The following is a 72089-nucleotide window of genomic DNA, read 5'->3' on the forward strand; positions in this document are numbered from 1 at the left end:
ATTATTTTTTGTGATGTGATAAAAGAAACATTCTTAATATCATTCTATATCAGAGAACATATGGGACAAACAGACAATTTACCTACATCTGTTTTCATGATACATACAGATCAAAATCTGTGACTCCTAAAATACCAGAAACCCCACACAAGTATTATTTGCTTGAGAGTGAGTATATTCTTTGATGTACCTTGAAATTAACTGGATTTTAAGTCATAGCCATATCAGCTAGAGAAAGTAGTAAAAAAATTAACAATTGTAAATTCTTCCCTGGAAAGAACCAAAGATTAAGAGACCAAAAAGCAAAAAACAGTATTCTCCTCAAACATCCCAGAAGTGAAAAGGGCATTATTATTTATCTATGAGTTGACCATCTTGTGTGGGCCTGAATACTCTGAGGTGAAGTATCTGTCAGGTCCTGAGTTCAAGCCGATGACAAATTCAGCTTTGTAGACAGGACCCATTACAATGATTTGGGTAGAGAAACTACCCACAGATGAAATGCGTAAGGGCAAGAAAACACAGAATTGGTAGTTGTGAGACCAGAAAGGAGCCCAGAGGGTGAGCTGTGCAAAAGACCCTCACTTAACAGAGGATGAAGGTTTGCTAAAAAGCTGCAGCCATCCCTCAGCCATTCACCATACAAGGAGGTGAGGAAAACCCTGATCACCCACTCCACCCATCTTCTGCTCTGCTGTTCAAGACAGTCTATGACAGAGACAACCAGAAAGCAGAGGGCAAGCTCATGAGGACAGAGTAGATTGAACATCAGCATAGTTAATTATTATTTAATCATGAAGAGGAGTTTCTTAATTTTAAATAATATGTTAATAGTCATATCAGAGAAAACTAACTTTTTTCACAAAGAGTACTTACTGAGGTGGAAGGGGAAACATAAGGGAAGAAGGCAAATATGGTTAAAATACTTTATGCACATGTATGAAAATAAAATATGTAGCTTTTTAAGGTTAATCTGGAAAGAGGGAGAATGAATAATGAAGGGAGTAACTTTTCAAGATACATTGAATGCATACATGGACAAGCCAAAACGATGCCCTTCTGTACAACTAATTGATGCTGATAAAAATGCAAGAGAAAAGAAAAATAAATAAATAAAAAGAACATAGATTTATATAAATAAAACAAAAAAACATTTGACACTATGAACAAAAAGAGCATTTGACTAAGATTTGAAAAACAAGTGTATACATATGCACATACTGAATTTCTTTCAAAAGAACAATGAAACAAATTATCAAATAAAAAAATTGAAGATAAATTGTTTTAAAAATAGAATTACCTATAAAATTATAGATATCCACAACTGCACTCAGCTTCCCATTAAGAAAGATTCATGGAGCCACGTGCCTGTGGCTCACATCTATAATCCCATCTACTCAAGGGCTGAGATCACTAAGGATTTCAATCTAAGGTGGGCCAGTAAGAAAAGTCCTGAAACATTTATCTCAAATTAATCACCATGAAAGCTAGAAGTGGAGCTGTGGATCAAGTGCTAGAGCACTGGATCAAGTGGTAGAGCATTGGCCTTAAGCAAAAGCACTTAGCAACAGTACCTAAGCCTTTAGTTCAAGCCTTAGGATCCAGAGAGAGAGAGACAGAGAGAGACAGAGAGGGAGCGAGAGAAAGAGAAAGGAAGAGAGAAAAAAGAGAAAGGGAAAACTAGGAAGGAAGGAGAAGAGAATCCCAGCCATTCAGATGTGAAGGTCCAGGGCTAGCCCCATTGAAATCTTCAAGCTCTGTCTGTAACGTTACTTAAGCCAAAATGGATGGGAGCTATGGTTCAAGTGATAGACATATGCCTAATGATTGAAAGGCTCTTAGTATAAACCCCAGTACTGCCAAAAAATAAAATAAAAATTACAAAATATATCCATTTAAGATGTCATAACCTGTGGTGAATTATTTTCTTTTTTAGTCTTAAAAATTTTTGTAATTTTAAAATGTATTGTAAAGATAAATAAGAAAAGAGTAATCATAAATAATATTATAAAATATAGAAAATAATAATCAAATAAAATTATTTTGTTAACTCCTCCTTCATTTTTCTCCCACTTATCATTCTTCACACCCTCCCCCTGCAGTTGCAGAGTTCAATAAAGTGTCCAGTGAGTATCATTGTACCTTTAGATCATCCTTTGTCCTGCTATTTCTGTTATTTCCTTTCCCTTCCATGGATCAGATACACTTATATTCAAAGCAAAGGGTACAGAAAATTAAAACAAAAAATATAAATAACTGCAAAAAATCACATAAGCACATAAAAAAGTTTCCCATTCTTGGAGTTCTGTTCAATACACCTCATTATGTATGTTCCTAAGTATTTAGTGTTTGGGCTATTGTGATTCCCCATCTAAGACTATTATACATATATTCTATTTATTACAAATGAAGGAAAACATGAAACATACATTTCTTTGGTCATAGCTTGCTTTGCTTATAATTTTTTCAGGTCTTTCCATTTCCTTACAAGTGGATTGATGTCATTCTTTCTGATGGAGGCATATACTACATCTTCCTGACCCATTCATCACTAAGGGGCATCTGGGTTGATTCTATATTTTAGCTATGGTAAATAATGCTGCAATGGGACATTGTTGTACTAGTAGGTTTAGTATGGTCTTGTTTCTGGACATTTCGGTAAATGCCCAGAAATAGGACTGTTGGGTCATAGGGGAGCTCTCCCATGTTTAGTCTTTTTGAGGAACCTGCTGCTTTCTAAAGTGATTGAACAAGTTTACACTCCCACCAGCAGTGTAGTAGCATTCCCTTCTGGCCACATCCCCACCAGCATCCATTGTTATTAGATTTCTTGACAATGGCTATTCTATCTGGAGTCAGGTGGAATCTCAAAGTTGCTTTGATTTGCAATTCTTTTATGGCCAAAAATGTTGAACATTTCTTCCTCTATTGGCTGTTCTTATTTCCTCTTTAGATAAGTCTCTCTTTAAGTCTTTAGCTCACTTTTTAATGGGTGGTTGTTTCTTTTTTATGTTTTGTGTGTGTGTGTGTGTGTGTGTGTGTGTGTGTGTGTGTGTGTGTGTGTGTGTGTGTGTGTGTTTTGCCAGTCCTGGGCTTGAGCTCAGGACCTGAGCACTGTCCTTGGGCTTTCTCAAGGTTAGAGCTCTGCCACTTGAGCCTCAGCACCACTTCCAGCTTTTTTCTATGTATGTGGTACCAAGGAATCGAACCCAGGCTTTCGTGCATGCTAGGAAAGCACTTTAACCACTAGGCCAAACTCCCAGCCCTGAAGATTTCTTTTGGGGGCATTTTTTTTTTCAGTTGTGGTGCTTAAATACTGGGCCTGGGCCCTATACCTGAGTTCTTCAATTCAAGGTTTTCTGGTGGTTAAAGAGTCTCACAGTCTTTAGTGACCAGGCTGGCTAAAAACCATGATCCTCAGACAGTGCTCAGCCTCCTGAGTAACTAGAATTACAGGCCTGAACCAACGGCACCCAGCAGGATTTAATTTTTTTGAGTTCTGAGTATATTTTAGCTACGAAGCCCTTGTCTGCTTGTTGTATGACTGGTGAAGATCTCCTCCCATTCTGTCTGCTTTCTATTTATCTTGCAAGCTATGTCCTTTTCATATGTAGTAGCTCTGCAATTTAATGCAGTCCCAATTTCCCAACCTTTCTTGGATTTGTTGTGTTCCCGAGCCTTTTTTTAAAGGAAGTTTCACCATATAGTATTGCATTAGTGTTTCTCTTATCCCTCCCTGCAATATTTTCAGAGTATCTACTTTTATCTAAAGATCTTTGGTCCATTTGGAATTGGTTCTGGGGCAGGGTGATACACTGGCATCAAACTTCAGCTTTCTAGACAACTGTATTGCCAGTTCTGCTAGCACTATTTGTTGAAGAGGCTATCTTTCTTCCATTCTGTCTTGTTGGCTCCCTTTATCAAAGATTAGATGGCCATAGGTCTTCAGCTTCATTTCTGGGTCTTCAATTCTATTCCATTGGTCCTCGGGACTCTTCCTGTGCCAGTACCAAGCTGTTTTTATTACTATGGCTTTGTAATTGAATTCAAAGTTTAGTGTTGATATTCTTTCAGCATTGTTCTTCTTGCTATGGATTGCTTTTGCTATTAGGATTCTTTTATTATTCTATAGAAATTTTTGGATTTCTTCTTCTATTTCATTAATGAATGATATTGGGATATTGAAGTGAATTGCATTGAATTTGTAGAAAGCTTTTGGCAGTATTGCCATTTTCACAATGTTAATCCTCCAAGTCCAGGAGCATGGGAGGTTTGTTCTCTTCATCAGGTGAATTTTAAAACAATGAAAAGAGAAAGAATAAAACACAGACATATTTCAGGGTGGGGGGAGATAAATAAACACATAATTATTTTCCCTTTTCCTTTTTCTTTCTTCCAAAATGCACCCGGGAAAATTAGTTAATTCCTGGAGGCAGAATTCCCTGAACAAAATTATTCTGTAGGCCACTTTCATTACAAAGCTATTCTCTTGTGGAAACTTGTATTTCACAGACTACATACTTTAGCTATTTTTTGTAGCCGTTGTTTTACAAGTCTTGGGGCTTGAACTCAGGGCCTGGACACTGTCTTAGACAGTGGAATCATGGACACAAACACAGGCATTCACGGTTGAGTGCGCATACACACACACACACACACACACACACACACACACACACACACACAAATTAGAGAAGACCTCCATTCCCTCCTCTGCTCACCACACATCTACTGGCATTTTTCCTATATCTTCTGATCTTTTATTTCAACAAGTTTTTAAGAGTGGAACATATGCAAGGATGCTAAAGCCCACTCAGAATGGTACAGACAGAAGCTCATTCCTAGAAAAGGATTAATAATAGCAGGAGCTGGTGATCAGCTCTACTAGACATAGAAGGAAGTACATAGAGACACATCACTATAAAGTCAACAGAGAATCCAAAATTCATTCAAAATTACTTTTTTCTGATTTATCTTTCTTTACTGTCATTTAGAAACAAGCATACCTAGTATATAATACTTGAAAAGTTTTCTTTGAATAGTCATCTTGAAAAAGGGACCTACCTTAGAATACAGTACATATTCCTCTGAAGTTATCAGAATCATTTAGGGAAATTTAAAAGATATCAGGTCTATGCCCAAACTGAACCAATTAAAGTAGAATGTTTGAAAGTGGGCTCAGACATCAGAGTTCTTTAAAAATTCCCTTGGATGGTATCAGTAGGTGACCAGGGTTATAATAATTACATATTTAGATATTATTATTACTTACATGCCTATCATTCCTTAGCTAAAGACATTATTCTGAACAATTGTGCTTTTTTGGTTTTTCTTATTGTCATTATATAGAATTTACTATAACATATAATCTTGTTTTTTCCCTTTTAAATGAAGTGTATATTTAGGTTTTAGATCATATCTGGATAAAAATAGAAGACTTTTTAAATATTTAATAATTAAATAAGCTTCCTAGAAAAATAGCAAGGTCTTGGTGAGCAGATGGAGCTTGGGCTAGAATAATGATGTAAAAATTTTATTCAAGCAACCCCCTTTCACACATCCTTGTTTTTCTATTCTATATCTAGAATTTATTTTTCAGAATTTAGATCATTTGGCAATTTGAAAATCAAGTAACTTAGATAGTATTGATTTAGGATTTCAGTCTCTTTCACCTAACATTGAACAACTGCATAACAATGTATATTTGCAACAGGAGTACAACTGGACTTGCATTCTGTGCATAACAACTACTGTAATACATGCTTTGTCTTTAGAGGTATTGCTTACATAGCATAAAATGCAAATTATCTCTGGCTTGTAAACTACCAAGAATGTTCTTGCTAACTGGGCAACATGTTTTTTTAAAGGTGGAGAATCTACTTTGTTTCTATCACTTGTCAGAGTTAAGCATAAATAATGTATAAATAAACAAACTGTGCCAGTATAAAATGTAATATTTGTTTATAAGGCACTTCCAGAATCTGACAGTGGCCCTCTGTTAACAATATTTAGGCCATAACCATATTGGCCAAATTAAAAAAAAAATCCTTAAGCTTTAGATAATGTTGAGTTGCCTTAAAACTTCCTGTATCTTGTTTCTAATCTCAGATAAAATCAGGCCACAGTTACCAGTCTTAATGTCACAGACATAATATCACAGAAAAATCAAAGCAATAGAAATAATCTAAGAACCAATCACAGAGAAGGCTGACATTCTTTAATTCTTCCCTCCTAGACTTTGGGATTTCACAAACATGGAAAACATCCCCAAAATGTTAGATGACAAAAAAAAAAAAGAGTTAACATCAACTATTTAAGCTTGGCACTGAAGAACATAAAATTGGAGAATAGAACTGTATCAATTATTATCATCACTTCATCATATCATTTAAACACCAAAATGTAGTAACAACTACAAATAATTATCTAATAACATATATAGCACTGCAATCCAGTGAAAATCTCACCAGAGATTAGTTGTACATTGATTAGTCCTCAAAAACCACACTAGAAGATGTTCAATTAGCCTCCTATCTAACTTTCTAGACACTTCTGCTTTCAGAATGGCAGAACTTTCCTTTCAGTCTGTTTTTAGAGGGTACTGTGAGTATTCAGGACAAATCAGAAATGTGCTTTTCCATCTGCATTACAGATCTACCACAGTTGGAAACATTGGCAACAGGAAAGATACTTTCCTCAAAGATTTCAGCAATGTAAAGTCATATTTCTATGCATTCATTTGCTATTGTGCTGTGCTTAAAAATAAAAATGTAAGCATTGACACAGAATCCAGAACCTTATCTTAAGAATCAGAGAATGATGAGCCAGTCACTTGTGGCTCATTCCAGTAATTTCAGTTTCTTGGGAGGATGAGGACCTAAGGATGGTGGTTTCAAAGGCAGTTCAGGCAAGTCTATGAGACTTTTACCTCCAGGTAACCACTGAATCCAGAAGCAGAGCTGTAGCTCAAGTGGTAGAGTGCTGGTCTTAAGCAAGAAATTTCAGAGACTGACCCTACCCAGAGTTCAAAAGGACTAACACAGAAGTAAAAAGAAACATGAAATCTATGGCTTGTCAATCTTGCAAGGATAGGTTTTTCCACATTATATGTGATGGAATATATTTAACTAAAAGAAACAAGACATATTTATCTCATAGGAATGTTTACATGATATTCAGAGCCAGAATATTCATCTCTATCATGTGCTACATTCACAAAATTGTAGGCTGTAGTCTACCACACTAAAACGAAATCCCATGCTAAATATACACCTTCCAAACTGGTCTTTTCCGCCTTCATGGAGGCATTCACATGTTCATTCTGAAACAAATTACTTCAAAAGCCTGAAAAAAAATGGTCATCTGACACAATTAAAGCACCCTACAATTGACCACAGTTTAGATCTGAACTACAGATTTTAAGTTAATTATGACTAGTCTAAGAAGCTTTTTCAAAGAGCTCTGATCTCCAGTAAAGAGTAGAAATAACTACATTGATTCTATTAATAAATGTTTGGCTGGGTGCAGTGGCTCATCCCTGTAGTCCTAGCTACTCAGAAGGCTGAGATCTGAGGATCAAGGTTGAAAGCCAGAGCGGGCACAAAAGGACCTGAGATTCTTATCTCCAATTAACCACTAGAAAATGGGAAGTGGGGCTCGGCTTAAGGGTAGGGTGGTAGCCTTGAGCACCCAGGCCAGAGATCAAGCCCCATGACCCACAAAAAAAAAAAAAAGAAAAAAATATAAATGTTTGTGTCTTAGTTAATGTATTCCTGTTCTTTTTTTCCTAATTATCTCAAACCCAACAGGTGCATCTCAGGGAATCACTATGCAAGTATACAAGTGAATTTCCACTGCCCCATATCCATGGTGATCCTTAGTTTTACAAAAGAAAAAATGATTCACAATGGGAGAGAAATCTTGCAGGTTATTTAAATAACAAAAAGATAATAAATTAAATGGAAACTCTGACAGGGCCTCTGCACAGGCAATAGGAGGAGTGGCAGCTAAGTAAGCATTCAGTGTTAGCTTGAAACACAAATCATTATGAATGCATAACAATTAAAACCATTTAAAATTAGTTACTTAAAATTCAAATCTAAGATTACTTGACCTGGATAAACATTAATTTGACTATGTAGTAAGTAAGTATGCCTTTGCCTTAGTTCATTTTTACTGTTAGCAAAACATGCCTGAAATGTGGGTAATTTACAAATAGCAGAAATTAATTTCTCACAGACTGGATACTGGAAAGTCCAAAGTAAGGAAGAATCAAATTCAGTGTCTTTCAAGAACTCAGGCCAATCTCACTTTGTCACCTGATATATCGGATATATTTGCATTTGGTTATTTGAAATTGGATAGGGAAGGAGGGAAAACAAGATGAGGGATGGGGGTGGGGGGGAGGGAAATGGGGTCCAAGACTGGTGGAAGAGTATCAATGTATGTGAATTAATGCACCTTCTGTCTGGCAAATATCATGTAACCCTTCTATTAATTACAATAAAAAATATATGAAAAAAAGAACTCAGGTCAAAATAGGCCTAACTAGTCCTTTTTGACCATTTCCATTATACTAGTTCTGGCCATGAGAGAGCACAGCCTTCTGTCCTATCTCTTATAACAACTCAAATTTCAGTAGGAACTTTGGAGAGAACATAAACATTCAAACCTTAGCGGATTCTTAATTATTGATGCTAAGTAAAAGGCAAGTCAGTGCACCCCAATCAAGAAGAGACCAATAAGAGGCATGCTAAGAACAATTATTGTATACCTTCACTGTACTCTTTTTTCCTGTCTTGATTGTTATGGCCAAAATTCTATCCTTTCTTCATTGATAGTTTGAAATAAAAAGTTAAATTTCTGCCTCCTAAAAGTATATATAAGGCAAGTGCACACAAATTCATGTACTGTCGGGGTTTTTAGTCCTCAGTCCCACCTGACCCGCAGGAATGATAAAGAGAACACGCCCCCACCAGGATGAGCCAAGAAAGAAGAGGGCCTACTGACAGCCGGCACTCAGCCCTCCCTCACTGGAGGACAATCAGAGACCCATCAAGGCAGGAACTCGTTTATTGAGGAAGTACATTCAGCTAATATAGGGTGCAGGAGCCTATCAGCACAAAGGTGGGCAGGGCAGGGGAGGTCCACCTGTTTACTCTCACTATAGGTCTCAGCAGAAAGTGATTCACAATAGCGATGACATAGCTCAAAGCTCATAGGCATGGTGTCATACAACAGCTCATTTCTTTGTGTGGTTATCTTACTCAGTGATGCAGATTCCTGGGCCAGCCTGACCCTGTACTCAGCTCCTAACATCTAGTACTTTTAAGAAGATAGCTTTCAATTTTTAAAATTTAGGTTTGATTTTGAGAAATTTCATTTAATGCCATCATAACCATCTCTTAGAAAATATTTATGCAACCACTTAGAAGAGAAATGGTTCCATTTTTCAGCATAATTTGATAGTACTTGTGTTGATTGTTCTAACAGAGATAAAAGAAAAATATGTGTCAATTCAAAACTGGGTTGGTCAGCCAACCAAACACATTTTTTATTTAATGATACAAATCATGCAGTTACACTTTGGCGGTGCTTTTAAGCAGTATCTATGAGAGGAAATACTTAAAGAATGAGCACAGTTCTTTCAGATGTAGAAAAGTCAACCCAAGCCACTTACTGTTTGATTCAGTTATGCTCTTATCCTCAATTTGCCAAGAACTTAAATGCCCATGTAGAGATTCCCAAAGTAAGTAAATGTCTTTATCAAGATTTGAGTCTATGCTGATAAGGCAAGATGCTTACTTCCCACACCTATGTCATGGATTCACTTTTGTTGATCTGGCTTCCGAGAATGAGAGGCAGGGACTCAACTAGACCATGTCTACTTCAGCAAAGACTTGCTCATTATCAATACATATTGGATGAAAAATGTGTCATTGTTAGTACTTAATTATCATTTTTAATCTTTTACTAAAAAAGGTTTTAATGCTATAATGAAACATTTCATATAAAAAGAAAACTTAAAACATCTGGAAAGATATGATTTACTTTTATTTGTCTTATTTCCCTCACATTAGTACTAAATTTCAACATATGTACAGAACACTTGCCTTGTTCTTCAATAAACTGCTATTTTCCTACAAGGAATAGGGATACTTTGGATAAAAACAAAATAATACCTCATTTCATCTGTTTCCAAATATGTCTGAAGGAAAATAATCCTTTTTGATCGTACCAAACTATAAATGTCATTCCTAATGTGAAACATAGGTTCCTAAATTTAAAAACAATAAAAATAAAAATGCCCGCAATATTGGCCAGCAAATAGAAACTCCTATTCTATGCATTTGAACTCAGAAAAATGTTCTGTTTGGAGGGACATTTATCAGGAGAAAAGAACTGCTAACAGAGAGAAAAAGAAGCATTTTATTATTGAAAAGAACTTTGAGCAACTGTTTCTTTAATACAAAATCAGAAAGTGTAATAAATCTTATTGGTGAGCAATGCAACAGGAGTTTTACAGGAAGCGCTACTAGAAGTTTATGATGATGTCCTTAAGTCTTTACACTTAAGAACAAGAACAAAAGATCTAGTATAACAGGCATATAATAGAAATAACTGAATTTGAAAATAATCCAAAATATAGCATTCTCTCTATGTGTGTCTCTGTGTCTCTGTCTCTCTCTGTCTCTCTGTCAGTCTGTATGTGTGTCTCTCTCTCTCTCTCTCTCTCTCTCTCTCTCTCTCTCTCTCTCTCTCTCTTTGTCTGTCTCTAACAAGTTCTAACTCAGATTATGACAGGGACAAATCTGCTGAGTATAGAAAGACATTTGGTCTGAGCTTTGATATTTAGTATCCCAAAGCAAAAGAGGCAACAAACAATACCAAGAAGATAAAGAAGTGAACCTAATCTAAAGCCATGTCTTACTCTGTTGCTCTTAAGAATTTTAATAGAACTGTAGACAGGAAAAATTAGTTCTTATCATAAGATATTCAGTGGTTTCAACTAGATGTCAGTTCAATATAGCTAAACATATATAAATATATTCTTCCCTGTTGAATGTATTAACTGGACATAATGTGTAGCTTAAGATAAACTTTCTTCAAGTTAAAAGTGAACAAGTAGCTGAGCACCAGTGGTTCATCAGTGGTTTTAAATCTTAGCTACTCAGCAGGCTGAGATCTAAAGATCTAGATTCAATGCTACCCAGGCAAGAAGGCCCATGAGGTTCTTATCTCCAATAACCACCAAAAGTGATTAACTGTAACTCAGGTATTAGAATGTTATCCTTGAACACAAAAGTTCAGTGACAGTGCTCAGAACAGAACTGCAAGTGCCTACCTGGAGAGTACTGCAGTTCCAGGTTTCAAGAGTACTAATTTTCTCCAAGTGTGGGTTTAGTCCTGTGCTGACTCAGACTGTAATAATCTATTATATGATAAAAAGCCATTTAATACAGTTACACTCTTGTGTTGTGCTCACAAATGAAAAATAGGTATTGCAACTACTCATAAATCATTTGCTTTCACATAATTTGATATCTAAAGATCTTTAATATTTATATCACATACTGAAAGAATTTAACATATGTAGAAATCTTCATCAAGTAACTTCATATTCTTAAATACAAAGATATAAATTGCGTCACCATTTATGCAACCTGCTAAAAAATCTTGCTATTAATTCATGTGAATTAGTTTTTCTCAAAAATTTTAATAAAAATAAATGCTGTTATACACTTCTATAATATACTATATATCCTGGGATTTCTGAAAATAATACTCCCTGATCAGTTGTATAATAGGACATTTCTTTGTGAAATATTTTCTCATACCTAAAATGTTTCGCAAGGCAGATATTTGTTTACAAAGATCAGATAAAATTGAAACAAACAGGTGCGCACCACTGCTCACATATGTAATCTTAGCTACTCAGGAGGCTGAGATCTAAAGCAAAGCCAGTCCAAGCACAAAAGTCCATGAGATACTTATCTCCAATTAGCCACCAGAGAACCGGAAGTGGCACTGTGGCTTAAGGAGTAGGGTGGCAGTCTTGAGCTGAAGAGCCCAGGTCCAGAATTCAAGACCCATGACTGACCAAAAAAAAAAAAAAAAAAAAAAAAGGTAAAATAAGTATCACACAACATCTACCTAAATAGCAATATTCTGTCCACATTTTTCTATATAGTTTTCTGATAAGACGAGAAGTAGAAATCTGTGGAGGTGAATAAAAAATTTCTAGCCAGAAAATAAAATGTCAGAGAAAAACTATGTGGCAAAATAATTAAGTTAACATTAATAAAGAACCATATCATAAAAGTATGTTGCATCACATTCAAAACCACACATAGAGCAAAGCATGGTGATTCACATTCCTAAGTTGCTACCCCTATAAGTCTGAACTACAATAAGAAAACTCAGGCCAGCTTGGATCTTAAATCAAGTAAGAAGATTACAAGTTTGATGCCAGGTTGGGTTAGATTGTAAGACTCTGTTTGAAGAAAAGAAACAAACCAAAACACATACAACTGAGGGTTTTCGTAGGAGTTGTTATTTAATTGTGGGTACTTCAACCTTCACTCATAATGATAACAAGTAATTCCTCTTCAGCTTCCAAATCTCAATTATTCCAAAACTTTCAGAACAAAAAAAATGTATTCAAAGTATTATCATGTATTTTGAAATTCTAATGCAACTTAAACCAATCAGGGATACTTTCAAAAATTGCCTATTTTTTCTAGAACATTAGTCCAAATTAATAAGAAGAATGGAATATAATAATATTAAAACCTTCTCTAGTTTTTTGTTTGTTTTCTTTGCCAGTCCTGAGGCTGGAACTCAGGGCTTGAGCACTGTCTTTGGGCTTTCTCAAGGCTAGAGCCACAGCACCACTTCCGGCTTTTCTAAGTATGTGGTACCGAGGAATTGAACCCCGGACATCGTGCACGCTAGGCAAGCACTCCACCACTAGGCCAAACTCCCGGCCCCTACAAAATCTTTTAAAAGGAAATCAAACACACTCAAAAAATAAACAGCTGATCACAGTCTTTGCTCCTTTGAAACATCACTTACAGGTAATTTCAGCTATATCAATTTTTATTATAAGTAATTATAATACTATATATACACTAATTTTCATGCTACTGGGTATTTGCTAATAAGCAGGAGATATTAGGAGACAAAAGTAAGATTTCTCTAGATTCATTTTTCAAAACAGAAGTGTGCAGTTTCCTCAAGGAATCAAAGACAAATGTTTGATTAACTGACACTCAGAAATCATTCCTGAGCAATCTGTTAGAATTTCTTTCCCTTTACAATGTTTTCTGTTCTCTGCTATCAAGAACTATGAATCATAATTTCTGGAAGCTAAAACCAAAGGGAGTGAGAGTCTATTAGCATCCTAAAAATATGCATGTCCTAATGCTCTCTTGAAATATGTCTGCTCAGAGATGTTTCAGATTTTCTCAGCCAAGCGAAATGACATTAACTAAGACCCTGGCATGAAGATTTGCTTATTTTAGTTTGCTTCACAATGTAACCATAGCACAAAAATATTGCCACTCAATGGCAGATAAGTTACTTTCTCACATTCTGACCTATTGCTTCTTAACAGAACAAGTAAATGATGGAGTAGCTAATGGTGGCTAATTATTTTGATAATTCATTTTTGAAAACTAAAAAATTTACAAGGAGAGGAGAATTTCTTAGTTCTTTTTAGGATAAGAGAGCATTCCTTCTTTCTGTTTTAAAGGAATCTTGTTAGAATCATTTAACCCAAACTGAAATAATTGAGAACAATTAACAATTTAAATTAAGACAGCATAATGTGTCTACATCAGTAGCTGATAACTTTCAGAAAAATTGAAAAGTGACACAAATGTGTTTCTTATATTCAGCAGTCCAGAAGGAAACTTGACTTTATTTGCCTTTTCCTTAAAAAAAAGTTTATGACAGGATTCCAGGAAGAATTTCCTAAAAGAGAACAATATCTGGCAATGTATTTAGCTGACTCTGACTAAAGGATGAGGAGGACACAAGGTCAGATTTAAGTCAGAAGAGGATGTCTTGTTTTTCTGATGTTATACCTTTGAGGCAAAGGCCTAATACCTTTGCAGAAAATAAAAAGCAACAAATGAATACTTTCCTCTGCTAGAGACAGTAAAAGGACAGGGTCATGTAATTTCATCTTTTGTTGCATTGGTTCACAGAGTTCCTCCTCCTCCTCCTCCTCCTCCTCTTCTTCTTCTTCTTCTTCTTCTTCTTCTTCTTCTTCTTCTTCTTCTTCTTCTTCTTCTTCTTCCTTTTCTTAATAGAAAACTGCACGTGGATCAAAGGAACACTGGCATGTGTTTTATTTCATACAATAAGTATATTTACATCTAAGATATGGGTAAACTTTGAGGAAGACAATGTGAAAAATGTTTGAGAAATTCATTGGAAAAACCCACAGAAATTTTTTTCGCAGTGAGAGCACACAGAAAGCAAAGAATGAATATAAATAATTGTGCAAACTCTCTCTAACAATAGTAGGAGGAGAAATGGTGAATTGGAAAGAAAATGGAATTTTGAGCAAGGCTTGGAGAATAGATCCCAATTAACAATTGATGAAATAAGGATATAGAAATGAGTGGCAATTAAGTCTTACCCTTATTTTATGCTAAGATCATGCCAAATCTCTATTTATTCTATTAAGCTAGCATTATCCAAAATTTTTTTGTGAAGCATAGAATTCAATGGTGTGATTATAACATAGTCCAAAGTATATATTGCGTCATTATACATATTGCCAGAAAAGAACTTCATAAAGCAAGATGTTGGAAGCCTGGTGTGGTGATGCATGCCTGTAATATAAGTATTTGGGAAGCTGGAACACATGATGGAGAATTTGATAACAGTCTAAGTTACATAGAAATTCAAGGCCAGCTTGGGCTATGCAGACAAATCTTGTCTCAAAAAAAGAAAAAAAAATGAGAGGAAGGAGCTGGAATATAGTGAATTAAATAATGCTAAATAACTCTATTACATGATATTTTAAAGTCTTTAATATATTCAATACATTTTAAAGCTTTCCAAAAAGTTGTGTGTGTGTGTGTGTGTGTGTGTGTGTGTGTGTGTAATACATTGCAAAACTAAAGAAGGGAGACAGACAGCCCAAGAGGAGGTTGGAGAGTTTGGCCTGGTGGCAAGAGTGCTTGCCTAGCATGCACCAAGACCCAGGTTTAATTCCTCGGTATCACACATATAGAAAAAAGCCAGATATGGCTTCAGTGGTAGAGCTCTAGCCTTGAGAAAGCCCAAGACAATGCGCAGGCACCAAGTTCAAGGCCCAGGACTGGCAAAAAAAAAAAAAAAAAGAAAAGAAAGAAAAGAAAAAAAAATCAAACTGGGTCCTTGCCTGACTCATCATGATACAATTACATTTTCTTAGAAATCATATTCTTGTAGTGTCTAGATATTTTTTGCCCCATGTTCTCGGATTTTATTTCTGGTCAGGATCACTTTTTCACTCAAATACATTTGTAATTAAATTTTTCTAACATTTTTTTCTGTCCTATTTCCTACAGACATACTACTAAAAAGAAGAGAAAAATGGTTCCTAATCTTATTCATTCCTTTTTTTTTTGAGTGCATGCTGGTCCTAGGGGTAGAACTCAGAGCCAGAGTGATGTCTCTGAGCTTTTGTATACAACAGTAATACTCTACATGAGGCACACCTCCCTGTCCTCCAGCTTTTTTTTTTTTTGTAGTTATTTGAAGATAAGAGTCAAGGATCCAAGTTCAAAGCCAGCCTGGGCAAAAAAGTCTCATGAGCCTTTCAGTTCCAATTAGCTACTCAAAACCCAGAAGTGTGCTGTGGATCAAGTGATAGGACAATAGTGTTGAGCACAAAGAGGCCCAAAGACAGTGTCATGCCCTGAGTTCAAGCCCCTCAATCGATGGGGAAAAAAAAAAAAAGTTTCATGGGCTTTCCTACCCCTACTGGCCTTGAATTGAAATCCTCAGATCTCAACTACTGAATAGCTTAGATTACAGACATGAGTCATCAGTGTCTGACTCTATTCAAATTTTATTCATTTCATATGAATATTCTACATATTATTCTAATGTAGCAAGAGAATCTGAGAGACACAGAAGCTCCTTTCCCTTGGGAAAAAGTCATTAGTCCATTTCAGAGCCTTTATGGAGTAATCTCTCATTGGTCCCTTCTTCCCAACACTGTTGCTCTGGGGATCAAATTTCTAACACAAGACTTAATAAATCTTTCTACCAGGACTTATTCAAACCTTAGCAATTAGGAAGAAGCAAAATGAGCCTGAAATATTTTGCTGTGATAGAAAATAAGAAGGACTCTAAGAATTAGGAAAGTTTCAAAACAACAGCTATCAGAAGTCTGTGGCAAAATCTGAAGATCAAAATAAAAATTATTGTAGCTCATGACTACAATAAAAATCAATCAATCTATGTTAGTGTGAATAATTTTCAAATAGGGTTCAATTGGCAAGGAGAGGAAGTTAGAGAAACTGAGAAACAGGAAAGGGTGTAATGATTGCTTACAAATCAAACACAAGAGTAAAGTCTACTAATGATGTAACAAGGTATTAAGAATGAGCAAAAATCTTGGGCTGGGAGTTTGGCTTAGTGGTTAAAGTGCTTGCCTAGCATGCATGAAGACCCGGGTTCGATTCCTCGGTACCACATACATACAAAAAAGCCTGAAGGGGTGCTGAGGCTCAAGTGGTAGAGCTCTAGCCTTGAGAAAGTCCAAGGACAGTGCTCAGGCCCTGAGCTCAAGCCCACAACTGGCAAAAAAAAAAAAAAAAAAAAGAATGAGCAAAATCACAGTTGTGAATATAATTTATGCTTTGTATGTGTATATGGACACTGGTGTGTGTATGTGTATATATGTGTGTGTGTGTGTGAGAGAGAGAGAGAGACAGAGAGTAGTTGAATGGCTTCAACTGTATGACATGACAAAAACAACACACAAAAGGAAGAAACTATTTTTCCATATATTTTTATTGTAATTAATAGAAGGGTTACATTATATTCACCAGATAGAAGGTGCATTACTTCACAAACATTGATATCCTTTCTCATGTCTTGATCCTCATATCCCTCTCCCCAACCCCACCCCTCATCTTGTTTCCTTCCTTCCCTAGCCTATTTCAAATAACCAAATAAGCATATATGCAATATATCAGATAACAAGGTGAAAGGATGAAACTACTTTTGTTCCATTTTTGGTTCTTAGAGTCATTTGGCTTTGTAAGTTTCAGCCCATAGTAAAGCAATATATTGTGGCAGGGTAAGTGACACTGGCCAAGCAAGCAGCTCATAGCCAGGAAGCACAGAAAGGGAAGGAGAGACAAGAATTGGACAGACATACACAGAAAAAGAGAGAGAGAGAGAGAGAGAGAGAGAGAGAGAGAGAGAGAGAGAGAGAGAGAGAGAGAGAGAGAGAGAGAGAGAGAGGCACAGAGAGAGAGAGGCACAGAGAGTAACAGAGACAGAGATAGATAGAGAAACACAGAAAAATACAGTCAAGATACTCTCTAGGGCATGCCTCCAGTCATTTTCTACTCCAATGAGACTCCATCTCTTAACATTTTCAGAAGCTCCCAAACTGGCACCATCAGCTACAAACCAAGAATTTAACATAATAGTCTTTGGAAGCTCACTTCACATCCAAACCATAATGTAATTTTATTAGGGGTAAACAACTAATGCTTACTTGTTTTTTCTTTTTTTAGTGTTTCATGATGCATCTTTTGTTATTCTATTAACTTTCCTTTACTAATAACATTACACTTGATGCGAGTTTTTGAAGGGAACGTAGAGTTGTGTTGTGTTAATACATTCTGAAAAACTGTCTAATAGATGCAATTAGACTGGCTTATTGTAATAATTGACTTGTTTAAATTCAGGTTCTTACCCTTGTATTATTAGTTTTCTGTTTTTAGCTCTGTTTTAAAATTCCATATTGCTTTCTTTTCATTAATGAATAATTTCTAATTGTTTTATTTTTTAAACTATGTCTAAATATTTTGTGTTCAGTGGATGTTCCAGTCATTAAAATGCATATTTAACTTTTACTTTCTATATTTTACTACTTGAAGTGAAATGTGCTTTCCAGACCTGTTCATTTGTGTCTGTCCTTTGTGAGTTTACTTAAAAAAATTACTTTAGCAAGGTGAAGTCACTCACACCTGCAATCCTAGCTACTCAGGAGGCTGAGATCTGAGGATCAAGGTTCAAAGCCAGCCATGCACAAAAGGACTTGAGACTTTTATGTCCAATTAACTTCTAGAAAACGGGAGGTGAGGCTTGGCTCAAGGGTAGGGTGGTAGCATTGGGCTGAAGAATTCAGGGACAGCACCCAAGCCAAGTTCAAGCCCCATGATCCACCAAATATATATATATATATATATATATATATATGTTATATATAATGCTTTTAAAATATTTGTTATTATTAGTTATTATACTTTTACTGTGAGACTTCTAGGTAGAATCTGCAGATTTTTATCTTTTACCATAATTGAGAAAAATTCTCAGTTATTATTGCTTCAAATATTGTGTACATCTTATCTTCTTTTTCTTAAATTCAAAGGTGTTACAGTTACATTCATCAGGTACATTACTTCTTGAACGTTGTTACCCCTTCCCATGTTTATCTCCCATTTTCCTGCCAACTACCCTCCCACACATCTTGTTTTCCCTTATTTTCTCTTTTTCAAATAAAGATATATATATATATACATATATACATATGTATATACATAGGTACCACATTCAGATGCAGTAATAACATGAGAAAAACCATTAGGGGGAATGAAGAGAAAAGAAATAGCTTCATGTAGTACATTAAGAGCAATCACAAAGATGAACCTCTTGTTTCCATATACTAGAGTTCATTTTGCCTAGCCTCATCCTGTAAAATCTTATCTTCTGATACTCATATGACATGATTAGAAGATTGGCTATGGAGTCAGACAGGTTTGTTTATTTACCCTCTTTTTTTTCTTTGTTTTTGGATTGCAAATGTTTGGTTAATTTATCCTTAAATTGACTGACTTTACTCTCACTTCTGATCTGATATTGAGCTAAGTAGTTAAAATTTTATTGGCTTCCTTTATGTTTCCTTATGTTGAAAATGCAGCTATAATTTCATAGTTTCCATTTCATATTCTTTTTTGGATTCAGGGAGGTGGGGGAAGGAGCTGTTCTCAAAGCTTAAATTCTGGGAGTTGCTTATCCATTCAACATTTTTGCTTATGGCTAGTGTTTTACCACATGAGCCAATGCTTCCTATTGGGATTTTTGCTGGTAAATTGTTGTTTCTACCAGGGCTGGCTTGAAACCTCAATCCTACATGTTCAAGCCCCCTGAGAAGTTAGGATATTGGAGCCCAGTTCTAGTAGATATTTCTGTGTATTCTCAGATTATCTGCTTAGATTGTCTTTATACCCGTTATAAGAGTATTTACCCTAACTTGAGTATTCTGACAATGGCTACTATAAAGTTTTTGTCAAATAGCTCCAATAGGGTTAACATTTCACCACTGGTTTCTAACCTTTGCGTTATTCATGTGATCTGAAGTTTTCTTGGATTCTTGTTTTGCCAATTAACTTTTTATCCAGAATACTGGACAGTTTGGATGCAATCATTTGAATTATGTTTATATCTCTCATACATACTGTTAAAGATTTCCTTTAACAGCTAATCAACACAGTAGGAGTTTGTGTTCATGAGCCTTCTGTGGTTTCCAATTCACAGGTACATCCCACTGGGGGATGTACAGTACTATTCACATTTGGCCTGTCTGTGTATGACAACAATACCAGGGTAAAATGTAGATATCTTAGTTTACTTCTCAAATTCTGTGATACTGTTTTTGCAATTAGATTGTTAAATGTATAGACCAAGGCTGGGCACAAATGCTCTTAGCAATTTTGTGGAATTGCATTACTGAACTGTGTATCCAAGTCTCCAAATCTCCGTTACTTTCTAGGTCTCCAGACGTTCACTTCCAGTTCTGCTGTCAGCAGCAGCTTTATCTGCTACTCTGACACACGCTGTACCACTACTGCACATGCATCAAGGGCCAAACACTAAAGGAAAGACAGTGGGGAAGAGAACACTTTCATTCATCTATGTCTTTCAGCAGTTGTGGCCCCCTAATTCCAACATTGCTGCTATGAGAAGATCCCCATTGTGATCTTACAGCTGGAAACAAAAGGCTTTTCACCAACTCTCCTGATGCTGATGCTTACTGCCATATTTTGAAGTACTTAAGTCTAGATTGAAATATACAAAAAAGACTAAAAGAGTAAATTCAGTATCTGTCCAGTGATATTTCAAAACCTAGTCAAAGTCCTCACATAACTGTCCCATCAATCCATCTAATTTCTTGAGTTGATTTATAGTAAGCTACAGTAACTCATTTTACCTAGAAAAACCTTAGAGTTATTTTTAAAACAAATACACAACATAATTATTTTTAGATAGCTTATATCAAAAACTTACCTGGAAAAATCTTTAAACAGAAGGAAAAGGAAGGAAAGAAGGAAGGAGGGAAAGAAGGAAGGAAGGAAAGAAGGAAGGAAGAAAGGAAGGAAGGAAGGAAGGAAGGAAGGAAGGAAGGAAGGAAGGAAGGAAGGAAGGAAGGAAGGAAAGGGAAGGACCACAAAGGAAATAGGAAGAGAGGGATATAGAAATATAAACACTAACATCAAACATCTGAATGGAGATAAATAAAATATGACCATCTTTTCTTTTGGGAAAGAGATTATATTTATGAGGAAGCTAGGGTGTCAGAAGTTATACTTTTCATCACATAGCTTTTGCCACAAAGTGGAGCAGAAATACCACTTATTTTTCAAAAAATAATAAAGGCTAGAATTTAATGAAATGCTTATCCTAAAAAACCCTGGAGACTGGGGTGGGGAAAAACCTTCCATGGAAAGCTTTCAAGCAACACAATCCTGGGGGTTATTAAATGAAAGAATGAAGCATACCAGAGCCACAGGGCAGGGACAGTTTGCAGGCCAGTTTTAAAAGGTCTCCCCAGATTTTTCTGATAAATCTAATAGGCTGAGGGCAGAAGAGTTTTAATTTGAGAAAATTTTTCAACATGATTATACATGAAACTAAAATACTAAATACGTTTACATATATTCCTATAACTTTTTATAAAGTAAGTGGAATTCATAGATCTCTATTGATTATAAATTATTTTGATCTTAAAGCATATTCAAATAAAAAACTGGTGAAAATGTCATTCCTATCTATGGGACTATTCTGAATCAATGATTGAAGAGTAAAATTCAAAATTTTTCATTTGTCCCATTGTATCTCACAAGCTGGACTATTCAGTACCCAGCTTTAGACAATCATTCAGTGTTGTGAAAGGGGGGCTTTTAACAAATGTGTTAACATGGTAACATAGAAATCTTGTCTTGGTTTTGCCTAGTCAAAAAGTCCCCATGGAGATACATGCATAACTTAAAATGGAAGAGAAAGGCAAAGTAACCTTCATGTGAACTTAAACTTCAGTCCCAATTCCTAAGCAGAAACAGAATTCTAGTCAGCTGGGTTGGACCAGTAGAAAACTACTTTTTTTTTACCTAATTAGAAGCAAAATACAGGCATAAAGCAAAGGAGGATAACTGACCTAGAAGTTTCTGATCCCACACTAAAATCTCAGATTTTACCACTGATTACAACATAGACTTCTTAAAAGCCAAACCAGCATTTCAGAAAGGAAAAGTGAGGAAATTTGCCCCAAGACTTAAGCCACCCACCCAGGCATTACTAGGCCAAAGCAAAGGCCAGAGGACTATCTGCCCAGTAGAACAACAACAAAAAGAATATATTTTGACTGAACTGGTGTTTGAATTTAGGGACTCGAGCTGGCTAATCATGTGCTGCTTGACCCATATTAATAGCCAGAGGAGAATATTGTTGGGAAGGAGGGAGGAAAGAAGGAAGGAAGGAAGGAAGGAAGGAAGGAAGGAAGGAAGGAAGGAAGGAAGGAAGGAAGGAAGGAAGGAAGGAAGGAAGGAAGGAAAGGAAGAGAGAGAGGGAGGGAGGGAGGGCGGGAGGGAGGGAGGGAGGGAGGGAGGAAGGGAGGGAAAGAAAGAAAGAAAGAAAGAAAGAAAGAAAGAAAGAAAGAAAGAAAGAATAAATACTTTCAAAATGGAAGTAAGTCATAAAGTAAGAGATACATGATCCAGAATAGCTTTAGATCTTACTCCTCAATCTATTTTTTTAGCCAGTTATGGGCCTTTTCTGCTCTCTTTTCTGCTCAAGGCTCTCTATGAGCCATATTGAAATGAACTCCAAGAAATGGAACCAATGAATTTTTTTGTATACTCTATAGTTGGTTATTTCTTTCCTCTTCTTTCTTTCTTTTTTTTTTTCTTTTTTGCCAGTCCTGGGCTTTGAACTCAGGGCCTAGACACTTAGGCTTTCGCAAAGCTAGTGCTCTACCACTGGATCACTTACAGATTTTTCTATGTATGTGGTATGGAAGAATCAAACCCAGGGCTTCATGCATGCTAGGAAAACACTCTACCACTTAGGCCAGTTCCAGGCCCTACAGTTAATTCCTTTTTCATTCTCCCCCCAACTTTGGTTTATTCTTTGTGTCAATGCTTTTTATTTCTGTACTCTTTCTCTTGTATATAAGTTTATCTGACTTGAGGAAGGGAACGGGTATCACAGAAGTGATGAGACAAAGGATAAATCAATGCAACAATGATATTGACTAGACACAATGTTGGAATTAAGCTTTATAACTTGTGGATGAGGGGAGTAGAGGGAAAGTAGTGAAAATGAGGGAGAGGATGACATTGTTCAAAAAGAAATGTACTCATTACCTTAGTTATAAAAATGTAACCCCTCTGTAATCATCTTTACAATAAAATGTTTAAAAAAGAGAAAGTCTCATGGCTTTCCTGCTCTCGCTAGCTTGTAACCACAATTCTCAGATCTCACATTCCTGAGTAGCTCAGATTACAGGCATGAGCCACCAGCACCTAGACTATCATCTTACTTCATAGACTTAGATCCAGATTCTAGAAACTGACTAATTTCTGGAATAGGTCAAGTCAGATAAGAAAGCAGCCAAGAGGAATATACAATAGTATTCTGCATGAATTGGTCCAATATGCTTTACTTTTTAAAGTAACATAGATGCCTAACAAATCTTTCAGAAAAGTGTCATTACCTCAAATTCTTATCTTAACTCTATCAGTAAGAATAGAGAATTTGTGATTCTAAATAATAATTCACTTGCACCAGGATTAACTCCAAGTAAATTATTATTTAGAATCACAAATTCTCTATTCTTTTCTCATGTCTTTTGCTGTCCCTTGGTAATCTTATGTTGTTACAATATTTCACCTTGTTATCTGATATATTGTATAAATGTGTTTTTGGTTATTTGAAATCAGATAGGGAAGGAGGGAAAACAAATGAGTGGCGGGGGTGGTGGGAGGGAAATGGGGACCAAGACATGAGAAAGTGTATCAATGTTTGTGAAGTAATGCACCATTTATCTGGTGAATGTATTGTAATCCTTCCATCAATTACAATTACAATAAAATATATGAAGAAAATAATTCACAGTATTTCTATTACTACTGTAATAAATTTCTACACACTTAAAAATATTTTATTAGCAGCAATTAACTGTATAGTTTGTTTCATGAATTACATACGAGCATATAATATAATGTTATTTGATCATAGTCATTTTCTCTATTAGTTACCTCTGTTCCAAGCTTCCTACCTTTTTATTAACTTTCTTGCAAAAATTTTAACTGATACTTAATATTACCTTCTCATCATTTTTACATTCAATATACTTTGGTCATATTTTTCTTCCAACTTTTTTTCTTTCCACCTCCCACTGACTCCTTCCAAATTATTCCCTTTCTTTATGTCTTTTTTAAAATTTATATTCCATATATGAGAGAAAACAGAAATTTGTCTTTTTAGATCTGGCTTATTTCACATAAAATAATGATATCCACTTCCATCCATTTCCTGCAAATGTCAAGATAACAATCTTCTTATGGCTGAAAAATACTCTATAGAATACATAAATCCATTTATACATTTATAGTATACATTTATCCATTTCTCAGTTAGTGAGCTGACTTCCTGATTCCTAGGTTTAATCTATGGCTGGGCTCTTGTGAATAGTACTTCAGTGAACATGAATGTTCAGGTATCTCTACTTTATACTAGCTTATATTTCTTTGAGCAGATGCCCAAGTGTGTATAGCTTGATCATATGGTAACTCTGTTTTTACTTTCTCCTCTATTTTTAGTATTCTCCACTATAATGATTCCCAGAATGACTGCACTAACTAAAATACTTACCACACCATATGAGGCTTCCTTTCTCACCAATATCCTCACCAACATTTGTTGTTGTTTGTTTTCTTGATGAGGGTCATTCTAACTGGGTCAGAGGAAATCTCAGTGTTTTTATTTACATTTTCCTAATAGCCGAGATAGTGAACACTTCTTTATGCACTTATTGGCCATTTTTAATTTTCTTTTGAAATCAGACCATTCTATTCATTTATCCTTTTATGAAAAAAATATTGGTTCTTTTGATGTTTTATTTCTTAGTTCTTTATATATTCTGAATAGTAAATCCTTAGCAGATGAATCGCTGGCAATTCTCCCTGTTCTAGGCTTTCTCTTACTCTAATAATTGTTTTCTTTGATGTGCACAAATTTTTAATCTGATGCCAATCTTATTTATCATTCTTTTCTTATGAATATTCTGAGCTATTACAATCACAGTTAGAAAGTATTTGATATGCCTGTATCTTTATATATTTACACCATGTTTTCCTAAAATAATTTCCAAGTTTCAAGACATATCTTTCATGTATTTTGGATTTTTTTTCATGGTGAGAGGGAGATTTGGTTTTAGTCATCTATATACAACTACCACAAAATTATTAGCTTGAAACAGCAATGATTTATTATGTGAAAGGTCTAGGAGTAAAAAAAATCTCTTTGGATTAAAATTGAAGTGTTAGCAGTAATTGTTCCTTCTGGAAATTTCAGGGAAAATAATTTTGTTTCTTTTTTCATTTTTGTTTTTTATTATCTTAAACAAATTGTACAAAGAAGTTGACATTTAACCAAACAGTTCATGAATGCAATACATCTTGATCAGTGTTACCCCTTGTAACATGCTCACACGTCTCTTCCTTACTTACCTCTTCCCTAACTCTCCTTCATTTTGTAGAATATACATTGAATTCTTGACTGAATTCACTCCCTCTGTCCTTTTCATCCAGACACTTCTTGACCCTACCCCATACCGTGCTGGTGCTATTTGACTTTGTATTTGAAAGGAATTACACTGAATCTACTGTATATTAGTTAACATATTTGTAAACATTTGCATACCCCCCAACATATTTACTTGTAAGTTTATGAGCTAGGTAGATCTAGCTTCCTCAAAAAAAAAAAAAAACATGCATACTTTTTCTCTCTGAACCTGAACTACTTCACAGCATAATTAGAGATATTATGTGTTTACAAATTATACATTATAATTCTAATGAATATGAATAAAATACTAGTGTATATATGACACCCACATTTTCTTGATTGATTTTTCCATTGAGGATCATCTGGGCAGAGTCCATACCATGGGCTATGGTGAATAGTACTGCAATAAACATGGTTATATAGGTGTCTTTACTGTCTCCTGGTCTGAAGCATTTTATATAAATTCTCCAGAGCGCAATTGTTGCATCATGGCATTGTTCTAAGTTTAATTCAGGAATCTCTGCACTACTTTCCACAGTGGTTAAATATGTTTACATTCCCACCAATGGTCAATTAGGATTGCCGTGGGCCATATCCCCTAACATTATCCGTAATCGTTTTGTGTTTTTTTTTTTCTCTTCATAATGACCAGTCTAACTGGAAATTTTCTAGTTTCTAAAATTCCTTAATTTATAATGTACATGTTCGTCTTCAACATGAATTTTGCCAAATTCTTCTTCTACAGCCATGTCTCTGTCTTTCCAACTCCTTTGTTCAGAAGGAAGCTTGATGTTACATGTAATGAGATTATATTCATACGCCCAGTAATTAATAGGTAGATAGCAGTAGATCGTCTTTTCTCACCTTTCACGCCAATGCACAATTTTTCTGTCATCATGTTTTTCGAACTTTACATTGTGTGCCCTTTACCAACAAATTTCTTTTTTTTTTTTTTTTTGCCAGTCCTGGGCTTGAGCTCAGGGCCTGAGCACTGTCCTTGGACTTTCTCAAGGCTAGAGCTCTACCACTTGAGCCTCAGCACCACTTCTGGCTTTTTTCTATGTATGTGGTACCAAGGAATCAAACCCGGGTCTTCGTGCATGCTAGGCAAGCACTCAACCACTAGGCCAAACTCCCGGCCCCACAACAAATTTCTTTAACATTTAAGTATGATTGCTCTCAGTTATATGTTCAATTATAACATGAAGAACAATTAAAGAGAATTAAAATGTGTTGTTTATAAATATAAAAATAATGATAGGAAAGTATTCTTATGGTAGCAATGGTAGCAAGCCCTGAAACTCAGGAGCCAAAAGAAAGAAAGAGCATCTAGAACCCTAAAGTAAGTTGGGATTTAACAGAATAGCATCACTTTACAAGAGTATCCTTGCTTTAGCCGAATTTTTTATGCTTCAGGAAAACAAGACTAAAAAAAGATAAATGAATATTTCTTTGACTTTTCTTTTTTTTTTAATTTGAAGACATAAACTGCTTTTATTACCTTGGTATATCACAGTGATCTTGTTCCTTCACATTTACTGGTTTTGTCACCCTCTCTCCTCCCAGTGTGGCTACACAGTACGTCCTTGAATGGTTAGCCCAAAGCAGCAACATGCTTGGTTCCATATTCATGTCTTTGATGTTTATTTTTCGGGCCATGTAAGTGGCTGAATCCAGTCTGGAGACAGAAGAAAATTCACTGAATTTAAGGATGTTTAAGGATCAAAGCTAGTAAAGAAGATAAAACACAATATGGAGTATTTAACAGAATAGCCTGGAAGATTCTATTATTTGTTCTTCCCTATTCTTGTCCTTTGTTCCAAATATTTTTAAGAAGCACATTTTACTAACAAGGGAAATAGAGAGTCTCTTCTATTGCCCCATTATTACAAAATTATGGCCATCCAATAACAACCTGAAACATGAATGATAAAATCAGGGAAGTGAGGGGAAGAAAGCTAGTGGCAAAAAAAAAAATCAACATGAAATAATATTATGCTGTGATGACAAAATTGATACAGCTTCCTTCATTCACACTATTATGTTTTGCCTTCTGCCAGAATTTCTTATTTGCTATTTGATATATGAATAAAATCTAATGAATTGTAGTTTGTCAAAATGATAATCTGTTCAATACTAGTGCAGCAACAACCAATATTCCTTAGGTGGTCAGGGTAAGTCCATTCTGAAGATAAAATGATGATATTTCTTGCTAAAATTCAATGGAACATGATTCTGGACTCTGGTGAAATTCTTCCATGAAGAGTAGGACTTCCAAAGGCACCAAACTTGTGTTCACTGATCATTAGCAAAAATTTACTAGTTGCAATTGACAGAGAGTGACCATTCTCTGCATTATTGGAGTCATATATCGACTAAGGGACAGATAATATTATATATTAACAGCATCTTTGAAACCCATATTATACCCTTTGTTATAGCAAAATAAAAATTAAGCTGCAATCTTAAGTATATCTTTGTTTCAGCCTTGCAATTCACATCCGCAGAGAGTTGTCTAACCCCTACTCTCCACACACACACACACACACACACACACACACACACACACACCTTCAATCAAGGATTTCTTAGTCTATGTATATACGCACACCTTAGCAATTCAACTGAAAATGTAACAAAACACCTTAGGAAAATGCACATCTATTTTTATTCCATTACAGACGAATAATTGCCATAAGTCCCTTTGAGTCAAACACTCATTACCACTTCATCCTTGGAAATTATTAAGATAATGGAATTCAACTTCTCTCTGCTGGTTAAGAGAGGCAAGTGGCCTCTACTACTCTATGATTCCAGTATTTCATTCATCTACTCCTGTGATCTCCAGCCTTCAGAGAACCCCTGCAGGGTCTGGTGCTTTTCCTTATCAAAATATTTCTGAATACGCAGGTAAAGAATATGTTTAGTGGGTAGATGAGTAGATTTTTATATTATAGGTTCATCCTGATATTTATTCTTCCATAGCCTTTAAAATCTTCTCAAGTAAGTACTCCAAAGAGTCCACAGAATTTCCTCCTCAATGACTGTAGACCACCATTTATCACTAAGTCTAGTTCCCAATTCACCATGTATACCTCATCCCCATAGTTAACCAAAGTCCAATACAAGCCAACTATGTTAATCAATCTGCCTCATCTAATCTTACTTTCCCTGCTTGGCTTAACAGCCCCAGATTTTATTTAAACAATGCTATACAGACTAATACATGCTATACTAATTCAACTTGACAAACTCCTCCAACTATTTTCTTTACTTCCTTCCAAAGCAGGCATTGTATTTCTGTCCATTCTATCCTATCCTATTTATCCCTTCCCATCACTACTGACTCTAGCTTTGGGCTATAGAGTATATGACGCTCCATATATATATATATATATATATATATATATATATATATATATATATGTCTTTCCTTTAATGTGAAGTTAGTGATGGTGCATGGTGAAATAGACAATATAAGCAAAAATATAGTAGCACAGATTGTAGGATATCAGAAACAAATAGTGTAGCACAGATTGTAGGATATTAGTTTATAAAAATATTGTAGCATTTTCTCCCTTTAAGGATCAACCTTGCTCCATATCCTCAAGTACAAGCAAGAATCTGAACCACAACAAAAATAGAACCAGTATAAAAATTATATTTCAGACCAGGAGTTTGGCCTAGTGATAGAGTGCTTGCCTAGCATGCATGAAGACCCGGGTTCTATTCCTTGGTATCACATACATAGAAAAAAACCAGAAGTGGTGATGAGCTCTAGCCTTGAAAAAGTTCAAGGACAGTCCTCATACCCTGAGCTCAAGCCCAGAACTGGCAAAAAAATTATATTTTACTTACAATATAATTTTGAATATTAAAAAACTAATTTAGTTTAATACAGAGTATTTCACACATAGTAGGCACACCACAATAGTTGTGAAATTAAGTTTGAATCTATATAACTGTCCTTGGATTTCATTCTCCTTCAAGCATCTTTCTCTCATGAAAAAAAAATCTATAGAATATCCACATTTATTAGTAAAAGATAAATGCATCATAAATTGATATTTTAATTACTCATGAGTGGGATTAATAGTGAGCCTGGAGTATACTTAACAAGTTTTGTTTTCATGAAAGCTTTCATTTTCATTGACATTGGCAATAAGATTATGAATCGTAGCCCCAGTGTGGTAATTATGTCAAACTCAGCTTAGGAGGGTGAAAGTGCTCAGTAGAGAGCAGTTGCCCTTGTTCAGAAGGGAAAAAAAAACAACATAGGAAGGATAAATGATTACTTATTAAATTCATCTTACTCAGGAAGAGACAAACTTTTTGATGGAAATATAACAAAACTACTGACAGAAACAGACTTTTCACTTGTATGGCAAAAGAAGAGGGAATGGTGGTAAAATGGGACCAATGAAAATTCATTTATTCACTAACATATTTTATTCTCCTAAAGAATAAAACTCTCCCCACTTTCCTCTGGGAAGAATGTGTAAGCATATTATTTTTCCACATGTTTTAATTTAGACTAATATTTTCACCAATTAAGTTGTTGGGGAACACCCTCTTAAAAGCTGAGCTGATGCATTTTGGACTAGCATGCCATCTAATTATGATGTCAATGCTAATTGCTTTAAGAATGGACAATATGGACAAATGAACATATGTATGTGTTACAGAGACTATATGCATTCTTTGGGGAGAAAATCTTTCTTAATAACAAAAAGGTGCAAGATATATATAAACTCATAGCTTAGAATGATCTATTAGAAATTCATTTGTTCCATATACTTCCCCAATGTGTAAAACTGAGATACAAAACAACCATTCCATGATGTGCTTCAAAAATATACCAGATGTATTTCTCCACTCTTGTGGGAACCTGTGGATTAGCCTTCCCACATGAGCAATCCCTAGGCAGGAAGATCATTTCCTCCTCCTTTTCCCAACAACTCTGTTGCAATTTGCAGGACATTATGGGAAATTTGCCACAATATGTGGGACACTTTGGTCTCTCACTGGAATTTTGCAAGCATGCATTGCCTCGGTTTGGAGCAAGAATCAAGATATTTGTTTCATATGGTGAGATCTAACATAACATAACACTTCAGGAGGGGACCAGGAGGTTGCTTTCCTTTTCCAAAGTCATTAGAACTGACAGTATATTCCATTAGTTCAGTCAAACTGCAGACTAGAAAGGCATAACCATTAGCTACAGATATCCCTGCTGATTTACAGTGCTGAAGATTGCAACATTGTATCTTGGTGCTGGCAGGGAGCAAAAGGAGCTGGCAAATCCATTCAAAACTGGATTCTTCTCTAAAATGAAGTTTAAGCAACAGAAGTTTGAGCAACCATTGTTCTTACATTTTATTTTCTTGACAGGACTAGTAGAACCAAAAGCAGGAAAATGGCTACTTCTAAAGAATAACCCAAATTATCAATACAACACAGATATTTATTTAGAAAAGGAAGAAACCTGTTTTTAAAGTGAATTTCTCTGGAAAAGTAGTAATTCCCTTTACAGGGTACAGGCTTTTTGTGTTTTTTTAAAAAAAAAATATCCTTTTTTAATTGTACAAACGGGTTTCAATTCAATATGTTATTAAGCACAATGCATCTTGGTCAATGTAACTGACCCCTATCGTCATCTATCCCCCCAATGCTTTTTTGAATGTAAAATCATATGAACTCAAATTCTATACAACATAAGATTTGAAAAAAGTATTTTATAGAAATTTTAATATACATTCATTCACTCTGAGTAATTCTATAGTTGTTTCATTTTTTGGCAGCATTTATTATTTAAAAAAATACCAAACCATAAGAAAGTACAGTTGCTTCTAAAACAATGCTCAATTTTTAAAAAAATGCTTTGATCACCCATTGTCCTGGGTGTGTGCCTCAAGTACTGTAAGCTATCAAGTCATAGAGGTGGCATATCCACCGTTACCATGACCAAATAAGCTGGATGCTGGTGCCTGTAATAGTAACTACTTGGGAGGCAGAGACTCAGAGTAACATGATTTGAAGCCAGTTGAGACAGAAATGTCTGCTAGATTCCATCCCCAAAATAATCAGCAAAAAGTAAGGCCAGAGATTAGGGTTCAAGTGTTACAGAAATAGGCAAGCAAACACACAAGGCCCTAAGTTCAAACTCCAGTATTGTTAAACACTGTAATTTTTAAAAGGGCTGTATAGACTCACAAATGGTTATCTAAAATTACTTTGCACTAAAGTTGATGAATTGGGATTGACTATAAATATGACAACAAATTCAATCTATACATAGAGAATTCAGTGACAGAGTTGTGTCTATAATGTCTAATTATATATAATACATATTATATCATATATTATATAGTAATATACATGACTACATATTATATGTTATATATACTTGGAGATCATACACATAACTGTGATTGTCACAGATATTATATATGCATCTATATAATTTGGCAGAATATATATGTATATATCTTACGTCCTGCCAAATTGCAACAGTCATCTTCACTATAGGAATCTTTTCAAAACAAGGAAAGAAAAACTAATCAAATTTTAACCTACTTTCTAAATATTCAAACAGTAATAAATTTTATAGCCATTTATTGAAATCAGCTTCAAATCCCTCCAAAAAGTTGTATGAAATCATTACTTCCCTTTTCACAACACCCTTCAGCCACTCACCCAGCCCAGTATGGATTTTGTATTCCAGCTTCCCCTAGCCACTACTGCCACACACACACACACACACACACACACACACACACACACGTGCCCCAGGTAGAAGAATCTTCCCTGGAAGCTAACAAAGACAAAAGTGTCACTAAGTGTAATAGACATACTTTTAATCTCCTTACACAAACCCTGAAAACATATTAGCAAATCTACTCCTATCTTCTTGAAGCACTTGTTTCCTTTAGGTTTTGTAGCAGGACAATTCTCAGTTCCTCTTCAACTCTGGCCACTCTTAGGAATCCCATATTTCTGCTTCTCTTGGGCTTTCGTACTGGTGTTGATTATCCTTTACATGTTCCTGTACACTTCATATTTTGGAAACATAATACCCAAGTTGTGAGTAAATGGTATTTGAAAAGTGAAAGCATGGAGAGGCAACTGGGTCATAAGAGCACTATGCTGGTGATTGGTTTATATTCAATCAGGAGCTAGAGGATCAATGCTATCATGGGAGTGACTTTTTATAAAAGCAAGTTTCTGTAGCCTGCTTACTCTGCCTCACCATGTGATGCCTTCTGCTGTGTTAACATTCAGCAGGGAGACCTACCAGCTGCTGAATAGGTGCTAGCAATGTGCTCTTGGACTTCCCAAACTTCAAAACCACAACCTAAACAGATCTCTATTGCTTATTACCCAGTCTCAGGTATTTTGTTATAGGATGAGAAAACTGTTTGAGACACTCATGTAATTTTTATGGTTGATATATCACAAACTTTGGCATTCAACATCCATTTTTAAGTTGCCAATTTGAAATTCACTTGGCTGTCTTTTAGAATTGTATATTTAAGACATTCAAAACTGATCTCATCATAGCTGAATTTTCTACATTTGGTTTTGTTCCAATATTTCTTGAGGACAACACATTGATCCAGTTATAGAATCCAGAAACCTAGGAAACACCTTAAATATTTTCTCTTCACCAATTTCCCCATGTATAACCAACCCATTAGAAATACCTAATGTTTTGGATATTTTTAATACATTAAGTAGTAGTACAAAGCATTCAGCAAAGCAATTTGCAAATATAGTGCATCTTGACCAGTGTCACCCTTTCAACACTTACTCAACCTTCATACCTAACCAGTTCCTTGACATTCTTCATTTTTTTAACTTATCATTGAATACCTTTGACATTTAACAAATCCATTTAGGTATATGATGCATCTTGATCTGTTTCATCTCTTTAACATCTTCAACCCATCCTTTCCCTTATTTTTCTGTTTGCTGGTATATACAATGCAATCTGAAATCCACTTCTTTTCCACATTCATTCTTATACCCTTCTCCATTTGCCCTCCCCTTTTACAAGTACCCATTTCCCAGTACTTATATTGTTGGGCTTTGACTCAGTCTTTCTAAAGAATTATACTATTTGTGCTCTCTATAAAGTGTATTATACTTCCATCAATTCATTTACGATCACTTGCAAACCAACTAGTGTTTACTTGTAGATTTATAGACACACTCAAACTCCTACTAATGAAGGAAACCATGCAACCTGTGCTTCCTTGTGTATGGCTTATATCACTATATAATTTTTAGGTGGCCTAATTTTTTTTGCCAGTCCTGGGCTTGAGCTCAGGGCCTGAGCACTGTCCTTGGACTTTCTCAAGGCTACAGCTTTACCACTTGAGCCTCAGCACCACTTCCAGCTTTTTTCTATGTATTGGTACCAAGGAATCGAACCGGGGTCTTCGTGCATGCTAGGCAAGCACTTTAACCAGTAGGCCAAACGCCCGGCCCCAGGAGGCCTAATTTTTTAATTGAATTCATTTACTTTAGTCTATCCCTACTGCTACTTTGCTCATTGAACTACCATTGTCTATATCATTAAAATAGTCTCACAATTGAACTTTCCACTTGTATTTTGTCCTATCTTAACTAATGCCCCAGGTAAATAGTTGATGGTACATTAAAAAGCAAACTTTAAATGGTAACTCTCTACATATCTCATTTGCTCCACATTTCCTCCCATAACATTCTATTCCACTGTATTATTTTCATTCGATTTTTGCACAAACCTCCACACTGATCTCACTGCTAAATATTCATTTCTTACTGTATCAGTCAAGCTTACTGAAGATCTCAATTCCATTGTGACTTCTATAGAGAAAACTTTCATAAATCACTGAGTAGGACAAATTCCTATAGCATGAGCTAAGAAAAATTTCTGTACCTGTACTTTTACAGTTGCTATAAGCTTAGATTTATGCACATAAAGCAAAATGTTCCATGAAGGTAAGGAAGAATCTATTATATTCACCACTTTTCTCTACTTCAGCTTATTTTAGGTACTAAATCATGAGTAGAAAGTATGAATGGATGATGGATGGATGGATTGGATGGACGGATGGATGGATGAATGGATGGATGGATGGGATGGTTAGATGGCATACTCTAGCAACTCTTACTGAGTGACCATAGGATCTGAGATTTACATAATTAAAGAAAGGAACATTGCTAATGTTGATGATAATGGTAGTGTTAGCTAACAATGAATGTTTGACTAAGGTTCTAAACAAAGTACCAGTAAAATCTTAGTCATGATTCTAAAAGTAAATATTCTTGTTCTCTATGAGGAAACTTTTTTTTGCCAGTCCTGGGCTTGGGCTCAGGGCCTGAGCACTGTCCTTGGGTTTTCTCAAGGCTAGAGTTCTACCACTTGAGCCATAGCAACACTTCTGGATATATATATATATATATATATATATATATATTTAGTGCTGAAGAATCGAACCTGGGTTTTTGTGCATGCTAAGCAAGCACTGTTGGGCCAAATTCTTGCCTCCCTATGAGGAAACTTTAATTCACAGATGAAGGCAATCTGTAAATTACTACCATTAAAATTTGATGATCCTCCAAAGTATGTTTTTTCATTATTTCATCCATGAATTGAAGGAGTATTTCCTATTCATTTCTTAATTCAAGAATGCAAAAATGTATATATTTACTACACTTAAGGGAAATTACTAACCTTTGATAATGAGCTCCTTAACAAAAATTTCCAATAATTTAAAGTGCATTGTGGCTAATCATCAGAAAAATAGAATGACATTAATTCATACTGTAAGAGTATTCATTGAAATGTATTATGTTTAGAAAGTTAAGGTTGTTAGTTGGATTAAATTGACTTTTTTTGTAGGTCTTAGGACTTGAATTCAGGGCCTGGAGCTTTAATGCTCAAGGCTAGCACTCTACCAGTTTAGCCATGGCTCCACTTCCAACTTATTTGGTGGTTACTTGGAGATAAGAGTGTCATGAACTTTCCTTCCCTCTGTTTTCAAATTGCCTCCTGAATAGCTAGTATTACAGGTGTGAGCCACCAGCATCTAACTAAAGCGCTCTTACTGTAGCATTCTTTTAAGAAAAACTAACTTTTGGCCGGGCCTGGTGGCTCACACCTGTAATTATAGCTACTCAGGAAACTGAGCATCAAGGTTCAAAGCCACCCAGAGCACAAAAGGACCTCTTATCTTTAATTAATCTCAAGAAACAGGTAGTGGGACTTGGCGGGTAGGGCAGTAGCCTTGAGCTGAAGAGCTCAGGGACAGTGCACAGGCTAAGTTCAAGCCACAAAAAAAAAAAAAAAAAAGTATCTTATTTGATTTAAACAAAATAAGAAGTTTAACATCTTACATCAAAATAAAATTTTATTCCTATTGCAGAAAACAGGACTACATAAGATTTAATGATGAAATTTCTGAAAATATAAAGTGAATTTATATTATTATTCTAATTTACTTGTCCCTAACAAATGTTTTCTCCTTGTTACTTCAATTTAACTTGTAAAGATAGAACTAAGAAACATGTTGTGGTTCATAGGCCATGCCAATACACTAAGTAACTATCAATAATAATCACTCCTGCTGGGAGGTTAGCCTAGTTGTAAAGTGCTTGCCTAGCATACACAAAGACCCAGGTTCAATTCCTCGGTACCACATATATAGAAAAAAGCCGGAAATGGCTCTGAGGCTCAAGTGGTAGGGGTCTGACCTTGAGAAAGTCCAAGGACAGTGCTCAGGCCCTGAGCTCATGCCCATGAATGGAAAAAATAAATAAATAAAATCAATCACTCCTTTCTCACGTACCCACCTTAAGGGGATAGTTTTTCTATGGCCCAGCTTCCTAACAATAAACCTAAATATGAGTAAGCCAAAGAAACAGCTAAACTTTTAAAGTGTTGACTTCCATTAATTCTGTCAGCATTTTTGTATACAAATTGTCTTATATGAACCTTCTGTCAACTAAATTTTTAGAATATATAATTAATAATATAGACTATTTGGATAAACCTGTGAAAATGACAGCTGATCCTGTTTTAAGAAACGTGTCATTCTGTCTCACAAGAAGTCATGCAATACTGAGGTCTAATGATGGTTTTACAACTGTTTTCCAGCATATTTTTACATTGCATGTATTTTCACTTCCACCCATGAATCCAGTACTTAACGAGAGAAAATTAATAATTCAGCTGAACATGTTTAACCAGGTAATGCAATCACATGTTAACTCCCCAAATGAATGAATTTTATTTTGTAGTCTAGCCAGATTTTAAGTCATCTGGTCCTATGATGAAAGCAACTGCCATTGTGATGCACCACAAACTGCATTCTACAACCACACCTACAAAGTACTGTTCTTCTGTTTTCAGGAAAAAAGAAGAGCAAGGAAAGTTTAGGGAGGGGAGCCTGCAAGCTGACATTCCATGCATAACTCCATTGTATTTCTTCATTGCAGCACATATGGCAACGACCGTACTGATCTGAGATCCCTCCAACACATAGGAATAAGCAGAAAAAGTGAGGAATTAAGTGTTAGCCTTCAGTCTGAGTTTTTCTTTTGTGGAGATTTCTTGAGGAGTATTATTTAAAAGTTGTTAATATCCTTTGATAACAGATTTTTTTTTAATGAAAGAAATTCCTCATACAAGAGTAAAGGAAATGGTATGGTAGACGGTAGAGGTTCTAAAGATGTGTAAATACTGATTTGTGAATTTTTTTGAAATGCAGATTATGCAAATACTCATCAAGGGTTTTGAAATCCCTTGTTGATCTAATTGTGCTTTTTTTCTTTTATATGATTAAAATTTGCCTTTGAAATATAAGTTGGATATCTCTATCTACTAGAACATTAGAATTCTATCAAGATTTTTTTGGTATAAATATTTAGGATGTATTTTGAAATTTTGCAGATTATTGAAGTAAGTTCTTCAGTCAATGATCCGCCATAATAGTTGACACCATTCCATAATTCCCTATAATATCTGATCAAAAGTTCTTTGATCTTTGATCTTTTCCTGTCTGGAACTCCTGGAAAAGCTGTAAGCATCAGATTCCATTTTAGAGTGAGTTAAGTCAAAAATTTTTACTGAGCTTTGATTCTGCAGCATAGAAATGTAAAATCTACTACTTGTGTAACTGTAAGCCATTCATCACATTAACATGGGTGTCAAAATATTTAATAATTTATTTATAAGATAAAAGGATGATTTTTATTCACCTAGAATATTTTAAAAGAATTAGCCTTATCTCTGCAATATATGGACACTTTTTCTTCTATCTTTAACATATTTAAGTAAAATGAACCTATAATTTTATAATAAATATATTTCATGTTAAAAACCTCTCCTTTTCCATGTTATACAACAGACATTCAACAAACAGGATATGGCAAATAAAATATAAAAATATTTAAGGACCTAACTCTAGAGTGATACCTTTAAATACTTTGTCATTTATATATTTTTCTGAGTTTCATGTATTATATTTGATTGACTGGGCATAGGAAATTGTAAGGAATTTGAACATAGAGGAGAAAGTATTCAAAAATAAGGAAAATATTAGAAGCCATGAATATTCCAATTACAAAAAGATTTTGTAACTATTCAGGAGAATAAAATAGTCATAAGGGGAATCCCTAAGACCATTATTTATCTAAATGTGTTACCAGTTCTGTACTTTATGCATCTCCAGATGCAATTTACAAAGAGAAATGGAGAAGAAATTCAAATCTGATTCAAAGGTGTTAGTTTTGACTATCATCCAAACTTTGGTTTCAAGGGAGATAGTTCTGAACAAAAATTATTTTATTATTTAACAGGAGAAAATGCATTCTAAAAGCATTATCTGCTGGGCAATAATGCCTCATGCCTGTAATCATAGCTACTCAGGAGGCTGAGATCTGAGGATAGTGGTTTGAAATCAGCCTAAGCAGAAATGTCCCCAAAAGACTTTTATGTTTAATTAACTACCCAAAACCAGAAGTGGTGCTTTGCCTCAAAGTGGTAGAGCACTAGCTTTGAGCAAAAGAGTTCACAGACAGTGCCCAGACCCCGAGTTCAAGCCCCACAACCAACAAAATAAAAAAAGCATTATCTGTGGCCCTTATTTGAATAGGACCAATATCATTTCAGTCATTACAAACAGTAACGGATTTAATAAATGTGTTAGAAAAAAATTGGACGAAATTTCTTGACATCATTTTAAAATAATTAATGGAAGAAAACACTTGGGATAGACAGGTTCTGAAATTTTATTGAAAACAAACCATTTGCAAATAACTAGAGAGTCTCAATAAGCTTCAAATGTAGGCATGTTGGCATACCTGCCTTTGGACTTATGAAATTTTTATTAATAAAACGAGGTGGTTATACATAATTTCACTTCTACTGTCAGCATTTCTCTCCAAAAGGGACCCGGGACAGTGAGCCTATGGCTCACACTTATATTCCTTAGTGTCTCCAGAGAGTAAGATCTGAAAATCATGATTGTAAATAAACCTAGACAGACAAATCTCATGACTTTTATCTCCAATTAACCAGTGAAATGGAATTTAGAGGGATGGATCCAGTGATAGAGCACCAGTCATTTCAAAAGTGAGAAAGATCCTAAGTTTCAACCATAGTATAACTTCACACACGGGCACACACACACACACACTCACACACACACACACACACACACACACACACACACAAATGAAAGGACTCTAGATAAGGCAAAGATTGTATCTATAGGAAATAGAAGGCTCATATTGTCGGTATCTTCCTTTGTCTTTGTCATTATTTGATTGGTTCTAGCAATTAGTAGGAAAGAAGCCGCTCTAAATTTGGATTCATAGTCAAAGTAAAATTATTTTATAGTATTTTAAAGAATTTAAGTATTTCTGTCCAGTTAGAATAACCTATAATCACTGAGAAATTCTTCCGGGAATTAAACAGTGATACAGACACAGGCTTTTGTCTAATTTGGTCATTCTTATATTTTGCAAATGTACTGGTAACCTTTACAATAACATTTAAGAAATTGTAAATGTCTTTTCTATTCAAAATATTTAAAGAATAATGCATTTTCTATTCAAATTAATAATTGTGACATAGAGATAATATCCAAGAACCATTTGCCCTGATTTTATAACATAAAAATGTATCATTTGTAATCTTTATTTTTCAAAAGTCCGTAAAATTGCACCACAAAAAAGAAAAGAAGGGAAAATATGTAATACAACCTAGTTGAATATTGTCCTTTACCTAAGGTAGAAAAAATTTATATGTAATTATATCATTGCATTTTATATAAAATAATGTTTTATATAAAGAATTGTTCTTACTGTTACTGAATATATATTCTTCCTTCTAATTTGCTAAATAAATTTTAAATTCTCTTTTTCTTTCTATTTCAAAAAAAAAAAAACTTTGGTTGACTGTTGTTGTTGTTGGTGGTGGTGGTTGTGTCGTGGGACTTGAACTCTGGGCCTGGGCCCTGTCCATGAACTCCTTAGCTCAAGGACAGCACTCTAACACTTGAGCCACAGCACCACTTCCAGACTTCTGTGCCTGGACTGACTGTGAACCATGATCCTCATGTCTTAGCCTGCTGAATAGCTAGAATGACAAATTACAGGCATGAGCCACCTTCGCCTGGCATACTTTTTTTTTTCCCAATCCTGGGGCTTGAACTCAGGACTTACACTGTCCTTGGGCTTTTTCAAGGCTAGAGCTCTACCCCTCTGAGCCACAGCACTGCTTCAGCTTTTTTCTGTGTATGTGGTACTGAGCAATCAAACCTAGGGCTTCGTGCAGGCAAAGTGAACATTCTACCACTAAGCCATGCTGCCAGCCCAACTTAGTTTTTGTTTTTAGTATAGGGTCCTAGAAATTTATCAAATGAGAAATTGATTAAATGAAAGAACATAATACCTCCCCAGTATCAAGGATACAATCTTATGTTTAGGATATATTATATATCAATTATTCTATGCATGAAAATAAATTCACTTTCCAAATTAGAAGATACATCTGGACACTTCTTAGAATTAGTTTGACATTTAGCTACTTTTATGCCATAAAAATCCTTTGAACAACAAACTGTCCACTCCCTGAACAAATGCTCTAAGTATTGAAATCATTTTTATATGTTAGAATACAATATACTGGAAAAAGAGAAATTTAAAATATACCTTGAAACATCCATAACTAGATGAGGAAAAAGACTAAATATAAGATACAGGTAAAACACCAAAGTTGGGCATTTACTCAAGCCTGTAATACTGTAAAACTTAGGAAATGAAGATCCGAAGGATTGAAATTTAACCTCTGCCCAGGTGAAAAATTAGCATGACACTATCTCAAACAATAATATGCCTGTCCTATCAACTACATGAGAAGAGTAAATAAGATGGTTATGGCCAGGCCAGCTAGGATATATGACACTATTGCAAAAATAACTAAAGCAAAAGGAACAAAGGGGTGTGCTTCAAGGGGTAAAAGGCTTACCTAGCAAGCAGGCAACCCTGATTTTTTTTTTTTGGTTTAGATTTCTTTTTTTTGATATTTTTTATTGTAATTAATAAAAGGGTTACATGATATTTGCCAGATAGAAGGTGCATTAATTCACATACATTGATACCCTTTCACATGTCTTGGTCCCCATTACCCTCCCCCCACCCCCCCATATTTGTATTTGGCAACCGTGATTTTTAAAAGAAGAGAGAAGGAGAGAAAGAGAAAGAAAGAAAGAAAGAAAGAAAGAAAGAAAGAAAGAAAGAAAGAAAGAAAGAAAGAAAGAAAGAAAGAAAGAAAGAAAGAAAAGAGGAAGGGAAGGAGGCAAGAAAGAAGAAAGACTGAAATTAGAGCAAAAGAGGTGGAAATCAAAGCAGGCAATTGAGTTTTTTTAATTAAAGAATTTATTAACATTGATTTTTACATCATATTTCAAATGATGTGTTTAACAAACAGGTATTCAAGAAGGGAATCTCTATATACAATCACTGGCACTTAGATTTCATTTATTTTTTTATTTTTTATTGTGATTAATAGAAGGGTTACATTATATTCACCAGATAGAAGGTGCATAATTTCACAAACATTGATACCCTTCCTTATGACATGGTCCCCATTTCCCTCCCATCCTCCCCGTTTATCTTGATTTCCCCCTTCCCTATCCAATTTCAAATAACCAATTAAGCATATATAAAATATATCAGATAACAAGGTGAAATATTGTAACAATATGAGATAACCAAGGGATGGCAAAAGAGATGACAGATAACATAGTACATTAAGGACAACAGTCATTCATTAAATGGCTTTTGTTTCCTTCTCCTGGAGGTCCTTACATTTAGTGGCACTTAGATTTTAGAACATAATCAAAATTAGGCTGAGGGCTTGTATATCATAGATACATAATAATCTATGTAATAAAACATTATGTCTATAGAGTCATAAGTTTTTATGACTATGTAGTTGTGTTTATATTTCCAATACCATGTCCATAGCATTGGGTATGCAACTTTTGAGTCCTCGCTCTTGTACTATTTGGATCTAATAGCCACATACTAAGGATACCATGTGCCTTTTGTTCCTTTGGATTTGACTTGTCTCACCCAACATGATTCGCTCTAGATTCATCCACTTCCCTGCAAATGCCATTATTTTATCTTGTCTGTTGGCTATGTAGAATTCCATTGTGTGTGTGTATGTGTGTACACGTGCGCGCGCGTGTGCATGTGTGTGTATACAATCAAAGCAGGCAACTGAGTTTTTAATTTTGTGTAATTTCAACTCTCTTAAGTTAATTTAGAATATCATCTCAATAAAGATCATATTAACTTACAAAAATCACATACTCTTGATATTGGATAAGGTATGCAAAAATATCTACTAAGTAATGGTGATGAATAGTGCAGACATTTTCTACTTCTTTACTGATTTCCAATTTGTTTCTGTATTTCGAGAATAAGTTTATTTCTTCTTTCAAGTTGGTCTATTTTTGCTTTAATATGTTTGGAAGCTGGGCCAGGAGTTTGGCCTAGTGGTTAAAGTGCTTGCCTAGCATGCATGAAGACCTGGGTTCGATTCCTCGGTACCACATACATAGAAAAAAGCCAGAAGTGGTGCTGAGGCTCAAGTGGTAGAGCTCTAGCCTTGAGAAAGTCCAAGGACAGTGCTCAGGCCCTGAGCTCAAGCCCAGGACTGGCAAAAAAAAAAATATGTTTGGAAGCTCTGCTTATTGGATATATATTTAGAATCACCAAATATTTTTGATAAATTGAAACTTTGGTCAATATTCATTGGTATTTTTAGCCCTGCCAAGAGTCCCTGTTTTGAAATATACTTTGCACTGGGCTGGGGGTTTAGCTTAGTGTTAGGTTGTTTGTCTGGAATGTATGAGGCTATGGGTTCAATTCCCAGAACCACAATTTAAATACATAGAGAGGTGATTAAAACCATGACCAATCATTTGGCATCCTGAGAGAGCACGTGGGTTTGGAACATCACAGAAGGTTTTGAGTCCTAAGCAAAGCTCTTCAGGGTTGTGAGAAGGCACACATTATAAATACCTGATTATTGTGTAGGAAAAAAAAAAGACAGAGTAGAGAAACAGAAGAAAGAAGACCACTTGGTCTCTAGGACAGATTCCAATGGAGAAATAAGGCACTATGGAGCAGAGTGATATGGATGAAGAATGCTAAGAGTAGTCTGTCTCTCAGTGTAACTAGAAAGTAGAGATGAGAAGCCTCTATTTCTAAGATATTTAAATTTTCATGAAAATTGTAAAAAAAAAAAAAACGATTGGAAGTGATGGGGAGGGAAAGGGGAACAAAAACATGAGAAGGGGTGTCAAGTTTCAAGAAGTAATGCACCCCTCTATACATTATGCTGACAATAAAATACAATTGAAAAAAAAAAACAAAAAACAAAGAAAGACTGATGTTGACTGCTTGGGCTCAAATCTCATCTCCAGCTGAGGGATTTACTTGACTCCTCCAGTTTTGAGTAGGTTGTACTCAAGAACTCTCATCATTGGGTAGTAGAATGATACCTATTATTTTCCATATCAACTTATGTAATCCACTTTATGACTACAAATCATTCCAAGCTATGGGCTGTTTATCTATTGCCCGTAGCTACAACCCAAGAGTAAGCATAGCACTCTGAAGATATTAAGAAACATTTATTGAATGGATTAAAAGTACTTTGCAAGTAAAAACATTTATCTTCTCATTTTATTACTCTCAACTGATGATTCATGACATGTATAGTATATTCCACTATGTCATATATTCATAAATCTAACCAGCTTTTGACATTTTTTATCCTTTCCTCTTAATTTGCTAAATTATTGTGTTTTTAATTACTTACATAAGAAAGCTTCTTAATAATGTCTCAAGGCCAAAACTTGTGTGTTCTGTGTAATATTTTCTAAATGGTAACTGATTCCCTTATCGTTTCAGAAAAAAATAACAAGTATCCTGCTGCTAGTACTAACTACAATGCCATTCTTTATTTTAAAAGATGTATCAATACTCATCATATTTATTTATTTGGTATAATTATCTAATAACACTAAAAGTCAAATTTAAACATAAACAATATCCTTATGTTTTCATATATCTTTTCCACTAGCAAAGCTCTTCTAGTCAAAAACAATAGCTACTTTGGTTGAAAAATACTATGGATATTTGTTTGTTTGTCCTTGGGGACAAGGAAATTTCTAAACTTTCTTTTAGATTCAGCATAGACTGAGTTCATTTACCTGTGACCTCAATAAAGCATAATTAAATTACCTAATAGCCTGACATTAGTTTACATATACACATTCTTAATTTAGCACATCCACAAACAATTGCATTTTTCTTACCTTTTTAATGCCTTTCAAAATTCAGCATAAGAGAGCAAAGTAATAATGACTACTAAGAGAATATGAACATAAACATTCTTTTCAAAGTTTCAAAACTAATCATAAATTTCAGGACAAAGGTTGATTCTATATTCAAGTATGGGACTTGTCATAGTTAAGGGCCCTAAATCCCTAGGGTTACAGAAATCTCAAATGCAACATATTTTTTATTATTAGTGTTTTTATTTCTAATCCTGTTTAATTTCTGCTCTAAAAAATATGGAGATTTATAAATCTAGTTTTCAAGATTAGATGGTTTTTATGAGCTAAATTATTTCCAACTCCAGGTTTGGGTTTAAAAACTCCAATCCATAATCAACTTATCCTAATTTTTATCAAAATGAAAACATTCCCTGAGGAAGGGAAGTGACTGAGAAATATGCTGGAATTTCACCTTTGTCACTTTCACTTAAATCAAGTGAAAGAGTATCCATGTGACTTTCCAAGGTACAAATAAAACATAATAGGAATTTCAGCTGACTTCTTGACTGGATTTGTTCTTATATAACATGAAGTTTTGTACCATAAATCTATTGTCCATGTCAGATACTTAGAGACAGAGAGATCAGCAGAAGTTTCAAAGTTTCAAGGTTATCCATTGGGGAAAGTCCTGAGAGATGTTGACTGGTCAAGAAGTGATCAAGTAAACCTGTGAATTCAATTTTGAGTGTTTCATAACTATGCATCTTTGCACAGTTATAATTCATAGTCCACACCTACAGGGTTAAGAAATAAAGGCATGTATTCCATGTAAAAGATATAAAATTTTAAGTCAAACAATCTTTGTAGCAGGCATTTTATTTGAAAAATTTTCAATAGTAAGTGAAAAACATTTAGGAAAGGGGACCGCTTATGCAATGGTACAAAAATGCCCTTATTATGAGCAGAGAGTACAGACTCTACATGATGTCACCAGAATGCATCAGGGTTTTTTACTGAATGCTGATTTTTTTTCCATGCTTGGCCTAGTAGATAGCAGTTGTTTTCCTTGCCAATTTTGAGAATTTGGTTTTAGAAATCATGATTACACTCAGGTCATCAGGGTAAACCATAGCAATGAAAATAAAACTGTGTTATGGTATATGTTAAGTGGTTTATTTAAGTGCTTCTTCTGGTAGGCTGATAATATCTTTGGATCTAAAGAAAATTTTAGTCATTTTAATGGTGACTATTTAGAATGTACAGAAGTGTCCAGGATTCTGATCACCTGCATGACATCTGAGTGTAATGATTATTTTAAAGTACTTCAACTGCCAAAGTCCAGGTCCCTCTGTTAATCTCAAGCTGAAACACTTAAGATGAATCAGAGGGACTCTAATAACTTTAAATCATCCTGTCCTGCACATGCTCAGTACTCATCACTTCCAAATTTGAGAGAGTATAAAAATTTGAAGAGCTTCAATTATTTTTAAATCACCCTGGGCAGCATAGAGAGATATTTAAAATTGTTGTAGTGCCTCACATTTTTTAAAGCTCTTCAATTTGGAAGTAAGTCAACCAGCACCCCTTCTGGAAGCTCAAAGCACGCTGGACTGGCTTGACTCATCAGAAGTAGAATATATATTCCTACAAAAAAATGAGGGATAAGGATTATTTTTAATCACACCATTTGAAAAATGATGGTTTGGAGATAGCCAAATAAATACATTTTTTTCTGGTTAGGAAACAGGAGACTCAGAAATTTGACTTTTGCACCAGTATAAGAGGGAAGGTTCCAAATGGCATTTAGAAAGGAGGAAAAATAGGTTTTCCTTAAATGTGAGGCGATGGATGTAATGGATTAAAAAAATGAAAAGCTAAATGAATGCAAGAAGATTCTAAAAGCACAGCGGACAAATTCATACCCGCCTACAGCTGAATTTTAATAGTAATGGCATTTCCTCACTGGGTTTTTTTTCCTTGTCTCCATTTGCCCTGCAAAGCTAACTTTCTGGTTCCTTGTGGATGAATGATCATACAGCATTATGTTTAACCAACACTCTTGTGAGACTTTTTTTCTGTATTCTCTTTGTTAGATTGTGGGAGCGGGTTTGACATTTTCCACAGCTCAGAGTTCAATTTCAACATCCCAATCTGTAAAGAACCGAAAAATGATCTCAGTACAATCAGGCTATTTAAGGATGGCCTTTCTTCAACATTTTCCATCTTTTCATCTAAGAAAAAAAAAAGTTATAATCGCCTCTGTTGCCTTTGGGTTTTCACGTATTTTAGGATAGGCACTGCCCAGAAAGCAAGACACTCTTCATAATTCTGCATCAGTGAAAACATAATGTCCTGTAGTTAGTAGGGGAAAAAAAGGGTAAAGGGAAAAAAAAATGAAAGAAAAAGAGCCTGAAGGCACTGGAATAATTAAGCAAATGCAGTGACAGCTGTGGCAGGTCTTGGGCAGAACTGGCTCCACTGAGCTGAATTAATGACATCAACAGCCCAGTATCTCCATTAACACTTGATCATTAATTATTACCCTTTGACAGTAAGAGCCTAAACCTTCTTAGGAGTGGCCTGTTATTAATCTACCTTACCTGCCCTCCACACTGACACCACAGCACAGTTAGTGGTGCTGGTTTTCATTCCTTGTTTCTTTAAACTTCAACTGTTACTTAATTTACTTGGATAAACAGTGGTGACCATCCGATTATAACGTCTGCTCTGGATTCTTGGGGTTTGTGCTCTTTCATCTAAGACAGGGAGGAATCTACCTGGATCTGGGGCACTGGCTGTTCTTTGTCAAGTTTAGAAGGGTCAAGAGACACAGTTTACCTGAAGAAATGTACAAGACAGCAAAGAAGTAAATCATTCACCATTGTCTCTCAGGCCTCCAGGGAGGGAACTCTCACATTTCCGGAGAATCCCATCCTTCAGACTGATCAGTGGACAGGAATATCATTTCAGTTCTAAAATCTATTGACTTAATATCCTAACCAAAACCACCAAGTAGCCATGTTCAAGAAGTAATCTACCTACTATCTTATGAATGTAACTGTAACCCCTCTATACATCACTATGATAATAAAGAAAAAATTTAGAATGGGTCCAGGAGTTTGGCCTAATGCTAGTGCTTGCCTATCATGCACAAAGACCCGGATTCGATTCCTCTGTACGACATACATAGAAAAGAGCTAGAAATGGTGCTGTGGCTCAAGTGGTAGACCTCTAACCTTGAGAAAGTCCAAGGACAGTGCTCAGATATTGAGCCCAAGCCCAGGACTGGCAAAAACAACAACAACAATAACAACAACAACAACAATAATAATAATAATAATAATAATAATAAATAAATAAATAAATTTAGAAAAACACCAAGCCATTTGATATTAGGTACATAACTTCATCATCAAATTTGCATCACCCTCAGTACCTCATTGTCACAAGTTTTTCAGTGCTACAGTACAAACTGTTTGGATTTTATCTTTCAAAAATTTAATATTCAGGGCTGGGAGTTTGGCCTAGTGGTTAAAGTGCTTGCCTAGCATGCATGAAGACCCAGGTTCGATTCCTCGGTACCACATACATAGAAAAAAGCCAGAAGTGGTGCTGAGGCTCAAGTGGTAGAGCTCTAGCCTTGAGAAAGTCCAAGGACAGTGCTCAGGCCCTGAGCTCAAGCCCAGGACTGGCAAAAAAAAAATTAATATTCAGGATTTGGGAGGTGGCTCTGATAACAGAATGCCTGTTCAGCAAGCTCAAGTTCAAACTCTAAAGCCACAAAATACTTTTTAAGTTTTATCTTCTGTCTACATCTGAATGCTTCTAGTGAAACCTTAACATTAGACTATTAATGTTAGTGTTGACTATTTAACCCAAACATAAACACATACAACACCACACAATACAGCACAAAAATTATCTTTAAAATTGCATGAGGATTAGGAACCTAAAAAAATGAAACGGTCTGTTAATGACTAACAATACATCAGTTCCCTCTCTGACATGATTTGTTCTTGATAGGAAAGTGTGTTTCCCTCAAGGAAAAGGGGAACCACTAAGAGATGCAAACTCAAGCTCATGTGTGAGGTATTCTGCTCCTATCATCAGACCTCACAGCATCCAACTGACAATTAGCCTTTAACAAAGGAGACTTCATAGAAGTCCAATACATTAATTTGCTGATTGTTCTTTTCCTGCTGGTGACATAATCCAGAGTTTACTTCCCTGTCATAAACACAGACAAAATATAACTTAATAGAGTGTCTGTTCAAGCTAATGGCTGTGAGGTACACAGAAAATCCCAGCAATTCCCAGCCTGTATAGTACACTATCTTTGAGGAAAATCCATATGTGAGCAAACAACAGTAGAATCAAACCTAGCCCAGTTCCTATCACATCTGTCTTCCAGAGGGCAAAATTGATCTTGCCCTAATATTGGTGAACAGTTGTTAAATTTTAAGATAATTGTGAGAAATAAACAAACCCAGATTGATGTATACTTCACTCACTAACCACATACAAGTTAATTGAATCACAAGGATCCAAGGTTTTCTTTTCTGTTTGCTATCAGAAATCTCAAAAGTGAATTTCTCCCACATAGTGACAGACGTCTGCACTCCTGTCTATCAGTTGTTCCACAAGAGTCCTCCTGTATTTTTCAGTGGGTGGGTAAGATTCTGCAGGATCTTCATCGATAACAATTACTTAGGATTCACCGGAACTCAAAAATAACAGCGTGTCAAATGAAGCCTTTGATTAATTCCACTGCATGTCTTTCCAGTACAATAAAAAAATAAATAAAAAGAAAGAAAAGGGTAAAATAATTCTCTAAATATTAATACTGTCTTCTGGAGAAAAAACAACAAGAAAAAAAATAAACAATGCAACTCCTTGAAAGCATAAAGTTGAGATATCTGTAGAGAGATTTATGTTTGCATAGCTAATATCAGAGTAGTGAACAAAGTAAGTAGAAAGTGTAAGTAATCAGGACCAAATCCCATGTTATGAACAAACTAAAATTTGAGGCATGATGGTTCACACGTGTAATATTTTAGCTACTAAGGAAATGGAGATCAGAAGACTTGCAATTTGAGGCTGGTCCAATAATAAAAATAAAAAACCTAATATGATCCTTTGTCAACAAACAAATTAGGTCATCTTGGTACACAGCTGTAATCAAAGCAATGTGAGAGGTAGAGGTAGGTGGATTGCTGTTGGATGTTGGTCTCAGGCAAGACAGAGCTCACCTAACTGCAAACAAAAAAAAAAAAAAAAGGAGGGAAGGAAGGAAGGGAGAGAGAAAGGGAAGAAGGGAGGGAGGGAAGGAAAGGGAAAAAAATCCAAAAGGACCAGATGTATAGCACAAGTGAGAGAGACCTTTGTCTAGCCAACCACAAGGCTGTGAGTTTGAAACCCTACTACTGTCAATTGATTCAGAATCTTTAGTGTACAAGAAAATTGTGTAAGAAAAGAAGAGTTGGTGTTTCCTATCTTGTATATATCATTTTATTCTTTTCTCAAGGGAATTATTACCATATAATATCGGTATTTTTCTGCATATCAAGTAGCTCTTGTTATCTATAATTTGTCTCATTCCACATGCTTTCTGGTAATTCCCAGACAAGTATTCCAAATATTCTTCCTTATAGACTTTTTTAACCTGGATAGACTGAAATGTGCTCAATTGTCATTCATATTTTCCTTATAACTTTTCCTTTAAAAATGTTACTCTGGGCTGGGAGGTTGGCCTAGTGGTAGAGTGCTTTCTTGGAATGCACGAAGATCCAGGTTCAACCTCGATACCACATACATAGAAAAAAGCTGGAAATGGTGTTGAAGCTCAAGTGGTAGAGCTCTAGCCTTGAGAAAGTCCAAGGACAGTGCTTAGGCCCTGAGTTCAGTCCCCATGACTGGCCCCCCAAAAAAAATGTTACTCTAAGTAACTTCAAATTTAAATACTACATTTAATTTTTTTCCACAATAATGTCTTATCTTGGATTCCTCTAGCTCATTATACATACTGTAGAATTTTTACCTGCTTTTTATCTTTGTTTTCGTTTTTTGATAGTGTTCCTGGCTCATAAAAATGTGGCCACTTCATTCTACTTAAGAATCTTTGGCCTATAAATACTGGATCAATCATGAAGGATCATCATATAGAATCTTTTTATATTTGAAAGTACTTGGCACAAAGGAAATTAATAGCAACAAAACATGTACATGCTATCCTCAGGATACTTATAGAAAGGATCATTTTTTTCCCATGAGTGATCCTTAAAGTAAAAAAAAAAATCACTGTTAAACATTTTCCTATTATACAGTTCCTTCAATATTTTTCAAAATTTCCTTCATCCTATGCCACACTCACAATGACTCTTTAAAGAATTAAAATCTTGCATTTTGATTACCTCTTTTCTTACATTTAGCCAAAGATTACAGAGCAGATATTGTTTGACATTGAATTTCTGTTAACCATGTCCTCCACAGGAGCATAGTTGTACACATTGTTTCAGAGCTAACATAATGGAGAATATTTTCAAAGAGGGCTGTGTTTCAAGCCAGATGGTTTATCTGCTGAAACAATTCTCCCAGTAGAGGAATCGTGGCTGCACAGTTGCAGTAGTGTTCATAAGCCTAGTGCAGTAGATTCATTTGGCACCCACATTTTGGAGTCAAACAAAAGTGTGGTTTGTGTGAATCTCAGACGCAGACGTTCATAAGTGAAATGGAGATTTCTACAGTTGCACATTGTGCTTTGTTCTAAAAACAGTGGTGTGTTTACATCACAAATACAATATGTAAATGTGATATGGTTTTTTGCATTAGTATTAATAGTATTATAGGATGCAAAGGTACAATGCTAGGGTAATTTCTTCAGCAGAGGTGATCACAGTCGGATTCAAAAAGAGCCAGTTTGCCATTCTTCCTTGTGTGGAATGAAAATGTATTGCCAAAATCCAGGTCTACTATGTTAAAATTTGAAGTAGATGAAAATATTAAATATTTATCTTATTTGGTTCTTTTGGGAAGGTTCAGCTGTTACTTTCCAACAATCAAGAGTTACCTGGTTTTACCCATGTTGAAATTTATGGTTCTTCTCATCTTCTAATAAAGTTCTTGGTTTTAAAATATGTCTTGATAATGTAGTCCCACTTATCCAAGGAGGCCATTGTACCTCTCTCTGAGTTGGTTTCTCTAACAATGGTCTTCAGGGGTTGTGATGCATGCTGGGAACCTCACTCTTCTTTTTCATATGACCAGTTGCTGCTTGCATTTTATAAATAAAACAAAATAGTTAAGAACACTCCATTAGGGGGTTACCATGTCTTAAATCGTCTCAAGCATGTAGAGGGATGGGAAAATCCCTGAGATGCCAGAGATTTTTTTTAAAAAATCACACATGGGAGGTTCTAAATAAAGAAATTCTTGGTTGTGGTGGGGACGTTGGCACAAACCATTTAGTTCTTTCCCTAAGAGACTATTTTTGCTTGAGCTAGCAATTGAGCAAGTGCAAGAATAGATGTACATGAGTGTGCCTTTCTGTGGTTAATAAATTCAATGACCAGTAATGACTTTATTTGGAAATCAAGGTACTTTAAAATATATTATTCTCCCCTGAATTATTTTTATGCATAATATACTTTATATCTAAATTTATTTCAACAAACTTAAGTTCTTACTTCAAAACTTCAGAAGGAAAAGAATTTCTAATAACACAATGTAAAAAAGAAAAGAGTACATTTATGCCGGGTTCATTGGCTCACACCTATAATTCTAGCTACTCAGGAAGCTGAGATCTGAAGATCACGGTTCAAAGTCACCACTGGCACTAAAGAATATGAGACTCTTACCCAATTAACCACTAGAAAATAGGAAGTGGGGTTTAGGCTCAAGGGTAGGATGGTAGCCTTGAGCTGAAGAGTTCAGAGACAATGCCCAGGCCCAGGGTTAGGACGGTAGCCATGAGCTGCAGAACTCAGGGATAGTGCTCAGGCCCAGAGTTCAAGCCCTATGACCCACAAAAAAAAAATACTACATTTGCAACTCCATAACTGTGGTAATCATTTTCTATACACACACACATACACACACACACACACACACACACACACACACACACACACACACACACACACGTATGCCCATAACTAATTTAGTACAGGAGAAAAAGATACAGGAATATACTAGAATCTCAGCATCTTGAAATTAACAGGTTAATTGGAAAACTCTAGTACCTTATAAATATCCACATATTAGCACTTACAACTATGGAGTATGAAAAATCCAGATCAGACAATTTTAGTCCAAATTAATGTGTATATTGTATCCAAACAAATGTTGGAGACACATGCTAACATGAAAGTCTTTATGTTGCTGTTTCCAAAATAGTACCTGTGGGCAAATAAAAATGAAAATATCAACACCTGCTAATTACCTGCACCATTTTGGAGGCTACCCAACATATTTCAACACTATTTCCTCCTTGGTTTCATAAATGCTGCATCTTGATCCTTTCAGGTGAGGACTTGCCAACATAATGTTTAGTGAAAGTATCAGATATGCTCACAATTCTGAAATTTTTCTGAGTGGATGCTTTGGGAAGAATTTCTCATTTTGGGGGTGTTTCTTTTCCCAACAATCTTATGTATGTTTTCATTTCCCAGTAGCTTGTGATAGATTTGATGACATTCATAATAGAACTATTGTGTCTATTTGGTAAATGGTCTGATACTACATATAACAAAGGACAATATTATCAGATAAAATATTTTAGCATCAAGTCTTCTTTAATGTGACACATTAAAAAATACTCCATATTTTGAATACCAGGAGAACTGCCAAGTGCTTCAGCACAACATTGGGATAGTTTCCTTAGTTGCTTTTGACATTTAGCTCACTTCAGATTACTTCATCAAACAAAACTAAGTGGGTGTTTTTTTTTCTACTTTTCTGATAACCTATATACTTAGATTTTAATTTTATAAATATCACTATATTTACTTATATAAAAATATTAAGCATTAAAATGTATGAAATATAAATATTTTCCATTTAAATATTTAACTTATATAAACATATGCATACATATGTATTTTCCAAGAAGTTATTCATAAGGCAAATATTAAGTCAGTCCCTCTTTTTTTTCTTCAACTCATCGGGCTTGAAATAAAAGTCTGGGCATTGTTTCTAGCTATTCCACTCAAGGCTGTGTTCCACCAATTTGAGGCACAGTATCACCTCCAGTTTTCTGGCACTTAATAGGAGATAAGAATATCTTGTACTGTCCAGCCTGGCTGGCTATGTATCATGATCCTGAGATCACAGCCTCCTAAGTAGCTAGAATTGCAGGTGTGAGCCACCAATACCTGACAAGTCAGTCACTCTTAACCAGATCCTTTTACGTAATTTATATGGGAACAGGGTGAAGTATAATGAAGATTTATAAATAAAATATGTAAATTAAGACAAAAACCCATTGACTTAGTAAAGCAATATATTTTTCCTGAAAAAATAAAGCACCTCATTTTCAAAATGTAGGCACCTTCTAATTTGTTGAAAGATATTGCAAAACTTTGAAGAATAATCAGGGAATCAGGGACAAATAAAAGTGAAAGAGCTGGACACCAGTGGCTCATGCCTGTAATCCTCGCTATTCAGGATGCTGAGATCTGAGTATTGCAATTCAAAGCCAGACCAGGCACAAAAGTCCTTGAGACTCTCATCTCCAATTAACCATCAGCAAACCAGAAGTGACACTGTGGCTTAAGTGCCAGAGCACTAACCTTGAGCTGAAGACCTTAAGGACAACACCCACGTCTAGAGTTGAAACCCCATGATAGACAAAAAGAAAAAAAAAAGTGATATAATAGAGTAGCCTAAAACATCAAAACATCTCAGTAAACAGGTATATATACACATACAATATAATGTGTATATACATATGTTTCCATACTATACATATTACATACAAACTATATGTAAATATATATACATATATGTACCTAGAATATGTATACTCATTCACATTTTTAACTGATATTAGCATTTTTACTGAAAGAATCTCAATTTTGGTCACAAAGGAACAGTGGTTGTGTGATCCTTTAGCTTATTAGTTTCTTTGTTCATTAGATCATTTATTTGTTTACTTTTATGGTTGTGGGAATGTCTCAAACATGCTAAGCATCTATTCTACCCAGACCCATACCTTATTTTAGTATATAGTGTCAATCCAAACTATGAGTTATTGATTCCTGTATTCTCAGCTAATCAAGAAGTTGAAATCGGAGGATCATACTTTGAATTCAATCCAGAACCAAAAAAAAAAAAAGTGGGGCGGGAGGGAGCTCAATAACAAACAAATGGGATATTGTGGTTTTTAACCACAATCCCAACAAGGTAAGACAGAGGTAAGAGAACTATTGCCTTTGGCAAGCTCCAGGATAAAAGCACAAGACTCTCTCTGAAAAATACAGAAAAGAGCCGTAAGCAAGTATGTGTGGCTCATAAGGTGAAGTGTTTTCCTAGCAAACATGTACTTGAGTTCAAATTTTACTATGAAAAAAAAAACAACTATGAGTCAATTTATTTTTATCATTGGTTTGAAACTGCAGTTGTAACTCAAAAGATAGGAAATAAGTAAGAGAGCAAGAGACAGATATAAAGAGAAAAATTGATTATTTCCCAATTTTTCAATGTTGGGATAATTTTGGCTTGCACTAGCTGCTTTTTCTGAATGTGCTCTGTGGGCATCTGACAGTAAAATAGGAAAACACCATGTTTTCTCTTTGATATGTTATCTATGATACCTTTCCAATAACCTAACTCCAGAACCAACCTGGTTTCCAGCAGGGATGTCTGCAGGCTGTACAGGTCTGCCAGTGTCTTTTTGGTCAGAAATTCTTAGGCTGTGATTTGCCTGTACAATCTCCAAGCCTGCAAAAATATAACCATGATCTTAGTGACATTTGTGTAAGTGGTTTGAAGTTTCCAGGTGGCCTGTGTATGTTATGACTATGCTTGGCCACAAAATAAAAACAAATTGACAATTCTTCCCCTCCCCCAAGCCAGTGCCAGTTTTTAAATAAAATGTCTAGTGGTGATTTATTGCCAATGCAAACTGCCAGACTGGCAGCCCCATTTATCTACTAAGCAGACAAATCAGTGAAAGCTATGTCAACCATGCCAGTTTCCCAAAGAATGTTCTAGAAGGCATTCCAAATAACATGCTTATACTGTTGTAGCTTTTTTTTGGGGGGGGGGCAGTCCTGGGCTTGGGCTCAGGGTCTGAGCACTGTCCTTGGGTTTTCTCAAGATTAGAGCGCTACCACTTGAACCACAGCACAACTTCTGGCTTTTTTCTATGTATGTGGTACCCAGGAATTGAACCCCAGTCTTCTTACATGCTAGGCAAGCACTCTACCCACTAGGCCAAAGTCCCTACCCTGCTGTAGCTTTTTTATTTATGTCCATAGGGAAAGAATACATCTAGATGATTTTAATGGCTTAAGAAAGTAGTCCTTCTTCCTTTAGGGACTTCCCAGGATTGTCCAAACTCATTTTCAACATATGACATTCTGGCTTAGCTATTAAGAAAAGAGTATAGAAGAAATAAAATTTTCCTGTATCTAATATCATCACAGAGGCAGGTTTCCTACCACTTCCCCCAGGGAGCAAACACCTGCCGTGGTGATTCTCAAGAGAGACTTCTCTTCCTTATTCCTCTCCAACATACAAATAACAGTGTCTCTTGGCCAAGGTGTAATGTTTCAAATGTTGACTTAGATGGTGTTTGGCTGTATCCATCCCTATTATTCCCTAGCAAGCTGATTTATCCTTGCCAGAATAAAGTGCATGTGATAGTTCCATTGCTCTAGTCATAAGCAGTTCTTCCTCTTCAGGAAGACCAGTTTAGAAATGATTACTAGTTACAATGTATTTGAAAATAATCCTAAGTCATCAATTACTATTTCATAAAGATCATGGACAAGCTAAGCTAACAAATGAAACCAATTCTGGTCTTTCTTAAACTGCCCAGAGACTAGATATCAAGTCAGGTAGGAGACATCTTTCCTCCCTTGGTTGCCTTTCTACCACTTACACTCACACCTCTGAACTGTTTATATTTCATCAAACATTCTCTTCATGTATTATTTAATAAACTGTTTAGAACATGCCTAATTACAAACATTTATTGCAGAATTCAACCCTAGAAATGTGTGAGAGTATGCTAAATTGTTTGCTACCTAAAGTTTTAATGAGGGTATAATACCTCTAGTCCATATGCTTTGAGAACGTTATCCTTAATTATGTAACATCAGTATTTTACTGATATCTGTTAACTGCTGGAGCAGCTGTGGTTTTCTGCTTTTTTGCACCGCTCAGGAGGAGCAATGAATTCAGTTTCCCCTTTTTGGGGGGTTGCAAAACCCATGCCCCAAACAGGTGTGTGCAATCACGAACCACACTGATGAACCCAAACTGCTGCCTTTCTAAAAATTCCCCCAGCCAGTGACACACTCTGGTCAAGGTTGCACAACCTTGTTTTCCACCGGTTATTTTGATGATTCATTCCCCCATGGGGAGGTGAATTTCAGCCATTGTTTCTCTGCTCCTGCTTCTGATAATTAGAGGAATCATTTCCTCATTTTGGTTATTTCTCTTTCTTGCTTGCTCTTGTTCTCACTCCCTCTCTTCTTTTTTCTTTTTCTTTTCTTTTCTAATAATGAATTCTGAACTCTTGTAGGTATTGTCTGAACTAGCTGTCATCTTCTTCATGGACAGAGATTAGGAGAGATAAATTTAAGGGAGAAAGAGAGACAGAAGCTCTTCAAGTTGTTACTTCATGTTATTGAACCAGCTATATGGCATGTAAGTATTAAGTAATTGTTCATTAAAAATATAAGAACTCAAGCAAATGAGACAGCACTGTCCAGTTCCAAGTGGTAATTCTGGAAAACTACCCACAGATTCTATTGATTGCTCAAGAATTTTTTTTGAAATTCTCATCAGGGCCTCCCTTTTATTAACTTCATTACTGAATGTTGTACCTTTTTTAAAGGAAAAGTTTCATTTTTTTGTGAACATGCAGTGTGTTAACAGCCCAGTCTGCTGATAAATTTATCATCTTCTTTTTTAATAAAAACAAGTTGGTTGTTTAATAATAAAATTTTGATCTATGAGAAAAGGACATAATGAATCCAAAAAAATAGATTTATGAAGAGATGCAAAAAAATCAACATTAGATGAATTGTAATGTTCCCAACATAACTAATTAAATAAAACAACATTCTTCCCTAAATTTTATACATTTTCTAAAATTATATAATGCCATTTTGTCCTCCTGTCTTCTCTTTGTGTATGTAGGTCTAGAAAAATGGAGCTACTCACGTTCGTTTTCCTTGTTAAATAGTTAGATAATAAAGGTATGTTATAGGAATTACTATCCTAATTAATATCAACTAAGTGGACACGAAAGTACATCAGCCCATTTTAGATTGTTTGAATGGCATGGACTTTCTTTGTAGTATTAAGTGTTGTTCATAGCTAGACAACAACCTATGAAATGTGGTAATGCAATATTAGACATTAATTTACCTCCTGTTTACCACACTGTTATTGTTCTCATCAAGCTTCTCTCTTGGAGTATTAGCATTTGGAAGGATAGTAGCATGTTATCATTTTTGTTACCCAGCATCCAGAATTATGCCTGATCCAAGGCAAGATACAATAATTGTGTATTGAACTAACTGAACATATCTTTTGGAATATTTCTAATATTTAAAAATTGGGAACAAAATGTTGAAGTTTTTAAATGAGTCTATTGGAAAACTTATGCCAGGGAAAGTGTGATTTGATTTATAACATATTTCATGTCCACTGGCAACTGAAAAATGTGGATCATCATTTATGCTGATGTAGTTGATTTATCCAGCTTTTTTCTCTTTATCTTCTTTAGTGTTTTAGAAATTTGTCCACTAATAATCCAAAATTGCTTCATTAAAATAATCTCAAATAAACTTTTTATTGAGTGACCCTAAGTATTATAGATAATATAGCAGAAGTCATATGTTAACTCCAGATGGGGAGATGGTAGGTGGAGAACTTTGGATAGAAAGAACATTAAACCACTACTTCTATAATTCTTGGTAAGTTCAGGGGTGTGTCCTTCATGAGGGTGGCAGAACACTAAAGCAAAATCACACTTCCCCAAACACACTCACTGGGTTAAAATCTACTTAACCTGCCCCAGATACAAACCTAGGGCCAGGCCCTCATGGACAAACGATAAAACTACTTGCAGATGCACCATGGACTTAAAAAAGCAATTCCTTACACAAAGAAATGGAAGCATATCACTTTGTCAATGTATTTGTCATAAATGTTTCCTTCTTTACCCTACCTTCAGACTACATTTTTCAGGAGTCAGATGACTTTGAAAAGAAAATAATTCACTGATGAGACAGACTTCGGTGTAGTAGAATACTAAACAAGTTGACCTTTGTGAATTCAAAGCAACTATTATACCTGCATAAATTTAAAGGAAGAAAAAGGGGTTGTTATTTCAAATATCTTACCAGAAAAGCTGAGGAGGTTGTAACCACCTCTTGACAACCAGTAGTCTAGTCTGCTGAACCCTGTTGAATGTGCAGTCTACAAAAAGAAATGTCTTAGAGAATGAGTTCATTATCCCTGAAGAAATGATAGTCCATATGGAGTCCTTTCAATATGCCAAACTGTTAAAATGCAATATCCAAGAATGTCTTTCACTCTTCACTCTTGGACTCTTTGTTCATGAGTGATTCTCATCTTACTTCTAGAACACCTGGTTACAAACAATTTAACCATAGTATCATCCCTAAGACAATGTTGCTTTGTCACAGCACTTAGAGAAGAAGTTAGATAACCGGGCTTAGGAGAATTACAAACAAGGAACAGAAACTTTGGACATTTTTTTTTTAAGTCTTAGGTTGGAATCCCATGACCCAAGATTTTGCAAGTACTGAAGGAAATTCAGCTCAGGCAATGAAGGTCTTATGATACATTACCCTGTCATTTCTTAGTAGCCAAACTCTAGGTTCACAAAGGAAAACAAGAACATCAGTAAAATAGAGTTCCAGAATGAAGTTTCCATGAAAAAATATACAATCCAAGCAGCTGACAATTCTTTTTGTGTATGTATGTGTATCATGGGGCTTGAACTTGGCCTTTGTGCTGTACCTGAGCTCTTCAGTCCAAGGCTAGCGCTCTACCCCTTGGCCTGGGCACTAACCCTGAGCTCTTCATCTCAAGGCTACTGCCCTGTCCTTGAGCCAAGCCCCACTTCCCGTTTTCTAGAGATTTATTGGAGTCTCAGGTCTTTTTGTGCTCTGGCTAGCTTTGAACCTTGATCCTCAGATCTCAGCCTCCTGAGTAGCTAGGCATGAGCCACTGGTGCCCAGCAGCTGACAATTCTTCACTCTTATTTTCCACCTCACTGTCTTGAACTACTCTCCTGGGACAACATCACATTCTTGGTTTATGTATATCTACGCTTCTATGTGTGATCTGCTAGAGGCTGAATCTTCCCTGTAACTCCAACTCCTAACACAGAAATTGCCCCAGGTGAGAAACATAGTGTTTTGTTAAAGTAATAAATTAAATAATGGGTAAATCTTGTTCTTTTTAAAAAGTTTATTTATGAATAATAGCACAATTTCCCAATGTTATGTAGTAAGCAAAAGATAGTGTTCCACAGAAGCAAGTGGTCAGTCTTTTTACTATTGATCATGTTGATATTTCTTTAAAGTATCACTCATTCATCAGTGCATTATCATAGCATCTTAAGGGTTGTAAATGAGGAAGGAATCGAGTGAAAAGGCCTGTAAGACTCGGGCTGTCCTGAAACCATAATCCCACTGGTGTCAGTGTCAGTCTTCTGAATAGCTATAATTACAGACTAGAGACACCAGGTCCTAGCTTGTTTTATGTCTTTTTTAGATTAATTCATAACAAAATTAGTCACTTTGTTGTACTACAGAAAGTTCATGTTGCTTTACCTAAAAGAAAAAATTCAGTACATGGAGATGAAATCATATATGGTTTTAATGTTAACTTTAAATAATGGAATCTACGACTAGAAGAAACGAGAGAATCGACTGAAAATTCACTAGGAAAATCTAAAATTTAAGTACTTAGGCACATCAATTTTAAAGGAAATAACTTTCTTTTATAGAAACAAAAACTTATAGAAAGAATGTCATAGTATAAGAGAAATACTATTAATAGTAGCAATGAAATAGATGAAACATTACAGGAAGAAACACTGAGAACTGTGTAAACATTGCATGAATAAAAGGCTAAAATACGACTAAGAAATGTAAATTCTCTTCAGTAATCAAAAAGATATGTTCTTATTTATCATTCAGTTTTTACACCATCAAAATGTACATAGGCACTAGAGAATCAGCAATAACAAGTAAGATTAATGCCAGACAACAGTGGCTCTTGCATGCTGAGATCAAAAGTGTGAAGTCAGGATGGGCAGAAACGTCCTCAACTGTCCATCTCCAAAAGAACTAGCCAAAATGTCAGGCTAGAAGTGTGATTCAAGTTGTAGAAGTAGTAGAGTACCAGTGGAACAAGCAAAGATAAAATGAGAGAGAGAGAGAGAGAGAGAGAGAGAGAGAGAGAGAGAGAGAGAGAGAGAGAGAGAGAGAGAGAGAGGGAGAGAGGGAGAGAGGGAGAGAGGGAGAGAGGGAGAGAGGGAGAGAGGGAGAGAGGGAGAGAGGGAGAGAGGGAGAGAGGGAGAGAGGGAGAGAGAGAGACAGGGATTCATCTCAAAGGCACAAGTTTAAGACCTCAAACTCACAGTGGTCTTCCATCAAATGCCAATCTACGCCAGAGTAATTCACTTAGCTGAAACTGACACCATCATTTATACAGGACAGGATTACAGAGTCATCATTGACACTGCTCTTCCCTTTGGCATTCAAATCAGAGCAACCAACATGTCCCACTGACATTCTCCCCTAAGCATTTGTATAACACTCTCTTTTCCCTCTCCACAAACCACATCTAAACTTCAACCATCATTGTCCCTCTGGTTCATAATGATAAGGTTCCCAGAACTGTCTATTTGTAAATAGATCCGCCATGGGACAAATTGTGACACTTTCTGAAATAAAACTTTTCAATGGCTTCTCATCATTCAGATCTAAACTCAAATATGAGTTCCTTGGGAAAAATATTTCCAAATGTTACTAGGTTCTGTTAATTAATATTATATACTACTATACCTTGTTCCTGAACACAGTTAACATTTGTTGGTGTGATAATTAGTTTCTGACTATTTTTTGGATCAGTCATGGTCATGGGGCTTGAACGCTGGGCCTGAGAAATGTGGCCTGAGCATTTCTGCTCAAGGCTAGTGCTCTACCACTTTGAGCCACCGCTCTACTTCTAGTTTTCTGGTGGTTAATTGGAAATAAGAGTCTCATGGACTTTCCTGTTCCAACTAGATCTAAACTGCAATCCTCTGATCTCAGCTTCCTGAGTAAGCCATCAGCACCTAGCTTCTTGCCCTAAATGTTCAAGTACAATAAAACAAATAGCTGAGTGTGACATTGATATCCACATTGGAAAGAATTCTACATTAACTGAGCTAAAAATATCCCATCAGGTAAGAGAAAAGACAAATCTCTGCTTGTGTAAGTCATTTAACATTTAGTTAAACCCTCACTCTAAGACACTATAAATGCAAGCATTTTTCTTCTACTGATGGTTCAATCCATAGCTCCAGAGATAGTTACAAACAAATATGAGAATTTTTCACATGTCCAAATGCAAGGTTGAAAGCAATTGAAGACTGAGAAGGTATAGGGAAACAGACACATGTCACTACAGTATGTTGCCAAAACATTTTAGGGAAATCTTATACCCTAGAGAGGCCAACTCATCCTATTCTGGTTATATACTTCAGTGCTATTGTGATCTTTGGCAACTTTCTTTACCTCACAATGGCTCAGTGTTCTCCTTTGTAAAATGGTAAGGATATGTGTTTCACACATGGCGAAGTCGAGGGGGAGGCATGGAGAAGATACTACCTGTACAGCACATTTCACAATGGGTGACAGTAGTAACTGAGTCCTTAAATCACTACCTTTCATTTCATCATCGCTAATATTAGGCCCAACATTCTCTTTGTATAATTTTGTGTCTTTAAATAATGAAAACAGGAACCAGGCACCAGTGTCTCATACTTAGAGTCCTAGCTACTCAAGAGGCTAAGGTCTGAGGAGCAAATGTTAAGGCCAGCACAGGCAGGAAATATCCATCAAATAACCAGAAGTACAGAAGATAGCAATGGTGCAAAACCTAACTAAATAAGATCATATAAGATGAGACTAAATGAAAAGCTCTCTAGGATACGGAAACAAGAGCTTTATCTTGTGTGATTGTTGTTCTTAATGTACTATGTTATTTCTCTCCTCAATTTTTGCCCTTATGATTAAACTCATGTTGTTACTGTATCTGGCGGTGTTACCTGGTAGAATGTTTATACCTTTATTTATTTAGTTGAAATAAGAAAGGGAAGGGGGAAAACATGAGATGATTGAGAGGAGGTGGAGGGAGGGAAATGGGGACAAAACATGAAAAGAGGTATCAACGTTTGAGACATAATGCACCTACTATCTGGCAAATGTAACTGGAACCCCTCTATACATTACCTCAACAATAAAAAATTAAATAAAATGTAAAAGCCAGAAGTAGTGTTGAGGCCCAAATGGCAGAGAAAAGAAAAGCTAAGGGACAGTGTACACACATGGAATTCAAGCTGTAGTAGGGTCAAAAACTTGTAAGAATAGAGAAGTAGGAAAAATCTGGTATTAGAAGCAATGAAAATAATAAGATATGACATAATACTATAACCAAAAAGATGCCTAATCTATGCTATTCTAATAAAGATAGCTGTAAGAAAAAAGATCTATGACATAATACAATGTTTACTGTGATCATATATGTGTGAATATTACATGCAGAAATTTAATTACAGCAAAACAAAATTATATAAAAATTGTTTTACATTTTGAAGAGTTTCATACGCGCAGCAGATAATAGATTTAATGAAGGATCTTTATTATATCAAATGAAAATGTTTTGCACACCAAAGAACATGGTTGCTTGACTACAAAGACAGCCAACAGACTGGGAGAAGATCTTTATTAGGAATACATCAGACAAAGCCTTATGCTCAGAATATACAAGGAGGCCAAGAAACTAATGGCCTTCAGAATCACTAAATGGGCAAATGAACTAAGGAGGGAAGAGTGGCAAAGAAGCATTATAAAGAAATGTTCAATATCCTTGTCATAAAGGAAATGCAAATCAAAACAACTCTGAGATACCATCTCAACCCAGTTAGTTGGCCAACACTAAATTTAAACAACAAATGGTGGAGATATTGGGGAAAAGGAACTCTATTGCACTGTTGCTGGGAATATAACTTAATACAATCATTCTGGACAGCAGTCTGGAGGTTCCTCAAGAAACTAAACATGAATCTACCCAACAACCCAGCCAAACAACTCTTGAACATGACAACATACAACCCAGAACATGACAAGCCAGGATATCACAAAGATACTTGCACATCCCTGTATGTTTCTCCACTATTTATAATAGCCATATTGTAGAAACAGCTCAGATACCCTACAATAGATGAATGGATCCAAGATATGTCGTATCTATACACAATGGAATTTTACACAGCCAGTAGAAAAAATATTATGTCCTTTGCAGAGAAATGTATACACCTAAAACAAATCATGTTTGTGAAGTAAACCAAGCTCATAGATATCAACAGTTCATGTTTTCTCTCAGAAGCAGAATATAGATATGAAATATCCTGGGGATATGATAAACTGTACAGGACTTTACGCACTTACATACACTGGAACCAAAGGAGGATGCTTTTCAGGGAAGAACACAAAAGTGCAATGCCTATGTGCTTCTGATCATATAAAATAATATTTATTGAAATGAACTTCAGGAAATAGAAACAAGAGGTGTTTTATTCTTTGTTTGACTTTTTGTTTTCTTTTTGTCTTGTTTGTTTATATGTCTTTCAATGGAAAGGTGAGAGGGGCACAGAAATGGAGGGATAAAAGTTGAACAACTGCAGCAATGAACTTGTAGGTGGAGACTGGAAGGAGAACCTGGGATAGACAGTGACATTGTCGAAAAGAAATGTACTCTTCCTGACTTACATAATCACTCCGTACATAACCTCTATAACAATAAGTGAGAAAATGAATCTGTTTTATGAGACTCTATGTATGCTATTTAAGTTAGGGGTAGGATTTTATTAGCTGCTTTTACTTTTATTCTATTTGAGTTTAGTCATTTATTAATTTTAAGTTTAAATTGCTGATTCTGTTAAAGTTCTTTTACATTTTCAGATTTGGAAGTTATTAATGTTCCTGAACTTATCTTTGGCACATCACTGGCTCCTTTACACATGGGCTGAAACCATGTGACTGCTCCGGGTCACTGAGCTGCAAGTGGAAATAACAAGTATCATTTTTGTAACAATAGCGTTTAGATGGGGGTTCAACATACCCACACTCTACCACTCTCATTTTGTGCCTGTGCAACTTTTGGGAACACTATAATGCTACTGGTGTGGCTATCAAAAGACCAGCACAATCCCCTTAAAAGAATTCAAGAAATGCTTTTTTTTTTTTTTTAACTCTACTCCTTAGAGTTCTGTTAGTTTTTGTACCTGAAGGAGATAACAAAGTGAAGTGCGCCATTGACATTTTCTAGTAAGTAGTGACGAATGATGCTATTGATTATTTTCCTTTCGTATTCCCACACATGGAATGTGGAACTTTTTCGCTAAACTTGCCATATGACTGCAATCTTGGAAGAACATTTTGTCTTCCTTGGATGGTGATTTTAAAAAAGAGAGAAAATAAAAGAAGAATGAATGACTTCAGAGCAATTTCAGGAATCAGGTGCATTCAGGTGCATTGCTTAGATTGCTTGAAGATGTTTTATCTTTTCTTCTTTTATTTATTATCTTTTTGTAGGTCATGGGGTTTGAACTCTAGGCCTAGGCACTGTCCCTGAACAATTCAGCTCAAGTCTACCACCCTACCCTGGAGCCAAACCCCACTTCCCGTTTTCTAGTGGTTAATTGGAGATAAGAGTTTCAGGTTCTTTTGTGCCCAGGCATGGCTTCCAACCTTGATTATTAGATCTCAGCCTCTTGAGTGGCTAGGATTATAGGCAAGAGCCACTGTGCCTGGCCTGAAGTTTTTTTTTTTTTTTCTACATTGCAAATCTGAACAGGATGCATGTACCCAATAAGCAAGTTTCAAATATCTGTTTGTATCATCTTAGAAAATAGAGACAGACAGAAAATAGACACAGACCTTGCTTTGGAATAGGACACTGAATGAGACAATTTGGAAGTTCTATTACTGGAGCAGCTATCCCTGTGACACAGGAATCAACCATCTCTGAAGTACAGGAAGCTATCTGAAGGAAAGTTTTGACATAAAGTCTATAAATTTAGTTTCAAAACTTGTCTATACCCCCAAATAAACGTGTTTAAAATAATTATACCTCTTTCTCCCTTGCTATTGAATAGAAGAAAAAGAGGGATGTTAAGCTGTGTTTGCCTGTGTGTTTCTAATTTATCTGGCTCTATTGTTAAATGTAAGTATTTGTACTGCTGTTTGACCATTTAACTCTTATTAGGGATTGGTAAGTAGTGGTTTAGTATTTTAAATACATAACATTTAGTCCAAAATCAGATTTATATCAGTCTGGTAATTTATTTGAAAAGTCATGGCTAAAGTTCAGAGGGCTAGATGTGTGATCATATTGCATATTGAGCAGTAAACTATGGAATGATGCTTACACAGAATGTTTTCTTCTTACCAAGGTGTAGATAGAAAACCTGTAGGTTAAAATTGCACACAAAAAAACATCAAACATCAATTACATGAAACCAGACATTTAGCATGCATTTTTCCCAGTCAGTCCTTTAACAGAATCTTCCCTATCACATGAACTCATGGTTAGCTATTCCCCAGCAATGCTAAAAAAAAAAAAAAAAAAAAAACCTTCAGTTTTTATTTTCTGGGAAACAAAAAAATCTCAGTAGGCAGGAGCTAACATTTAATAAGTGCACATAATTTCAATGTCACATTATCTTTACCATGCAAGTGACTTGGTATCTTCATTGTTGGATGACTATACTTACTATAAGGTTAAGTTTTAAGTCCATACATATAAATAATACTATCATAAGTCATCATATATATCATCAGTTTTCAACCTCAATGAAAGGACTATTCTGTCAGAATGTTCAACTGTTGAGACTGATGTTAAAGATCATTTATTTGTTCTTCCTCTCTATTATTTCCTTTCTTAATTTCCCAGAATTTCTATTAGAAATCATAAATGGTTTTTGGACAATATATGCAATTTTTCGCCTCTTATGTCTCAAAAATAATTGCCTACTTTTATCTATGTCACCACCAATAAGGAAAGTGTTGCATATATGGAAAATATTCATATCATTACCATTCCAGTGGAAAAAAATCAAAAGTGAATATAGTGTCACTCATCAAGAAATTATTGGTAAGCATGAGATGCTAGAAACAAACTAAATTTACTTAACAGAACTGATCATGCAACAGAATATTAGGCATCCATTAAACTCATATGTCTGAGGAAGAGTAAGCAACATCAGGAACTACTCATTATGTGTTATTAAGTAGAAAAATCATATTAAATATTTTTGTAGATAGTGTGATCCAAAGTTTATGAAAAGAAGAGAAAATAATAGGAAAAACATTAACCATTGTAATTTCTGGAAAACAAGGAGTGAAGTCTTTATTTTATTACTTGTCTCTAATCTCCCTCCTTTCCTTAGCTGACAAAGAGTGGAAACTCTGATAGTTTTACATCTTTCACTGGTTCAGTCTAACCAATAAGTGCCATCATTTCTTAAGTACAATTATGCAACTCATTCTGCAAGACTCAACCACAATTTAATTCAGAAATGGAAATTATCTTAAAATACTCATACTCATCCAGGGTCAGAACCCTGACGCTCACATTAAAATGTGTCTATCCCACAACAAGACAGCCAGTGCTGACACTTCAGCTGCAAAGGCTCTGTCAGTTCCTGTTGCTGTATATCCTCTTTAGGTTTGCTGTTCTAGACAAATTTAACTGTAGGGAAAAAAAAAAGGTTCGGAACTCTAACATTTAATAACACCTTAGCTTTGTGAGTTGACTTGTTTCAAATACAAAATAAAGGGCCTTTGCAGTTAAAAGCATCATCTTGCTATTTCCTATTCAGTAAGTTATGTTGTAAAAGAAAGGCAATTCTAACATAAAAGGCAAACAAGGCTGTGATTTTTGAAATAAAATAATCAGATTCTCAAGAAAAGATAGTGTTAGTCATAAACTAAAACATATATATCATCCTGCTACTGAAAACATTATCACCAAATACTTGCCCTAGGTATTTCTGAGGTTTCTCTTGTATGCAAAGGTAGTTTTATGATAAATTACTTTATTTTAAAAAATGACTCAAATCACAAACAATTTTTTTGTTCACAAAAGTTAACATACTCCAGGGGCCGGGAGTTTGGCCTAATGGTAGAGTGCTTGACTAGCAGGCACGAAGACCCGGGTTCAATTCCTCGGTACCACATACATAGAAAAAAGCCAGAAATGGTGCTGAGGCTCAAGTGATAGAGCTCTAACCTTGAGAAAGTCCAAGGACAGTGCTCAGGCCCTGAGCCCATGACTGGCAAAAAAAAAAAAAATGTTAACATACTCCAATGAAAAAATGCAGAAATTGCTGATGTCATGAACCATTAATTTTTTTTCCTTTCAAGTCATGTACCGCTTAAGCCTATAATTCTAACTCCTTGGGAGACACACATCGGAGATTCTAGTTCCAGACTAACCATGAGAAAAAAAAAATTGCAGAATGAAGTTTTTGGAATTCCATGTTGTCAAATAACTGAGGGCATCTCAAGCTATAAAGGAAGCACAAATACGAAGATCAAAATCCTATCAGCAAGACCTGCCATGAACTCAAAAATCTCGATTCTAAATTTATTTTCATGACAGTCAAATCTACTTGATCATAAGGAAGTAAGAGCAGCTTCTTTCCTAATTTCTCTATTTTCCAAGCCTACTAGGTCAACCAAAAGAATTTTCTGAGCAAGTTATAGCTTCCTTATGACAAACTATGCAGAATAAAAGCAAAGTCTCACCTCCTTTTTTTTGTTTTAATATCATCAAGTAGAAGTTTAAGGCAACAAAAGTTTTGAAAAGAACTGAGGAGCAAACTCTAAAATTAAAGCAAATCCCTGCAGACATTGGGTTTCAGCTAATGACTTTAGGTAGTACTTAGACAAGGGCCAACACTCATAATCATGTTTTCTTCTTAGTTTCTTAATCCAAATTCAAAGGTAGTGGTTTCTTTTATGAATATTTTATCAGACAAGAATAAATGCAACATTTTATTTGGATTACACCACTTGCAGAAAGGGAGAAAACAGAGAAAAACCAATAAATCTTAAAGAGTTAATTATTTATACAGAGAAAATTTACTTTCTGTGTTGTGACTTGTTTTATTGTACACTGCAGTTCAATTTAGATTTAGATTAAGAAGAAGAAAGATTATTGTTTCCCAACAGAGACGTATCATAAATAAATACAGCAGAAATTTTTTTTAGATCTGTGCCAAACCATCCTTACATATTCAGAACAAATACATGCCTAAAATTCTTTGTTTTAGACTCTTGGGAAACAACTAACTAAATGTAGAATCAAAAATTTAATAGTGGCGCCAAACAGCATGTCCAGATTAAAGGAGACATCAATAGAAGAGGTGACATCATAGTGAACCCACCCTTCCTGGCTCTCCCTTATTACCTATTTTACCCCAAATCTGTGCAAAACACAGTATCATCCTGTATGGAAGAATTCCCTCTTATATAATGTCATATTGCTTGCCAGAAGGGTCCTATGGTAATCTGAATTATGGATCATTAATAATCATTATTTATAACACTGAAATGTCTGCTATCTTACTCAGAATTGATGAACATATTAGATGACAGATATATGATTGATATATAGATACTAGACATACTGATGTAGGTATTACGTGTGCATATGGGTATACACATATATGCAGGTGTATATGAATAAATGCACATATATGAATGTGCCATCTGAAACTAAATGCTGTTGAAGAATGAGGTGGGGGAGACAACAGATAGTAGAGAAGATGAATAAGTTCAAACTACCCTGTGTATATGTGGAACATTCACTAGTAAACCTCTTCACAATACAAATGTTGTTAACTCAAAAATAAATAATAAATGAATTTTGAAGGAAAGCTTTAATCCTTAAATCAAAGTAAGTACTTGATGAATATTATTGAATTGGAAGGATGGGTGCCTGGAGGGATAGATGGAGAATTATAAAACTAAATATTATCAAAGCCCATCAAGATGAATAATAAAACCATGCTAGACAGTTATAAAACTACATCCATAACAAGAGTGCTCCAGATTTGGGGGATTTCTTTATGATGGCTATGAAATTGTTGAATTTAAGATCAACTTTTCTTGAGTTGGTTTCAGAATGAATTTCTTCTGCATCATCTAACCCAAGGTTCATGTTTTCATCAAAACCAATGATGCAGCCCTCCATCTATTTTGTAAATATCTGAAGATGAAATTGATGTGCTTCACTATCACCTGCTGCACACTTTCGCCCTGTCTATAGTACACCACGGTGGAATCTTACAAAAGCCACACCTACCAGCACGCCACCCTAGAGGGCAACCACATGGTACTTATTATTATTATTATTAGTAGTAGTAGTAGTATAACTTTAAAGATAAAGAGATGAGTATGTTCTTGTTCATATGATTAAATAACTCACCAAAGAAGTTAGTAGCTGTAAATGGCAGGTTTCCAGAGTCAAATTGAGGACTGTAGCTCCATAGCCTGAGCTACACTCTGAAAACTGAGTCAGAATGCTGCAGGGTACTTGGAATCCAAAGCTGTCTGTTGAAGGCATGTAGGAGAACACTTGCCACATGGTAGGTGCTGTCACAGTATAGTTATCTTCAGAGCTGTCAAATAAAGCAAGATTTCCCCTACTCTCCAGCTGTGATCCTTAGCATTTAAGATCAAGGAACCATAATCATAATATCATCATGGTACTTTCCGTAATTCCAATCTACCCCATCTAGATTTATGGTATGATTGCATTTTCTGTCTCCCAATTAAGTACATACAAATGCGTATCACACAAAACTCAATCTGTTATGAATGTACCCCTTACAGAAAAGATCACTTATTTTCTAACTCAAAACCTTTGAGAACTCTCCTTAACCCTCTTTCATGACACCTGGAAATGTTTCATGGGGTGGTTGTTCCTTTTTATTATGCCCTAAGTAACTACAAAGAAAACAATCTCACTGCTGATCAGGCTTAAGAAGGTGTATAAGGGAGAAAGAAACCTTATTCTAGGTTGCGAGTGTAACCTAGTGGTAGAGTGCTCGCCTAGCATGCTTGAAGCCCTGGGTTCAATTCCTCCATACCACATACACAGAAAAAGCTGGAAGTGGTACTGTGGTTCAAATGGCACAGCTCTAACCTTAAAAAATAAATACATAAATAGATGAATAATTTTTTAAAAATCTTGTTCTTTTGTCATGAGCTGTTTGAAGGTTTTTCTTACATGGCACAACTCAGCAGATCCTTTTTCATTGCTACAGAAAATTCCCAAAATTTTCCTTATTATACTGTGACAGTAGAGACATTAAATAAATGCAACCATTTGATATGAGATACCACCTGCTTTTGCAACTTCCAATTGAAAAGTGAAAAAAGGAACAAATGTGGTCTTATTAGTTTTCATCAAGGGAAAGATCTTTACCACAATAATGTTTATTATGTGAGATTTTCAAACACAGAATTATACTACATATTCATATATATATATATATATATATATATATGCAAAAAAGAGCCAGGAAGTCCTCAAAGAGCCATCATTCCAAGTTGTCTCACCTTCAATGATTAGTGTGCAACAAGAAAACTTGGAGAAATCAAATAACAAAGCTCAAGACACTTCCCACTTTAAAGTTTCTGAAATTATTTTTACTGGTTTCATTTTACTGTTTTTGTGATCCTTAATTCTCATTTTTAAGTTGCATTTGCACCTTTGCTAAATATTAGCCTTTTACAATAAGAAATTTGACTTGAAAATTGTATTAATACCTATTTGATGATTTAGAGCAAAATATTTCTATTATTCAAAAAAGAAAGGACACTGGTACAACAGTTCCTAGCTCATAAAAACCTAAATACACATCCATAGTTGAGAATGCTTGAAAGTGTCTAGAAATTTTCACTTTCAAGTTCATGGGAAAACTTCAAAATTCTTAAATTTTCATCTAATTGTAATATGATTAATGCATGCTGGCAATAATTGTCCTCTGGAACAGGGAGCAGCAACAATAATAAAAATCAGACTGACACTGACATGCTCAAAAAGATGTGGACAATTTTCGTAATTATCAAGGTTCTAAATTTTATTGCTTTTTTTTCCTTCTATCACAAATCATTTACACTGAATTAGTATTTTTTAATATAATTTGTTTAGGCAAAATTGAGGAATAAAGCTGAACACAGATGTCTCACACCTATAATCCTAGAAAATCAGGCCTAGAGGCCAGGCAGGAAAGTCATCGAAATTTTTAACGTGTTCGAGCTGCTGGTCAAGTGGCAGAGTGCTTACCTTGATCAAAAATGATCAGGGGCAATGCCCATGCCCTGTTCCAGCCCCAAGAGTGGAAAAGCAACAACAACAAAAATCAGAAATACATAAGACCTT

Source organism: Megascapheus bottae, chromosome 12 (assembly GCF_031878675.1).
Source record: "Megascapheus bottae isolate mThoBot1 chromosome 12, mThoBot2.hap1, whole genome shotgun sequence".
NCBI lineage: Eukaryota > Metazoa > Chordata > Mammalia > Rodentia > Geomyidae > Megascapheus > Megascapheus bottae.